The 68,644-nt window shown below is 27.2% G+C and overlaps 4 protein-coding genes and 1 pseudogene across 8 annotated transcripts; 2 read left to right on the forward strand and 3 right to left on the reverse strand.

Moving 5' to 3' along the window:
- The first annotated feature begins 2,164 nt into the window (after positions 1–2,164).
- LOC107173232 (uncharacterized) lies at positions 2,165–13,809 on the forward strand. 3 transcript variants are annotated; one of them, XM_015523681.2, is made up of 30 exons: positions 2,167–2,422; positions 2,609–3,001; positions 3,061–3,180; positions 3,242–3,303; positions 3,382–3,755; positions 5,437–5,531; positions 6,034–6,205; positions 6,432–6,556; positions 6,614–6,781; positions 6,839–7,081; positions 7,156–7,251; positions 7,313–7,416; positions 7,477–7,663; positions 7,731–7,937; positions 7,994–8,146; positions 8,225–8,299; positions 8,389–8,625; positions 8,708–9,530; positions 9,612–9,676; positions 10,185–10,336; positions 10,404–10,548; positions 10,640–10,804; positions 10,879–11,001; positions 11,069–11,197; positions 12,348–12,449; positions 12,514–12,672; positions 12,747–12,908; positions 12,961–13,035; positions 13,099–13,316; positions 13,383–13,809. In XM_015523681.2, the coding sequence occupies exons 2-30, from the start codon at positions 2,624–2,626 to the stop codon at positions 13,525–13,527; spliced, it is 5,259 nt and encodes a 1,752-aa protein (XP_015379167.1). In that variant the 5' UTR covers positions 2,167–2,422; positions 2,609–2,623; the 3' UTR covers positions 13,528–13,809. The 3 variants fall into 3 exon arrangements, with proteins under 3 accessions (XP_089078450.1, XP_015379167.1, XP_015379166.1); XM_015523680.2 differs by having other exon boundaries at positions 2,168–2,422; positions 7,477–7,669; XM_089222324.1 differs by lacking the exon at positions 12,747–12,908 and having other exon boundaries at positions 2,165–2,422; positions 7,477–7,669.
- Positions 13,736–19,214, reverse strand: LOC107173207 (uncharacterized). Its single transcript, XM_015523640.2, has 9 exons — positions 18,649–19,214; positions 18,322–18,516; positions 18,047–18,231; positions 17,857–17,977; positions 17,551–17,721; positions 16,209–16,330; positions 15,285–15,528; positions 13,975–14,148; positions 13,736–13,904 (listed from the first exon to the last, which is right to left on the reverse strand). Exons 1-9 carry the CDS (start codon positions 18,925–18,927, stop codon positions 13,803–13,805), a joined length of 1,593 nt encoding a protein of 530 aa, XP_015379126.2. The 5' UTR covers positions 18,928–19,214; the 3' UTR covers positions 13,736–13,802.
- Positions 19,215–19,371: 157 nt separating this feature from the next.
- On the reverse strand, positions 19,372–21,516 carry LOC107173218 (spermidine synthase-like). 2 transcript variants are annotated; one of them, XM_089222325.1, is made up of 5 exons: positions 21,233–21,516; positions 20,644–20,788; positions 20,197–20,564; positions 19,875–20,110; positions 19,372–19,803 (listed from the first exon to the last, which is right to left on the reverse strand). In XM_089222325.1, exons 2-5 carry the CDS (start codon positions 20,769–20,771, stop codon positions 19,657–19,659), a joined length of 879 nt encoding a protein of 292 aa, XP_089078451.1. In that variant the 5' UTR covers positions 20,772–20,788; positions 21,233–21,516; the 3' UTR covers positions 19,372–19,656. The 2 variants fall into 2 exon arrangements, with proteins under 2 accessions (XP_089078451.1, XP_015379139.1); XM_015523653.2 differs by having other exon boundaries at positions 20,644–20,801; positions 21,233–21,515.
- Positions 21,517–32,608: 11,092 nt separating this feature from the next.
- On the reverse strand, positions 32,609–41,164 carry LOC107173221 (uncharacterized; annotated as a pseudogene).
- Positions 41,165–43,239: 2,075 nt separating this feature from the next.
- On the forward strand, positions 43,240–51,297 carry Mlh1 (DNA mismatch repair ATPase Mlh1). Of its 2 annotated transcripts, none has more exons than XM_015523686.2 (14): positions 43,240–43,456; positions 43,538–43,664; positions 43,916–43,979; positions 44,052–44,251; positions 44,335–44,491; positions 44,990–45,129; positions 45,195–45,328; positions 45,416–45,642; positions 49,650–49,876; positions 49,970–50,143; positions 50,208–50,271; positions 50,350–50,551; positions 50,610–50,779; positions 50,836–51,297. In XM_015523686.2, the coding sequence occupies exons 2-14, from the start codon at positions 43,546–43,548 to the stop codon at positions 50,992–50,994; spliced, it is 2,037 nt and encodes a 678-aa protein (XP_015379172.2). In that variant the 5' UTR covers positions 43,240–43,456; positions 43,538–43,545; the 3' UTR covers positions 50,995–51,297. The 2 variants fall into 2 exon arrangements, with proteins under 2 accessions (XP_015379172.2, XP_015379173.2); XM_015523687.2 differs by having other exon boundaries at positions 43,546–43,664.
- Positions 51,298–68,644: the final 17,347 nt, after the last annotated feature.

Genomic DNA, 68,644 nt, shown 5'->3' on the forward strand with positions numbered 1-68,644 from the left:
AATTTTGTTTTTGAGGTTCAATAAATGTTGACACCCCCCGAGAAATCAAGCAAAATACGCCACTGTATATAAAAATTTTTACGAATAGGTTTATTATAATTTATACTCATAAAACAATTAATATTTATAATACATAAAGTACTGCGTACTAAGTATCCTGAAATAAATTATTACGTTTTCTATAATATTTTGACGATAATATAGGTATATTAACTTAAAATTTTCAATATTAAATTTATAAATATTAATATTAAACTTCAATTCAATAACTAACTTAGTTAGGGCGGATGGGCCTACCGCGGGCTACCGGGCATTTCCCGGTGAGCCCCCCTTCGTATTTCGGTAATGAGGCCCTTTAATATCATATATTATTAATTTTTTTTTTATGTGGGGAGGCCCTTTTTAAAATTTTACGGTAGGCTAAATATGGCCTATCCGCCCATGACTAACTATGATTATTATTATCTTTATTATTAGGTACTATCAAAATATGTTTGTACATTATTTTATAGATGTATTATATATTATTATTAACAACATTTATTTTGTAATTTTGTATCGTTTTGACTCGATCATTCGAAGTATTAATTTAAATATATACTAATAATTTATTTAAAATAATTTATAGTATAAATTAATTTTTGAATGATATGTATAATATATAATATACCTATAATATTATGTAATTCAATATTAAAATCATTTTTATATGGTTGTGAGTTGGTGACTTGTGTGTAAAATTGTAGTCTGCAGGGGATTTTTATTCCAATTATCTATAATAAATTAAGTATTAATTAAATTAATGAATTGAAAACACATATCTTTAATGCTAACAAATTTTCAATAAACTAATAACCAAATCCATTCTTAAAGTTTTTTTATTTTTAATTATGCTTTTCTCATGTACAAGTATGTTAAGCATTACATTTTGCTAAGTCGTATAATAACAGAAAATTATATAAACCTAATAAAATTATCAAAATGTTTGTGCTAGCCATTTTGGGGGGGGGGGGCTAAAGCCCGTTAGCCACCCCCTTTGGCGCGCCCTTGGGATCTTCGCTTGAAAAAATTGTTTGTGTCCGTATAAAATATTGCCTACATTTCGCCCCTTTTTTGCAGCTATCAAAATGTGATAACATAATTTTCATTATAAATTATAATATTATGTTTTATTATAATTAGATTTAATGGTTTTATATATTTCTAAATTCAAATTGAATAATATACAATTCGAAAAAAAAACACAATATTCACTTACAGTCGTCATTTAAAAGGTACCATTCAACAATTAAGAAATTCATTTTGTTTTAGCACTATAAGAATGATCGTCAGAGAATGGACATTTAAAATATCGTTTGTATTATTTTTAGTGAAGAAACGTGGTTTTTTAATTTTTTTTTTTGATGCTAATTGTATTCATATCTTCAGTTTGCATAGATTTTGATTCGTTTTGTAAGTGATTCACTGATTTTATTGCAATGTTTTGAAATATGTTTTAGCTGATAGAGAAAAATTGGCAGGTAGCTATATTATTTTATATAAATACTACAGTACCATCTATACTGGTTCCCATTCAAAGAGTATTAAATGATGTTCAAGATTCTGTGAAAGGAACAATATTGAAATGCTTATACTATGAGTGTTCAGTTATGGGCCAAATAGTTAGTAAAATGTATTTATAATCTAATTTTGTATTTGAAATATTGGATAAGATGATTTTGCATTTAAAAAAAAAAAAAAAAATATATAGCCTAATTATAACATTTGTATTATATTTTCGCTTGAAGTATTCGCAACGAGTTGTGTATTAATAATTTTATTTAACTATTTGAATCTGAATTTAGCAATATATAAAATCATTAAATTAAATTATAATAAAATATAGTATTATAATTTATAATAAAAATGATGTTATCACATTTTGATAGTAGCAAAAAAGGGGCAAAATGTAGGCAATATTATATACGGACACAACAAATTTTTGCCTGCGAAGATCCATTCGTATATTTTATATAATATATCTGTGATAATTATAGTGGTGTCTTCCATGATGTAAAAATATTCTTCCATTTCTGACAGTTATACTTTTGTTATTAAAAACGGCGATAAGAGATAAAACATTTTGTTGTGTAATTTTAAATAGTAAACACTAAATAATAACTTAACAAAATAATTATCAACTTTTTTGACGTTTTATTTCTTACTTCCTTGAATCATTTGAGTTCAAAGTCTTTAACAGTAATATTTGTCGATATTTCATCGTTTTTGACATATTATTGTTTTAAATGTTATATATTTTTTGTGTTTATAGTTTTTTGAAATGTAATTTTTAATATTATAAGTCATAAATATTTTGTATTTTTGTACTGATGGCTTATTAATAATTTTAGCTTGTGAGAACTATTATTCACAACTTGTTTGGGTAATATTTTAACTTATATAAATCATATTATAATAAGTCATTAAATATCAAAGTTAAGTTTGCTCCAAATATAAAATTAATTCTAAAGCAATTTGTTGTTGCCATAGTGATTTTTGTTTATCTGCAATTCATATATTTTTATATAATTTTTTTGAAGCCAATGTTAAGGATTATTTTTGTTTTTAGATAAAATTCAACGTCATGGAATTAGAATTGGTGCATGATGCTTATAAAAAAGAGTTAGAACGGGTATGTGAAAAGCACCAAATTGAACTAGATGAAAATGAACAACGACATCGAAATGAGATACAACGTTTGTGTGCTGAAAATGCATCTGAAATATCTAATCTCAAATTGACTCTTAAATCTTTATTTGAAACTGAGTTGGTAAAAATTAAGAATAATCATGAACATGAGATTTGTGAATTAAAAGAACAATTTGAGAAACGTTTAAATGACCTTAAAGATTGTGACTTGGATACATTAACAAAACGTATTGAAGATGATATAACAAAAACCCATGCAAAACATAAGAAAATAGTTTCATATTTAGTAAATGAAATATACAAACTTAAAAAAGTAATATTTCTTTCATTAATCAATTTATTAAAAATTATTAAAATCATTTTTTATTTCAGACGATAATAAATTCTTCTTTTGATGATGTTGATCGGTTTTCGTCTATAGATTCCTTTGATCCAAAGTTGTTTCAAAACAATCTAAATGGACATGATGCAGATATTGAAACTTCAGACTATGTATGCTTGAAAGTAAACATGGTTAAATATTAATAGTATCTGATGATATGTCTATTTTTAGGTATTATCCCAGGACAGTATTGATATGCAAATCAAAGATCTTGAAGACATCGTGCAAGAGAGGTAAGTTATAAATTAAAATAATTATGTTTGCATATATTTATATTTGAATTAAATAAACAATATAAAATTAAATTCTAGAGATGATTTGCGTTCGGTAGCAACTACCCTCCGTCAATTATCCAAATACTTATGCTCTTTTCTACTAACTAAACAAGAAGAATTAAACAACTCAATTGTAGAGCGTATGAATGGGATGAAATGTGGTGGAGTTTTAGAAGGTGGTGGTGATAGGTATGGCATTGAATCTACTGATAATTGTGAAAAACCTGTTAATGAAATGAGAAGTCCAAGAAGAGTACATTTCATACCAAACATTGAGGAGATTGTATCATTAATTGATGAACATTCTGTATTAGCTGATTTTACTACTGAAGGAACTAGTGAAGATCACAATCATTTAGAATTAAATTCATGTTTGAAGAAGCTAAATGATGAAGCTGCTGCATTATCTGGTAATTTGAGTATATTTTATGAGTAATGCAGTCTATCTCATATATGTTATTACCTAAGGCCGTTCTTACAATATCCGGTTAGTTAACAGACATTTACCCTGCAGAATTCTGCCGGTAAAAATTCCACTAACTGTTGGTAACTGTTTATGGACACTTAACGGGACATTGTAAGAACTGGCCCTAGTGCTTTTGTTAACGTTTAAAATTAATATCCTGGTAAGGTTAAAAATTGGTCATTACTACATAAATAATAAAAAAATAATTGATTTTGTGGAATATCTACCAATTTTTTTTTAATTTACATATATTATGTAATTCATGAAACTATTATTCACATTTTCTGTTTGTATTTCAAAATTTATTTTAAATAGGATGATTCACCAAGCATGCTAATTCCCTTTTTTCTTTAATGATGCGATTATTCAAATTCTGATTTTTAGAATCTTTAAACATGCTTAAAGACCTTCAAGACCTGATATTTTGATATTTTAAAATTCTTGAAACTCTTAGCAGTACCCTGTGGCTTTACAAACTTCTGTATTTTAAATGAAAACTCTCCTGTATTTGTCAATATTATGTTATAAATTATCATCATATGCCCTTTGTATAATAATTTTATCTGCAAAATTAATATAGTTCATCATCAGTGCCGCAATAACCGGGTGTGTTACACGGGCCCAGGGCACCAACCCATTTAAAAATTAAAAAATATATAGAAAGAAATAAAATAAAACTATTTTGTTATAATAATAATTATTAATACAGATTGAGCAATAGATCGGTTTTCTTTTGTACACAACATTATTGTACATTAACGTTTCTTATGCAGCCTGTATAACCGAAATTAAAAATAGTTTGGTTGCAATTGATTAAAGCGCGTCATGCGAAGGAGTATTGAGTTTTGAGTTATAACTCAAAATTCCAAAATATGTTTTCAAATTTGGAAAAATTAATTTTATAATAGTCAATAAGTTAATTTTTCAATTTTTAATTATTGTAGCTAAAATAATAAACTAATTAGATAAAATATGAATAAAAACAATTTTAAAAAAATGATTTTAAAATAAATAAAAATAAAAACTTATATAAAAAACTGTAGTCTACAGTTTCTTATTTTGACTTGACAATTCTATATAGTCAAATTTGGGCCGACATATATAACATGTCCAAATATATTTGAACACTCATAACTCTATAAGTAAAATATGAATATAAAATACTCTACAGACCCTATTACTATTCCAATCTATAACCAATGTTATTAAGTATTAATAGCACATAAACAATCAATACTATTTAATTATATTCAGGCCCGGATTGAAAAAAGGTCGAATTGTTTGGGCAGTTTATTAAATACATTTATTTACCTGCATAAAACCTAGGCCAATTTCTGAAATGTTTATTTGATAATGGACCTTTTAGGATTGGTTAAAATCCTAAAACTCGTCGGTTGGATAACTTGTCTATCCGGGGCTATATATAGCCTACAATAGCACTTTGCCCATGAAAATCGCTAATGTATACATTATTGAATAATCTGCTTTTCCCCTAATTCGCTTAATATTTTATTAAAATTCAAATTCTTGTGTTATAAAATAAAAATAATAAATATATATAATAATTCACATTATATAAATAGTAGTAATTTATTTATTTTAATTTGGTTTTCATATTTTATTAGATGTAATAAATAATGAACAACAATTTCTAAGTATAAATTCAGATGATATATGTTACATTAGATATTTTGATAAAAAAATTGAAAATTATAAAAAAGTAAGTATTTTCTTATATCAAATATTTTTATTAGAGATTAAGAGGAGGCTACAACCATTTGTTTTCTCTGTCTTACAAGTGCATGACATAACAAATTTACGCTCAGCAGATCACATTTAGCTCTGTTAGTTTAAAAATAAGAGTGAATCGACCTATTATGAAACGACGCTAAGAACATTATCTGTGTTTATATGTTGGTTTTTACAATAATTAAGTTTTTAAATGAGTTATGAGCATTTTTAATTTATGCTTTCTTATATATGCATAACTTTTTACAAAATTGAACTATCGTAAAAAACCAACATATAAACACAGATAATGTTTTTAACATCAAGTTTCATAATAGGTCATTCACTCTAATTTTGAAACTAACGGAGCTAAACGTGATCTACTAAGCGTACATTTGTTATGTTACGCACTTGTAAGACGGAGACAACAAATATGTGTGTAGCGTCCCCTTAATGTAGAAAAATAATATATTTGAATTAATTATTTTACTTAGGAGCTTGAAAAACAGAGATCAGAATATAAAAAATTATTTATGGAAAATTCTGCACTTGAACAAGAAAATGTATCATTAAAGGAGCAACTTGAAAAAGAAAGTTCTGATGTTAATGATAAAAAACAGTATAATGATATTGACAATGAAAATTTAATATTATTGAAAAAAAAAGGTAATAATTAAATTATTATTTATTTATATTTTACGGACTGAGCTCTTTTATATATCGAAAGAAATATATTGATTGCATTTATTTTACATTTATAACATAATATATAATTAATGTCAATAGTTCAGAAATAGAACAAAAGGAAACAATAAAATAAAGCTATAAAGTTATTAACAAACAAAATATTATTACAATACATTTTTAATTAAATCATTAAAATATGTTATAGCACAAGAATTAATTAAAAATTACAATGATTGGCCTAATTTACAAATTATATTTGACGAGTTTTCTGCCGAATATAACAAAATCATTGAAAACATAAAAAATGATAAAGATGATCTTGCTCAACAAGTTAGTTATTTCAAATCATTAATACCTACTTCATAAATGTTGATAATTTTTTTATAGTTAGATGTAGCAGATAGGCGACTTAAGTCATCACAAAAGTTCATAAAAGATCAAATTGCTGAACGTGAAGTTGAAAGAGAAGAATTTGATAGTAAATTGGAGACATTAAAATTCCAATTGAAAGAAAAAGAAAGGGAATCACTGGATACTGAAGATCTTAGATCACATGTATTTTTATCATAAATATGTTGTTAATTCTCACTATTAAAATTATTATTTTTTTAGACTGAACAAGTGGTGACTGAGGCTGAAGAGCGGTACATTAAGTTAGAGAATAGATGTTTAAGAACTGAAGAACTATTAAATACTTCCAAACTTGAGGTACTATCATTAAAGAATATTATTCTTAACCAGGAGACCAGAATAGAAAATTTGATAAAAAATGAAATTTCTCAAAAAAATTCAATTAATCAACTAACAAATATGTTAGAAGAGGAACAAAATAATCAACAAGATATGCTTACTGAAGTAATTTCAGTATATTTTATATAAACATCATATTTATATTTAATTCTTTAATAAAAAATGTACTTATTTTATAGTTAAACCGATTGAAAAATTTATTAGAAGAACAAATTCAAAATGATGGTCATGAATTTGCTGATATTGAGATTGTTATTAATAAAATAAGATTGCAGGTGAGAAAATCAATGAATTTAAACATTTAATTTAATTGTAATATCACTACTCTTTTTTTAGTTAAAAGATGTTGAAAAAACCATTTCTAAGCGAATCAAAGATCTTGATACTTTTTGGGTTACTGAAGAATGCGGTTCACCAATGTCTGAAGATATATCTGTAGCGTAAGTTTTTGATATGTTAAGGTTTTTTATTTCTTTTGTCAATTTTTTTTTTTTCTTTAGAGAACGTTGTGAACTACCCAATAAAATAAGTATTGAGAAAAATAGTTCTCCTGCTCGTATAGTTGCAACTTTAGATGATGTATTCATTAGATTACAAGAGCGTTTAAACAGGCTTTTTAAATCAGAAGATGCTATTTTTAAGCATGAATCAGATCAACAAAACATAGTTAATAAGCTCAATAAACAAGTTAAAGTAAAATCAAATTTTAATGAATATTTATATATAATAAAAAATATATTAACCTTTACTTTAGAGTTTAGAATCTGAAGTAGATATGTTGAGAACAAGATTAGCCGAAAAAAGTGATCAATTAATTACTGCTAAAATGAAAATTGATGAACTTAGAGTATTAAAAAATGACAATGTTCATTTGGCTACCTCACAGTTACAAGAAAAACTTCAAAAAATTACTATAGAAAACAAGCAATGCTCTCAAATTATGGAAGAACAAAATCATGAGGTACATATAGTAAACAATTAATGTTAATTTTTTGGCTCACTTGGTCAATTATTTAGATAAGAACTTTGAAAGATTCAACAAAATATTTTAAGAATATGTTATCTGCTTATGAAACAAAACTTGCCGAAAAAGAAAATATTGATCCTAATACATTTAATAATCTCGAGTCAAAAGTTGTACATCTTGCTGAAGAAAACATTAGTTTACAAGTATTTATTATTATGAGTTCTATGTAATTTAAATTTGTAAACAAAAAGTTAATAACATTTTATTATTTTTTTATCAAGATTAATTTAGCCAGTAAAATATCTGAAATAGAAGCATTATCTAACCAGCTTAATAGTTTACAAAATACAGAGTTGGTATGTACAGTGTAATAGTATCTTAATAATTCTAATATTTAATTATCTTGGTATAATAGTTCTTGAACTTCTTAACATTTTTTTTACAGACTAAAAATGACGGGAATACACAAAATCATAGTGTTTCTAAAAGCATTGGGACGGACATGCACATAAGTGAAAATGAACAAATGCGCCGAGCAATTCCTAATGAATCTAATACTTTACCTTCTTTACAAATGTCTTATCATCATCAAGATATTTCTATGCGTGAGCCATCAATTATAAATTTAAGTCTTCCCTCTCAGATTACTAAGGACAATACAAATATCCACAGTTCTATATCAGTAAGAATTACATTTCATTCTAAATAACTAAACATTTAAATATTTGTTTTATTGACATTGCATGATTAAATCAATTAATTAGGAGGAGTTGAAATCGGCACTAGCCAATACAAAATTGGAGTTGGAAGAAAAAAATGCTTTGATAAAAGTAATGGAAAAGGATACAGAACTTATGGATCAACAACTTAAAGAACTTAAAGAATCTATAAAAACATTGACTTTTGAAAAAAATGCTCTCGAAAATCATAATCATACTTTAATAGAAAATGAAACATTATTAACAGACAAGTTAAACGATGCATTAACACATCTTGATAAAAAGCAAGAAACATTGTCTGAACTTGAAACATTAGGTGTAAAGTTGAGAGCTGAAATTCAACCATTAGTTTATATGAAAGATGTTTTGGAAAAAAAAATCTCTGCATTTAAAGATTGTAATAAAATACAATCAGAGAGGATAGATTGTTTAGAAAACATTAATAGTGAACTTTTAAATGAATGTGATAACTTAAAAAAAAATCAAAAGGATTTAGAAGAAATTAAGTCTATACAACAGGATAATTGGACATTAAAAAATGAACTATTAAATAATGAAAAGTTCAAAGTAGAAGTTAATGAAAAGTTGGAGAAATTGAAAAATGAGAATGATGTATTGAAAAGTAAAAATCTAGCGCTGATAGATGATATTGAAAATTTAAAATTGGATAAATATCGCTTAAAAAATGAATTAGAAAAGAATGAAGAGTTGCATGCTGATGAGTTAGTTGGATATCAAAATTTATTAGCTGAAGAACAGAACAAAAAACATCAAATTAACATGGAATTATTGAAAACTATTGAAGAATTAACAATTCAAGCTTCAGAACAACATCAATTGATGTCTGGTATACAAGAGAACAAGGAATGTAAGCTAATAATTTTTTTTATAGTCATTATAACCTTAAGTTATGTAAAACTACTTAATATTTATAAATATCTGATTTCAGTGGAAGTGACATGTACATTTTCAGATTTTAGTTCAGAAAACTTTACTCCTAATTTGAGTAACCAAGTAAGAATAGTATTACTTATTTTAATTGCATATTAGGGGTGGGTGTAATATTATTACCTATCATATGATGCCTTTGTTCTTAGATTCTTCTGCCCACCTTATGACTACATTATTCAGTATATCTTAAACATTCTTATACTTCTTTTATTTTTCACCTCCTAAATGGTGAAGTTAACACTCTAGAACTACTCATAAATTTCATTTTTTCTTAAAACTTATCACTAAAAAAACCACAATTTTTATAATCAGTCGTACTTGGTTAAGTTTTTCCAGCTTAATTAAATATTTTAGCTTTTTTGCCTCCTGAATACTTTATTTTAAGATTATTAAATGAATTCTGTTGTATGTGTTTATGCTTGCTTATCTTATATTCTCATATACATTCAATGTTTTAAATTCTATACTTACTATTTCTTGTAACATGTACTCCTGATCAACTGTTATAGTATAGCATCAATTATTTAAGTAAATAAGTATAATAATAATGTTTATTTTGAATTAAATTAAGACTAAAGATAGAATAAAAGCTCTTGAAATTGATCTTGAAAATGAGCGGAAAAAAACTTATGGATATAAAATAAATATTGAAAATAAAGATGCTGAAATCGAGCAATTAAATATTATAAAAAGATGTCAAGAACTAAAAATTACTGATTATATGTAAGATATGCATTCAATTGTAAACAATCACGATTAGTTTTTCACAATTTTTATTATTTTTTTGTAGGCATAGAATAAAAGTTGAGTTGGAAACAAATACAAAACTGGAATTAAATTTGGCTAAATTAGAAAATCATATCAAAGAATTAGAGAACAAAATTGAAATATTCAAAGCCAAAGATCTATGTCAAACAAATGATAATTTAGTAGAGGTAATATTATTGATAACCTGTAAATTGTAATAAAAGTTTACCTCCACATAATATACAATATTTATGAATTGTTATACATAACCTTCTTTAGAAACTGGAAAATGATTTAGTAAAAGTATTAGATACAAATGAAATGTTAGATAAAGAATTAACTAGAATTTTAGACATAAAAGAAGAAACTGATCAACACTTAATCGAAGCCTATAAAAAAATTGCTGAGCTTGAAACTCAAAAAAACCAAATTTCACTTTTATTGGTATTTATTCAAAGCAACATTTAAAAAGGTTTGGTTACTAACAAAGTATATTATGTTTCATCAATAATATTTAGGAACAACTAGACAGTAAAAATCAAATGATTGAGACATTTAAACATCAACTGGATAATGCAGATATTGTAATAAAAGATCAACAAGCAAAAAGTGATAAAGATAAACGATTATTAGAACTAAAGGTAATAAAATGAAATTTACTTTACTTACTTTAATATATTTGTTTATGAAAATTATTTTAATTTATAGCTTTTAGACTTAAATAAAGAACTTAAGGAGAGTAAACAAAAATATCAAGAAATAGTAAATGATTTTGAAATTATGAAACACTATGTAACTAAGAAAAAAAAAAAAACTGAAGAGATTTCTGAAAAAAATGTAAGTATTGTTTTACTTAAAGTTTGAATTAACCAAATATTTAAATTACGCTAAAATAATTTTACCATAACTTTATTTAAAATGTATTTTTTACCTTATTTTATGCAAATTGTTAATTTGAAATCTAAATCATAATAGCTATATTTTACTCTTTTTGTTACCTTAATTATTAAGTATATATAAGTAAAAAAACTTACTAATCTATCTTGTCTCAGCACCACTGGAGAGTTTGAAATCATTAAAAGTGTATTAATCAAAATTATCCAATCTTAACTAGTTTTGATTCTGATAGTTTGTAATCTAATTAGTGATTTCCTAACTAATGTTCTTAAAATTTATTCATTTTTTAAATGAATTAAGTGTTAATTTAATCTCAAATTTACCCACAATAGGCATATATCAATTGGTTTTTTTTTTTAAATTAAAAAAACTCAAAACCAATTTTTAAATATATAACATCTATATTTAAATTTATTATATATGTATGAGAGATTTTGTTATTGTGATATTGTTTGATCATAGTATATATTAAGGTAATACAATATTACTATTTTGATATAGGCTAATAACTATACTTAAAAATCTAAATTTGAAAAATTATCATTGATTTAGAAATCTACAGCTGGTATAATGTTTTAAATTTTGATATAACCAATTTACGTGTTTATTTATGTTAACATAATATGCATTATGCATAATGCATATATTTAAAAACTAAAAATTACTCATTTTTAATAATATTCAAATATATTGTCTCAAATTTAAGTAACCTCAGTCAGTGATTGATTTTCTTCTGGTTAAGTTGGAACCACATCCCAAGGTTAATCAGTTGTTGTCTTCTTTAATATTTAACCGCTTTTCATGGAACCACAATACTTGGCTACTAGTACAAGCATTAGTCACGCGCATTTCCTGCTTCATGCGTAGTAGTATGAGGTTACTTTTATTTAAGAACATAGTAATGTTATGTAAGTTCTAGTTATTTAGTTTAGGCATGATGTGACGTGATAGTAATTTAATTATTAGAAAAGTATAAATCGTTGGTTGGCTGGAATTTCTAAAGTTAATCAGTATAAGTTATGCTGTATTCATTATAAGATAAAACAGAAACTAAGTTAAATATCATAAAATGCTGAAAAAACTATTTTAGGATAACATGGAATCACAGTTGAACATGGCGGAAAAAACTGCAACTGAATGGCAAAAAAAATATAATGATTTGCTAAATGAGAACTGTGAAATAAAACTCAAAGTAACAACATCACTTAAATTTTATTAATTGTTAGTATTTAGTAACATTTTTATGTATTCGTCAGTTTGAAATCTTGGATGCTGAATGTGGACATTTGCAAAACAAAATTACAGAGTTGCAACACAAGCTTACCTTAAGTGATCACTATAAAAACAGATTGATGATTGATATTCAGGACATAACTACACCTGCAGACTTGGAACTAAAACATTCAAAATTGATTGTAATATTCTATTTTAAACATATAACTTATTTAATTATTTATTGACGGATGTGATTCATGTAAATATAATATAGCTCAATTTAGAAACCGAAAATGTGTTAATAACTAAGAAACTAACAGAGACCCGAGAAAAGTACAATAAGTGTAGAGCTCATCTAGAAGATATAAAAACTATGTTGACTAGTCAGAATTTAAAAAATATTGCCCAGGCAAATGTGGAACTTTGTAACACAAGAGTAAGATATTTATAATATGTTGTATAATTTTGATATATTTTTAATATTTTAGGACAAATTACAAAATGAGGTTATGGAATTAAAATGTTGTGTTCAAGATTTAAATAGAAAATTATTGGAAAAAAAGGTAATAGATATTTTATATTAAAAAAACATAAACTATGATCTGTATTTATATAATATACTATAGGTTGAAAACCATTGGCCTGTAGATGGTAATCAGCGCATTACACGAGTAGAAGCTCTCTACCATTCGTTGGTTTGGCAAAAGATGTACCTAGTAAAGTTGGCCAGAGGCAAAGACAAGTTGCTCAGATTTATCATTCAAGAATGGCCTGACTTAGATAATAGTATTGTCAAAACTATGATGCAAAGAATATGTGCCAAAAGAAAGATGTCCAAGTTTAAGTGAATACAAAAATATATTTTTTGTTGTATTTATCTAAGGTATATTCATTCAATAATTTTTTCTAGAATCGTTGCTATTAGTTTAATAGCAATTAATCGTATGAGACTGATAGCTGTGAAACAAGTACAACCCAAAATTGATCTCACACAGTCTCAACTTAATCTAACACATTACAATTTACCAAAAAAAATGCCATGGATTAAGTGTTAATTAATATGATGTTTCTCATATGTTGCCATTAAAATTAGTAGATTTATATGCATACATATAATTTTATTGTAGTTAGGTACTATTTATTTTGTATGTATTGATCATTTTTAAATATTTAGCATAGGATTTTTACGTGTAACTTATCATACATATTTCTTTATTGTGATATTCTTAATAACTAGTAAATAATATTTTTAAAAGAAAAGACTTGAAAAATGTGACTTCTATTTAATATTTTGTATATATTTTTTCAATACATTTTTTTTTAATTATTACTAAAAATGGCGTATTATTCTTGATGTATGAGTTGGACCTTTTGGATTTTTTTTTGATACCTTATCATCAATCATGCATAAATTGTTTTTTTCAAGATAATCCTAAAAATTGAATTTTTATTTTCGTAAACATACTTATTATTGTGGTTCAAATGCTAAAAATAATACTGACTTTTACTGTTTTATATAATGGTACAACTGAATTGCCTGCTAATATCTTCTTCTCAATCACATTTTTTGTATATGCAATGAATTCTTCATCTTCTCTCTGCCACTCATGCTCAAATGCTAAGTGGCGATCTATATCAGCTTGTCTATTTTTCAACGATGCTATCCTTTTATCATTCTACTCCAAAACAACAAATTTAATGTATATTTGTCACATTCTTTAATTTTGTTAAGGAAAAAAATAATATGCTCAATTTAATTTTAAAGACTACTTCCAGTGTAAAATGTAAACGTCTACCATTTATCTAAGAAAAAATGAAATTATAACGTTTCAATAATAAATATTTTAGATGAAACCAAGTTGGTTAATTTTTGAATGTAGATTAAAAAATAACAACAAATATTTAAACAAAAAATTGTGATTAGGAAAGGTAGTTATTTTAAATTGACTGTTTTGCCAAAGGGAGGTGCACAACTTTAACCCTTTGAAAATTCTGAAATTCATAAGAGACTGAAGGAGTTATAAATACTATGATAAACAATTATAAAATGTATAAAGAGTAGATTAATAGAAAATAATATAATATACTTTAATACTTAAAGCTCTCGTAAACAATTATTATTATAGACATACAAATTAACATACCATATTATTAATTATTATAAGTTTAATATGAAACTTAATCCATAAAATATAGGTATATAGAAATGCAACGTTAAAATTGTTAAAATTGAATGATTTGATAGTTTAAAGGCCAAATGATGTAACCAAAAAATAAATAAATTATGTAATGTTCAATTTTATTTAAATTGAGGTTTTAACTGATGATAATTATTTATTTTTTTTCTAAATACTGTGAAATCCCCAAATTCTTTGTTAAATCCAAGCTAATTTCACAAGTAATACAGAAACTCACAACAGCAACATGTCACAGTATAGATCACCTAAATATAATTAATAAATAATTTAATTTAAGCCTCCATTTTTCACTCTGAAGCATAGCAACTAATTTGATATATAACTTTTTACTTTCAACTGTATAATTATATATTAAAATACATGTCTAAATATTTATCAATCAAATTTACCTTTCTTAAATAATATTTCAACAAAACTATTAATCTCTATTGTAAAATTTCATTTTTGGGAATTACATCACTTGGCTTTTCCATCATCAAATAGAATACAGGAAATGTGGAGAATAGGATTCATTGTAGCAGCTCGGAACTAAGGTCCTAAAACTGCTACAAAAATCATTAAGCTGAGAAGAAAGTAAGAAAAAGTAAAGTCATTTGCTAATATAATATACTTACACACTGTTTTTCGAGTTGCTCCCGAAACCGGTTGGCATTTTCAATTCGCATTAGCTTGCGCAAGTCCGCAAACTCAGTCAACAACTTTTTCTCGCGTTCGCGTCTTTGCATCTCCGATCGAAGCTCCTGTGCCGATCGTTTCCGTCGTCTGCACATCTCTTCTTCCCACAGTCTATTTCCGATCTCCTCGTGTTCTATTCTTTTATTAGCCAGCTCTTTCTTTTTGCGTTCCCCTTCTAGATACCTGCAGTAATCAGACTTTATGCGTACCAAAAACAAAAAAACTAATTACATAGACTGCTACAATCAGGGGAAAAAATATCAAAACCCATCGTATTTTACAAAAATATTAATTTCAATTTCAAACCATGTTAATAACACGGAATGAATATTCTGTACCAAACAACGAGTTTTCTAGACATACCTAGTACGTATGTATTTTACGTGTATTAAAAATAGATGTTTTTTGTGGAGATATTACTAAATCTGTTGAAATCTATATCGACTATATCCACCTTAAGGTAAGACATTTTCTCGTAAATGCATTGTAGGTTTGTATTTATACTATATTATAATTTATAATATTTAGTGTTTATGGTTTTGACACTGTTTATTTCATTTTCTACCTGGTTATGGAGAAATAACTAAATTGGACTTAAACACATATGACAGATTATATAGTATATATTATCATATGCTGCAGGATATTGTCAAATATACAGAATTGATTCGTTCAGCTTTGGAGGTAATGCAGCAGTCTTGTACCAAAACAATTGACAATTGAAAATATTCTGGAATATCTATTGTAATACCGCTGTGTGGTAAAGGAAATCAAAACGAATTCAAGGACGGAGAGGATTATTTTTCGAATTTTATCACACTTGCAACATTGCAACAACGTATGTTACTAGGTTATTTTCTAACCGTTTTTCCTGCGCTTCTATGGCATCCAGTACGTCAAACTGTGCCCACCCGATTTTCTTCGTCGGCCAAACCGCCGATCTCGTTCTCATCTTCTCCAGTGCTAATTGTTTGACCTCCATCAACTGTAAAAACAGATAAAAATTGAACTATTATAGTGGATGGTAATTATTGTTCACGATGTTCACGTGGCTTGTACACTGCAGTCACGCTGAACAACGCAAGGCACAGGTGTTGATTGAAGATTATCGGTCCTAGTCGTGTTTAGCGCTTTTTATTTTGTTTTATATAATTAGGGTAATATAAGAGAATTTAAAATGTGCATAAACAATTCTTGATTCAAGTCATTCTGATTAATTCTGACGAGTTAGCTGCCCAAAGCTGTGTGACAGTGCTTTTCTAAATGTTGAACATGAAAATTGGGCAAAAATAATGCAATTATTGAAAAGGGGAAACTATTTTATCATATTTGATCAAAAATAAGAAGGTTGTCTTTGGACGAAAGGAATACCACCCAATATAGTCAGTGGTTAACTTGGGGGGGGGGGAGGAGGACTGACTCAATCCTACTGAGTATATCAACTAATTTTTAGGATACTCAAGAGTACCCCTACTTCTTTTTTAAAGGGAAGGCATAGGATAGATTGTTATAATATTACAAAATGTACTTCTATTAGCTACAAATTAAATTTTAAATTATAATTGTATTGATATTTGATATCTAAAATGTGAAAGTTGATAATTAGCCATCAGATGTATAATATAGCTAGATAGTAAAAAGTACCTTAAATTATACCTACCTAATAAATTATGATATTATTTTATATATTATATGATTCATTGATACCTGTTTCTTGATTTTTTATTATGCTTCTTAAGGGAGCATAAAAAGGTGGTGTTGAGGTCCCCCCTCTCGTAGTTATGTGAGTTTGATTAAAATGCCAGGGACGCTACCTCTTTCAAAGTACCTAGCTATAGTACCTCTACTACTTTATACCCAAGTCAACCACAGTATATATTACATATTATTTAAGGCGACAGAAGTAAATATAAATCTTGCACATAATATATAGGTAGCTTAACATTATAGGTACCTACAACCTACTAGTAGATCCTTCTGCGTTCTTTCATTTAAAAAACAATGGAGTAAGATGTTTTCGTTGATATGATCAGTTGTATAGTCTGATGTAGCCATAAATAATATATTGTTTTATACTGGTATATGTAATATACCGATTAAAAAAAATTGTAACTCCCTAACTCTCACGAAATTTGAATGGCTATTCACCAACCTATATACCTAATATTATGTTTATGCGTTATTCGAGTAAGCCCGAAAACATACTTCTATTTCTTTAAGTCTCCGCGCTCTGGCTAATATCTTCTTTGTCTCTGCCATTATGGTAGTAACCATATCCTCTTCCCATTCCTCCGACTCATGCATATCGTTTTTGCTGGTTATCATTATGCGGTTGTCCTCTATATCCTTTTGCAGTTTTTCCTTTGCTGATCGAGCCTACAAAACAATATGTTTTCCACACAACTAGTAAAAAAAAACATCTTCGTCATAAAAAAAAAAATTGTTCATATATTATATTAATGAGAACATTAAAAACCGTCGAAGTGTCGCACAAATATACCTAGCTCTCACCTCAGCAGCGGCCTTCTCATGAGCTTCTTCGATTTCTTCAGCTACTTTCTGTAATTCCGCCTTACCAGACTCAAGCGACGCAATCTGTTCATCAGCCCTCTTATCCCTACGTTCCTTCAACCTATAATTGATTTACACATTGATAATTTACGACGAATATCTTGGTTAATATCCCACAAAATTGTATTACTCTTTTAAAAACATTTGAGCGTTTAATCTTTTTAGCTCATGTTTTTTTTGTTTTTCGTTCGCTTGGTGTTTTTTGTACCGTTCTGCTTCCTTGTTTTGTTCTTGAGCCGTTTCAAGGTCTTTTTGCACCTTCTGCTCTCGCTCAGCTTCATTAAATTTGACTTGTATTGCCCTTTCTTTGTACACCTGAAAAATCAAATTTGACACCAGCACAACAGGATAATTAATTTATGCAACGTTTGATTTTAATAATATTATAGTTATCATCATAACAACTTCAGAATTCTGTAGAGCTCTATAGAACGTTTTTGTTGCGTCTCTCTCTTCAAATTTCAGTTGGCACGCTTTCTTGATGATCTTATTCCTGGCCTCTAGTGCTTCGCGCTTCATCTCTTCGTCCCTCTGCTGCCGTTTCATTTCCAACTCGGAAAGCGCCTTTTGTTTTTGTTCCAAAAGATTTTTGGTCTTGTTCTGTAAACATTCGTTAATGGATCATTTTAGATTTAGCTACATACCTTTGTAAGTTTGTAACAGGTAATGTGTACTCTATCAGTTGCGCGGATTGTTGGAACGTTAAAACACTTAAAACCTAGACCCACTAACCAGTTCAGTGTTGTCCCAACCGTCCACCATCTTTTTTGACGTTTCACGTCGCATCTCTTTCAGTTGCTTGCTCATATTAACCGCTTCCTCTTCGTCTATTTTTTTAGTTAAAATTTGACCAAGTCTTTTCCATTCTTTGTTTGATATTAAAAGCGCACGATTTGTAGGATTTCGGTGGCCAACATAAACAATTTCCATAATTATTAGACTTTTGTAAATAATTATATGTTGGCTTAGAAGGATTTGTGTTGGGAAAGTTTTTTGCCTATAGTGTTGCATGTTTATAAAGAAAGTATTGATTAACACTTTTGGTCGTCATTGACAACAAACAAAATGTGCTTGGATAAAATCTGTTAGTCGAATGACAACCGAGTTGAACCTTATATACTTCACACTACACAAAGTTCTCAAAAATTTGTCAACATTTTATTTTAAATATTATAATGAATCAAGAAGTATTTATCCTTTTTAATAAATAGATTATATACTGATCATCTACACTTTCATACTCTTAAGATATCATGTTACAGAGGATCATGATTCATGTATATCTAATCAGCCCTGGTGGCTGGGTGATAAATTTTATTAAACTTAGTGGCAGGATGATTACAAACATGCACATAAGACATAACTGAATAAACAAAGAAAATAATCAAACATTTAAATTGATCAATTGCCAATCATCTATTATAATATAATATACTTAATACATAAAACATAAAATAAAGTATCAATTTTTTTATTAGTAATTCAATATTATTAATACTAACATATGAGAATCAATTAATTTAATAATACATAGTTTAGATTGATCACATGTGATTAGGATATAAAATAGAATAACAATGCAATTAAAAAAACTAAAAGCTCCTATAATTTAATACTTTAATGTTGTACAATAAATATTAAATTACTTTAATAGGTGATTTAATTGCAAGCATAACAATAAAGTAGCATTACACAAAATTAAGTCTATAAATGTGGTAATATTGAAAAAATAAAACAATATTAACAATTAATATGTGGAATAATCATACGAGCAAATCTAGGAATACTAAATGAAGAAGAATGTACATCTGGTGAGTAATGCTTGAGTTTGTGTTTATTTAGTTCTTCAAGTGTAAAACTATATGCTGGTACTTTGAAATTTACTAACTGAAATAACATGAGAAATAAATAATAATTAAATAATAATATACTGAACTGTATGGGTAATCTTTTCTAACCTCATTGTCTGTAGCTAAAATGAAACTGATGTTTCCAGTCGGATAAGATGGAATAGATATGGTGGCTAGAGTGACCTTTTTAAAGTTAGCTGAACAGTCTTTAGACAATCTGGTCATTGTATCCTGATCTTCTTTAATCCAAATTGATCCAACTTGGGAACATATAATACCACCAGGTTTTAAAGATCTTTTCAATGATTCAATATAAGTTTTCTGAAATAATGACTCATTTGGGCCTTAAAAAATATTTATTTGAATTGTATTGTTATATTTTGACTAATTAAAATAACATTTTTACCCAATAAAAATTAGTAGTACTTACCAACAGGGTCTGAAGAGTCTGTAATAATGATGTCAAATCGTTGGACATTGTTTTGCATAAACTCAAACCCATCTTCAATATGCAGTGTAACCTTGTCGTGTTTAAATCCACAAGCCATAAATGGTAAATATTGTTCTGAAAGTTTCACTACTCGTTCATCAATTTCAACAACATCAACACTAAGAACTTTAGGATGCTTAACAGCTTCACGTGCAACACCACCATCACCACCACCCACTACCAGAACTCTTTCTGGATTAGGATGGCTACAAAGTGGTAAAAAACTTATCATTTCTTGGTATGAAAACTCATCAAACTCTGTACATTGGATTATATTATCCAATATCAAAGCTTTTCCAAACGATTTGCTGTGAAAAAAATTAATATAGTTACAATTATCAATTTTGTATACTATGTAAACTACTAGATAACCATACAGATACTTACGTTTGCAATATCATAATATCTTGATACTGGGATTTTTCTTTATGAAGCACCTTGTCTACTTGTAATGAAAGTCCAGCACCTGGCCATGTTTCAGACTCAGTAAACCAACCTTGTTGTAAATGATCCATTGTGCTTAGCCTAATATCTTGATCATAAGTCTAAATCAGAATTTTTCATGAAAACTAAACAATATTCTACCTTACAGGCAAAAATACCATTAAAAAAAAAAAATTAAATTAAAGTCTAAGAATAAACATCTAGTGAAATATTTAATAGGTATTTATATATTTTATAATGATAGGTAACACAAGTATTATATTATTTTTAATTACCATTTAATTAGTATTATACCTCTTTTTTTTAAATAGTTACCTTTGTACGTAAACAAGTAAATATAATCAAATAAAAAAATTCAAATAGATAATTTATTATTTCCCATCGTTTATCAATTAAAAAAAATAAGGATGTGTGGACTTTTATAACATGGAATTTCATTTGAAAACAATTTTTTTTTTTTTTAATCTTGTTCATAAGCTATGAATACATTTTAATATTGGTAAAAAAATTAAAATAGTCAATATATATTTACTCAATTTATATGACGTATTGTTTATATTTTATTCCGTAACCAATATTCAAAATTTCCAATATGAGAATTAATTTTGAGATTTCTTCGACTTCGACGGTGTTTTCTGATCCGTGGTTGTGATCAGCAAGTAGATAACGATAACGAATTAAATGTCACGAGCCAACAAGTCCAACTAAAGAGTAAATAAATTATTGACAATTTTAAGCTCTCATTAATTTAATGAACATTTACGACTGAAGGATTTTTTAAACCATTCCAGATTTCAATTGTTCAAATAACATGTGTTTTTTATTTTTTAAATTGTTTATCGAACTGATAACGGTTACGCAGCATTAATCGTTATCATAATATTATAAATTGTATTCGTCACGATTCACGGCGCTGAAGAATTAGGAAAAAAATCTAAGCATAAAAATTATGAATTGCAGAAAAAAAATACCCGGAAAAAAAATGCCCGACCCTAGGAAAAAAAATCCCCAGACCGCAATATTACTCACAACCTCATGAAAATGGTTGAACATATATTTTTAAACGTTAATTAACACCTACTCACAGTAAAAACATATAGCATATAAAAATATTTCGAATAATTAATGCGTCAATAATACAAAATATAGATAATAATAATATAATAATTATCAAACAATAATCATTAAACGTAGGCACCTATTCACAGTAAAAACATATGATGATATAATTGTTTGTAGTTTTTTGAAATTTTCAACAAATGTTTATATGATGTTTTCTAAGTAGGAATGTATGATAACATTTTCAAAATATTTTAAATATTTTAGAGCTATTAATAAATCAAACGTTATGATTATGACTTTATATATTAGATAAAAAACTGTTGACATTTTTAAATGTAATTATAACGGGAAACAAAAATAACTAATACCAACAATTACGAACATTTTCTAAAAATGCAAAAAATTTTCAATTTCTATAGCTAAGTATTGCAAATTTAAAACAAGGTTTCTCATAAGTAGTTGAAAAAAATCTAAAAATCTAAAAAAATGTCTATACATCTTTACTCTAAAATACTCTATGGGACTACTAGGTACTCGGTATTTTTTATAGATATTTTTAGTTAAAATTAAAAGGATAAAAAATATTTAAAAATATAATTTTTTAATAAAAACTTTGTTTTTCTAACAACTATATTAATCTATTGAATGTTATAATATAATAATATAGTATAATATAATATAATATACGTATTTGTAATTAAATATTAATAATGTGGTAATTATAGATACCAATTAACGTTAAAAAATATTTGTGAATGAGGTTGTGAGTAATATTGTAGTCTGAGGATTTTTTTCTGATTACCAAAAATTATATAGGTGGATTAATCTACCTTGCATTGAAGTATATGACAATTAACAATAGTAAAATTTAGATATCACAGTAATCATTTTATTACTATGGAACACAGACTATTCTTCTTTAGTTCTTTAGTAAACTTAGTAACTAACCTAGTAACCAGACTAATCAAAGCGTGTTCACATAATTCAAAATGTAAAATCAGTTTTGGAGAAGATTTATCGGAAGAGTTTCCGGTAACGACTAACCTAAGACAAGGGGATGCTTTATCACCTGCGCTGTTCAATATCACCCTAGAATCTGTTATGAGCATAGTTATGTCCCAAGCCAAAGGCATAGAAATAAAAGACAATTGTTGTACCTATTTGCATATAAATATTAGACAAACAAGTCGATATATATGTATATAATAATAATAATAATAATGTTTATTCAAATAATTAAATAATTGAACAAAACGGGCCTGGGCCCAGTGATACATAGTATAGTTGGAATTACACTACGACTAGAAATAATAGTTTTATATAAATGATAATGAAATAACAATAAAGAGGAAACAAATAAAAATAAATAAATATCTAGATAAAGTACAAACAATAATAATAGAATAGCATTACAAAATAGTTTAACATAATAACAACCTTAATAATCATGCATGGTTAAAGTACAATATGAAAGTAATATCTTAGATAAAGCCATAAAGGTGAATAAAAGAAATCGTTAGTCGGGCACTTATTGCATAGTGACAATGCTCTTGGAATGGGTGAGTTCGTAAGATAATTTGTGCTGTAAGACGGAACGTAGAAAAATGGAACAAAGTGGTTGCTGTAAAAAGGAACATTAAAGGGGATAGAGTTTAGAAGTGGAGGGGAACTAATGAGCCCATTAATTAAATTATACACGAAAGTTATATCTGAAAGTTCATGACGTAATAATAAAGTTTGGACATTTAGTGTAGATCTAATTGGATTATAATTGTGATCAATGATAGGTATATTAAGTTTGAATGACATGTATTTCAAAAATCAGTTTTGGACACGCTCAATGCTATTGATGTCGGAATTGGTGTGAGGACTCCAAATTATCGAGCCATATTCCAAAATTGATCTGACTAATGCATTATATAATAGCTGTAATGAATGAGGATTATTAAAATCAAAAGAATGACGTTTTACAAATCCTAGTATTTTTAAAGCTTTACTAATAATATTCTCTATATGTTGGCGAAAGTTTAAGTTGAATGAAAACGTTATACCAAGATCTTTGATATGAGAAACTGATTCAAGTGATGTATTATTTATAGAATATACAAATTGTAAGGGCGAACGAGACCTATAAAAACACATTGAGTAACATTTTAAAATATTTAGACTCATTCCCCATTTTTGGCACCAGTCAAATAAAACATTTAATTCGTTTTGTAAAATAATACAGTCATCAATAGAAGAAACGCGAGTATAGATTTTTAAATCATCAGCGAATAACAAAAATTGACAGTTGTTGAGGACTGAGGAAATATCATTAATGAATATAAGAAATAAGAGGGGGGATAAATGTCCTCCCTGTGGGGTACCAGATGGAACCGGTGTTATAGCAGAGTTAAAACCTTGGACTCTAGTGAATTGAAATCTATTGGTTAGATATGACTTAAACCAAGATAGTAAAGGATCCCCAAAACCCACATGGTTAAGTGCAATAAGTAGTAATTCATGGTTAACACGGTCAAAGGCTTTTTCGAAATCCGTGAAAATGACATCAACTTGACTGTTGATAGGTAATACGTTTATTCATTAAACCTTCTGAATAGTAGTTCGCAGCGCAACTTCACGACAAACACTCAGAGCCGCATTTAACGGGGGGCAAGGAGGGACAACTGCCCAGGGGCGGCAAATTTTATGGTGTTTGATAGGGCGGAAAATTTTTAAGAATCAACATAAAATAAAAAATTAAGGGTAGCATATTTTAATTTGCCCCGGGGCGGCAACATAGCTTAACGCGGCACTGCAAACACTGATTGAACAATAATATACTAATAGTCCTAACCTAACCTAACCTGGATCGATCGCGGTACACCATTATCGATAGCCAATATAATATCGATAACAACGTTACAGATATCACAACAATCAACACCTAACAGCAGTTGCTTATGCAGATGATATAATCTTATTATCCAAAACAGACAATAATCTAAAAAACACAGCAGATATTCTGATGAAGGAGGAGACAAGGATTAGCTTGAAAATTAATGAGACAAAGACAAAATACATGATAGTGTCTAGACAAAATCACAGGACAAACTTCTTAAAGATAAATGCCAAATGGCCATGTTTTTGAAAGGGTAAGAAATTTTAAATACTTAGGTGCAGATATTAATGTAGATGCAAATAGCCACGAGAAAATTAGAAGACGACTTATCGCAGCAAACCGGTGCTACTATGGACTGCCACCATTATTCAAGTCAAAATTATTATTAAGAAAATCTAAAATAACCTTATATAAAGTCCTAGTTAAACCAGTAGCTCTATATGCAAGCAGTACTTGGTTGACAACAAAAGCTGATGAAAAAAAGTTAGAAGTATTTGAGAGAAAGATTTAAGATATTGCGGAAGATATTCGGTCCAGTCAGAAACAATGAAGGAGATTATGAAGTACGTATCAATAAAAATTTAGAAGACCTAGACAACGAACCTATAGCATTATTGGGACACTGGAAAGCACACGAATAGAATGGGCCGGACCAGGGGCGCCACTTCGGTTTTTTTAAGGGTGTACATGCAATTAAAGAGGCCAATTTTTTCCCACCACCAGGCCATTGTCGAAAAAACGTTTCTCATCGTATTTTTTCTATACAATTTTTACTATCAAAAAAACATTTGGTTTTCATACATAAAATATTACAAATTAATAAATGTAATATTAATATTTTAGGTACTAGATATCTTACCATTAAACTATTTTACTATTTTAAAATTTTTTAACGCATAAATTCAATTAATAGTTAGGTACCTATATTTGAAATTAGAATATAAATAAAAATAGAAAATACAAATCAATCATTAAAAGCAATTTATGACCTAAACCATAAAGTTAAAGATAGGAAAACTGAAGGCCAAGGTGGCAAGGCCGGTATCAATGACGCCTAGGCCAATAGTAAATAATAAATTCAGGGTGTGCAAGTGCACACCCTGCTCCCCACCAAATGGCGCCCCTGGGCCGGACACGTTTGGCGACCTAACCCTGTAGTATCCGCATAAACGAATAGTGCCATCACCTTTTACTACTGGAACTACCGGAGTAGCCCTGCAATCTGAAGTCTCAACCGGAATTAATAATTTCTCATCAATCAGCCTGTAGATTTTATTACTCACTTTATCTTTTAAGGTTAAAGGTAAAACCCTTGGTTTACAAAATACTGGCTTGACATTATCCTTTAAATATAATTTAAAAGTTTTTGGTTTATAACAACTTAAAATTGTACTAAATACTGAAAAAAATTCTTCAAAATTACTATCATGATTATTCGATGTAAGTGAATAAACTTTATCTGATAAGGGTATTGACAACCTATCAATCCAATCCCTTCCAACAATAGGCGGACCACCTCCTTTAATTATATATAATTTCAACCCTTCAATAACATTTGAATAACACTTTCACTCTCTAAAACCCTAGTGGTCCGATTAACGTACCAGTATAACCCTTTAAACTAATATCACTACTAATTAAATCCTTAGTATTAAATTTAGATCTAATAAATTATTCATGCGATATAGCTGTAATAAATGATCCGGTATCTAATCGTATTTGAAAATTAATTGAATTTTCTTTCACATTCAGTTTAATAATAAATGGCTTGATAAAATTAGTCAACAGAATCTAAAAGTTAAATGTTATCCATAATGTTTAAGTCTCCAAAATCATAATTTAAATTACTATCCACTTGTTCTCATAAGTTAACATTACTCTTTTTAATTTTACAAACCTTTTTTAAATGTCCAACTTTGGAACAATTAGCACAAACAAGTGATTTATATCTACAATTTGGTTTCGTATGACCAGCAACACCACAACAAAAATATACCATTTTGCCCAACACACCCTTGTGGTTCGACGACTCCTTCTTTTAAGTTTTCTGTCTTCTTTTTTCCCAATCCTTGACTGATTTGTTGTTCTTTGTCTTCATCTGTTGTTTCTGGTAGTTCAACTCTTGCAGGCTTTCCCATTTTACTATATCCTTATCTGGAGCTTCCATTGATAAACATAGTCCCACACTTCTTTTGAAAGTCAACTTCATTTCGGACAACAATTGTTTACAATTGCTTAAGCGGTTTTTAATATTAATATCTTTAATACCGTATACTACTTGGTTTCTGAACGACTCGTCCAAGTTAACACCAAATTCACAAAAATTGTGAAAGTATTTTCAGTGATGTAACAAATGAAACTGGTGTATCATTTCATCAGATCCCTGCTTCCTCTCTTTAAATTTATATCGTTCCGTCAGGAGGTTTGTTTTCGAATTGATGTAGTTTGATAACAACTCTTTTAATGCATCATAACCTTTGTCAATAGTTTTACTTGGTACACACAAGAATCTCAACTTACAATGTGTAAATACATAATATCAGAAATTTGAATTAATATTTTATGATACTAAATTAATTAAATATTTATTGTAATTTTATTTATTTAGGATAACAAAATAGCAGCTACTAGAGCTAACAAACTAGTAGATATTGAAGAATATAATGCTCAATTCAAACTGTCGACAGCAGGATGAGGAACTTATGGCCTACGGTAAAAATATGATAACCAAATATAAAAAAAGGGGGTAAGTGGATGTCGCTCTGCTGTACATTAGGTGGTGGGGTGGACCTCTGACTAGGGTAGGTTAGATTTGAATGCAATGATAGGTATCATTGTATACGTATAGGTATTGTATAGGTATCATTGTATAACCTTAGATATAAATACAAACAATATTATGAATTTTGAACTACAAAATAATTTGTAAATATTCATGGTTTTGACGAATTTTTGTCAATATTTGAAATTCAAATGCTAATAAAAATTTAATTTGAATTTCCGGTTGACATTTTTTTTGTGATAAAGATTGAAAAATTTGTAAGGGATCTTGTATTAAATTTTCAAATCTTAGATTTAAAAAGAAAATTTTTTATGAATTACTAGGATAAAATAATTTACGAATTTACGTGATTTTTACGTATGTTGTTAAAATTAAAATTTAAATGCTTGTAAAAAAAAAATATGACAATACATTTCTTGTATTTTTCAACTACTATTGTACAAATATTTTAGGAGCCTTGTATTTAATTTTCAAATCTTAGGTATAAAAGGAAAATTTTTTATGAATTTCTAGAATAAAATAATTTACGAATTTTCGTGATTTTTACGTGTTGTCAAAATTAAAATTTGAATGCATGTAAAAAAAAAATGTGGCTATATATTTCTTTTATTTTTCAAATGATATTGTAAAAATATTTTAGAAGCCTTGTATAAAATTTTCAAATCTTAGGTATAAAAAGAAAAACTTTTATGAATTTCGATCTAAGATAATTTGAAAATTGCCGTAATTTTTACGTATTAAGTCAATATTTGAACTTCAAATGCTAATAAAAAAAAATCGTGCCTATGTATTTTTGTAATTTTTTTATAACTATATGAATAACTTATGAGGAACTTTTTATTAAATTTTCAAGTATTTTGATAGGGCCATAAAAATTTTATCGACACTTCAAAAAAAATTTTCAGAAAAATTGAAAATTTCAGTTGTCTATAAATACCTCAAAAAAAGTCAAAATATTTTGAAAATTAAATCATGTAAAGAAAATGCCAATATAAATAACTTGTGAAATTTCCAAGTATCTACGACTTATACTTTTTGAATAATAACAAATATTTAAATTCGTTTCAGGATAAATCGTTATCGTTACGGTATTTCGTAGATTTAAAATTCAAACGCACTTAAAAGTTTTCCTATAATGATGTTTCAAGTTTTCTCCATAGCTACTTGAAAGAAAACTAATGGAAAACTTAGTGTTGTATTTTTAATCCTTAATTATAAACACAAAAAATTTTATGATTTTTCAACTTTAAAATTACTTGCAAACTTTAGCATTATCGACAGATATCGTAAAAATTTGAACTATAAAATTTGACTTCAGTACCTCGTTCGATCAGAAAGTGAATCAAGTTGGTACTTTGGGGGGTCAAAAGTAAAAAATGCTTAATACTTTTCTAAATAATTGAGAAAAACAAACTAAAAATTAAGGGAAAAACGGGAAATTTTACGCACACTCATTTTTCAACAAAATCGATTTTGGTTTTTGATGTAACTTTAAAACAAATGACCATAGATACATGAAATTTTCACCTAATGTTTATATAAGTATATTCTATCCACCATGCAATTTTCAAAAAATTTCGACTTAAGTTGAACTATTCATAGGCATTTCAAATTTTCGATCATTATTAGTTTTTTTTAAATTAATATCGATAAAAATTTATTTGTTAGGCAGAAAAGCTTGAAAATTTAATACAAGGCTCTTAACATATTTTTACAATAGCAGTTGAAAAATAAAATAAATTCATAGTCACAATTTTTTTTTATAAGCATTCAAAGTTTGAATTTTGACAAAATACGTAAAAATCACGAAAATTCACAAATTATTTTAAGCTAGAAATTCATAAAAAATTTTCTTTTTAAATCTAAGATTTAAAAATTTAATACAAGATTCCTTACAAGTTTTTCAATCTTTATCACAAATAAAAATTCCACCTGAAATTCAAATTAAATTTTTATGAGCATTTGAAATTTAAATTTTTACAACATTGGATTTTCACTTTTAGCGATTTCCTTATTTTGGTGTAACTCTAAAACAAATTACCACAGATACTTGAAATTTTGACTGAATGTTTATATAGGCGTGTTATATATTTAATAAAATTTTCAAAATATTTAGATTTGTTTTGAGCTGTTTACTGACATTTTAATTTTTCAACTTTATTAGTTTTTTTTTCTATAAATATCGATAAAAATTTATTTGTTCGGTAGAAAAGCTTGAAAATTTAATACAAGGCTTCTAACACATTGTCACAATAGAGTTAAAAATTATTAAAAATTCGTAGCCACAATTTTTTTTTATAAGCATTTAAAGTTCAAATTTTGACTAAATACGTAAAAATTACGGCAATGTTCAAATTATCTTAGATAGAAATTCATAAAAGTTTTTCTTTTTAATTCTAAGATTTGAAAATTTATTACAAGGCTCCTAACATATTTTTACAATAGAAGTTGAAAAATAAAAGAAATACATAGTCACAATTTTTTTTTATAAGCATTCAAAGTTTGAATTTTTACAACATATTATGTAAAAATCACGAAAATTCGTAAATTATTTTATGCTAGAAATTCATAAAAAATTTTCCTTTTATATCTAAGATTTGAAAATTTAATACAAGGCTCATTATATATTTTTACAATAGCAATTGAAAAATAAAAGAAATATATAGTCACAATTTTTTTTTATAAGCATTTAAAGTTCGAATTTTGACTAAATACGTAAAAATTACGGCAATATTCAAATTATCTTAGATAGAAATTCATAAAAGTTTTCCTTTTTAATTCTAAGATTTGAAAATTTAATACAAGGCTCCTAACATATTTTTACAATAGCAGTTGCAAAATAAAAGGAATACATAGTCACAATTTTTTTTTATAAGCATTCAAAGTTTGAGTTTTGACAACATATTATGTAAAAATCACGAAAATTCGTAAATTATTTTAAGATAGAAATTTATAAAAAATTTTCTTTTTATATCTAAGATTTGAAAATTTAATACAAGGCTCATAATATATTTTTACAATAAAAATTGAAAAATAAAAGAAATGCGTAGTTACAATTTTTTTTTACAAGCATTCAAAGTTTGAATTTTGACAACATATGTAAAAATCACGAAAATTCGCAAATTATTTCAAACTAGAAATTCATAAAAATTTTTCTTTTTAAAACTAAGATTTGAAAATTTTTAATAATCTATAATATATCCTAGACAGATAAACCGTCTTTGCTCAGAATCGTTTTTCGTATACAATGATATAATATCATTGGATTCAAATTTAATTCCATCCATTACAGTAACCCACTTGTAACCTACTGTACAGCAGAGTGACATACACGATTTACCCGCTTTTTTTCTTTTGAAGTGGTATATTTATAATTATAGTTGGCGCCCTATAAATATATTTTTCCCGCGCCCCTTAAAGGTAGCCAGTACGGGCCTGTATACAGTTTAATTTTCAAAAATTTTTCTGAAAAAATTTTTTTGAAGTGTCGATAACATTTTTTTTGGCCCAATCAAAATACTTGAAAATTTAATACAAAGTTGCTCATAAGTTATTCTTATAGTGATTAAAAAATTATAAGAATACATAGTCACAATTTATTTTTATTAACATTTGAAGTTCAAATATTGACTTAATACGTAAAAATTACGGTAATGTTCAAATTATCTTAGATAGAAATTCATAAAAGTTTTTCTTTTTAGATCTAAGATTTGAAAATTAAATACAAGGTTCCTAAAATATTTTTACAATAGCAGTTGAAAAATAAAAGAAATATTATAATCATAATATTTTTTTATAAGCATTCAAAGTTTGAATTTTGACAACATATTATGTAAAAATCACGAAAATTCGTAAATTATTTTATCCTAGAAATTCATAAAAAATGTTCCTTTTATATCTAAAATTTTAAAATTTAATACAAGGCTCCTAAAATATTTGTACAATAGCAGTTGGAAAATAAAAGAAATACGAGTATATAGTCACAATTTTTTTTTTATAACTTATAAGCATTCAAAGTTTGAATTTTGACAACACACGTAAAAATTATGATAATTTGTAAATTATATTAAGCTAGAAATCCATAAAAATTTTTCTTTTTAAATCCAAGATTTGAACATTTTTAATAATCTATATTATACCCTAGACAGAAGATAAACCGTCTCATTAAAAGAAATAACCATTTTTAACTTAATTTTATCAATCTATTACACTTTGTTGTGTCAATGTGTTTTAAATGCCTCATAACTTGATACTTAACTGTTATGTTTTTTTATATATAATATTGTTAGATTAGGTAGCAATTAAAAAATATTGGAAAAAATTAGATACCTGACTAGATGCAAAGTAGGCCATTATTGAAATACATTTTTTTTCAAAGGATTGAATAGTTAACATTTTATATTTATTTGTATAAATTATTATTCAAATTAATTTTTTACAATTGTTCGAATAAAAATATATTTTTAAGATAATACGGTATTTCTAAGCCACTCCCACCCTAGGATCTCCACCTATTATCACTAATTTAGTATTATAAAATGTGCTATTCTCTGCAGGACCACAAGAAAAACAACAATTAACTACTCAGCATACATTGAACACAGCCCGTATAACTTACATTTAAGTGTATAACCTAGCTACCTCATTCCCCTGATGCTTGTATCATGTTGCCTGCATCTACCCGTTCGTAAGCACTATATAGCTGCTGCTTTATTGTTATCCTGTATAAATAAAATTACATTAAATAATTAATTTAGCATCATAAAATACTAATTTAAATTTCACCTGCTTAAAAATTAACAATAACAATAGGGTGGTTATTTTTCGAAAAATGAAATTAGTATCACCTTAGATATAATTCCTTAGTATAATTAAAAACCATAATTTTATAATTATTTAGATTTTAAATACAATTAAGAATTATCCTAAGGCGATACTAATTTCATTTTTTTGAAAAATAATCACCCCATTGTTATTGTTAATTTTTAAGCAAGTGATATTTAAATTAGTATTTTATGATGCTAAATTAATTATTTAATGTAATTTTATTTAAACAGGATTACAATAAAACAGCAGCTATATAGAGCTCACGAACGGGTAGATGGCAACATAATATATGCGTCAGGGAAATGAGGTAGCTAGGTTATACACTTAAACGTAGGTTATACGGAATGTGTTCACTATATGCTGAGTAGTTAGTTGTTTTTCTTGTAGTCCTGCAGAGAATAACATATTGTACACATTACATTGGATAGGCGGTGATCCTAAGGTGGGGATGGCTTAGAAATACCTTATTATCTTAAAAATATCTTTTTATTCGAACAATTGTAAAAAATTAATTTGAATAATATGTAATTTATACAAATAAAAAATATAAATTGTTAACTATTCAATCCTTTGAAAAATATTGTATTTCAATAATGGCCTACTCTGCATGTAGGTATCTAATTTTTTCCAATATTTTTTATTTGCTACCTAATCTAACAATATTATTTATAAAAAAACATAACAGTTAAGTTTCAAGTTATGAAGCATTTAAAACACATTAACACTACAAAGTGTAATGGATTGATAAAATTAAGTTAAAAATGGTTATTTGATTTTATTATTATTTTTTTTTTTTTATGTTTGAGAGTATTTTAACTATTATGATAATGAGAATTTTCCATTATTTTTTTAAGTGATTAAATGTAAAAATTAGATTTTTGGAGAGGTAGGGACAAAACCCCCTGGAGTCTGTTTGGTACCAAATATTTGAGCCCCATTCAAAATTGCACATGATCTCTCCCAATGGTGATGAGTCTATTGATTATTATTTATTTACTTTAATAAACTATAATTCACCTCCATTGCTTTTATGAGTGGTATGACAGATATTCCATCTTTTTTATATTTAGTTATCATATTTTTACCGTAGGCCATAAGTTCCTCGTCCTGCTGTCGCCATAGTTTTAATTGAGCATTATATTCTTCAATATCTACTCGTTTGTTAGCTCTAGTAGCTGCTATATTGTTATCCTAAATAAATAAAATCACATTAAATATTTAATTAATTTAGTATCATAAAATATTAATTCAAATTTATTATATTATGTATTAATTACTCGTTGTTTGTTGAGATTCTCTCTAAAGCGGTTGATTTCTCTGGTCTTTGCCTGATTACGTGAAGTTTCGAGCTTGCGTAACATCTCAGTCTCTCTTAGGTTCCTTTCCATTTCCCACTGATAACTCAGTGTCAAACGTTCCTTTTCCTTTCTATTTTCTTCATCCAAAATTTTCTTATTTTTCTCGAAATCTTCTTTTCTCTTTTTCATCCATACATTTTTTTTAAGTTCTTCTTCTTGATATCTATAAACAATAATTTATTTCATTGATTGAAAAAAAAAATACCTAAACAAATCTAACGAACATACGAACTTTTTCTCTTTTTCTTTAATTGCGTTCTGAAATGCAATGTCTTCTTTATCTTGATTAGTGTTTGTAATTGGTTTAACCACTTTTTTTGATAATAATTGTTTCTCTTTTAAAATCTACAACCAAACTTTTAATTATAAAAAAAATCTGTAACATACATGTTGCATACACATAATTTACATAGGTACTTATTATACTTCAAGTTATTTACAGTAGTACCTCGACTATATAATTTTATCACATTAAGGAATTAAAATGGCAATGTAAGGGGCATTTTATACAAAGATTTATAAAATACATTTGTCGTTTGTAATTTGTATTATTATTGATATTAGTAATGCACGAGCCATGATTGAATATATTAACTTATATATAATATGTATGATGTTTATAATATTAGATGTATAAGTACTTCTATTTCTTTCAGTTTTCTTTTTTTAGCCATTTCTTTTTTTACTTCAGCCATTATCGATGTCAATACATTTTCTTTTTCATCTTCTAATTGACGCCGCTTAATGTTTTCAGCCATGATTTTTCTACTTTCACTTATGTGGTTTATTAAATTCTCTCTCGTTGCTAGAGTCTTAAACATAATTTAAATACTATATAAATAAGCATTGTGATAAAGTATGATATAACAAATTAAACAATCTATTAACTTTAGCATTTTTATTCTTTATATCTTCCGCTATTTCATTTGCGATTCTTTGTAATTCAGCTTTACCTTCTTCTCTTAATTTAACATCATTGTCACTCTTTATAGTCTCTCGTTCTTTCAATCTTGTAACACCATAATAATTATTTATAATATAATAATATATAGCATATTATATTATATTGAATTTATTATTTACTTAATTTATAGTTTAAAAATATATTATATATTTATACTATCTATAAGTACCAAATACTAAATAGTTATTAAACATTTGTATTTGTTTAAAACGCTATTATCATAATAAAAACTATCATATTTAAAAAATTTTTTATATTTTCTCTAAATTTCAAATATCTCAGCATTATTTTTGATAAAATACTAACTTGAGCCTCTATCTTAAACTAAAAAGAAAACCTTAAATATAGCCTGCATCTATTTCGTTTGATTTTAAAATCTAAACTCCCAATACAATTTACATAACTTATATAACATGATTGGTATTTAACAAAATATAATTAAGAGGAAAAAATTGAACCGAAACCAAGCAATTCCAAAATGGAAGACTAAAAATAAGAAATATTTATTTGAAAATAAATACATTTAAGAAACAATTTCTAATAAACGAAAAAAAAAGTATATTATGTATAAATCTCTCTTGCTACCAATATGGGCATAATATGCAATCCAAATCTGGGGCTGTGCTAAGCCGCCCCAAATTCGTACCATACAAGCATTCCGGTACATTACTCTTCGTATGATAACGTCTGCACCCTGGTTTGTATCCAACTATAACTCCACACTACACTCTGATCTAAAAATTTAGTCAGTCGACCAATTAGCCACAAAAAACTACAGATCTTTCTATTCCAAATCCAAACTACCTTCCAATACTAACTTATTAGTGTCACAAATCTTATTAAATACTCAACTTATAAATCCCATCCATAGGCTCAACTGCTCAAGAGAAAATATTGTAGAGATTTGGTAATCTAAAATAATTTCATTTGGGTTCTAGCACTAGTTGGCCTCCCTCCTCATATTATTCATATTAAATACTGTACATAAATTATCAAATTTACTTATTGTGCTGTCAAACACAGATTGTAAATATATTATTCAAATAAAAAAAAATTGAATATAAGAGTATAAAAATTATACTATACTAATAATAATTTTAGTACTCTATATAACTTTAAAAAAAAAACTGCTAGTAAATTAATAATTATAATTAGGTATAATTATTTTAATATATTGTTAATTGTTTTAATTAGTAAAAATTAAATTTTTTTTAGATTTTTTTATATCTCACTCATTTAGTAACACAGCAGCATAAGCTTTTTTTGTTTCAGCTTGTTTCAATTTTTGTTCCCACCGATCTGCCTTGTACCGTTCAGCATCTAAATTTTGTTCTATTTTTAACAAACAATCTGCTTCCAATTCCTTTGCTTTCTGCGCCTCATTGAATTTAATTTGCATAGATCTCTCTCTGAACACCTATAATAATGAGACCCGACCATCATAAGTATATACTTATACTATAATACTATATACATATAGGTTAGGTTAGGTGAAGTTACTAAAGGGAAACGTTGGTCAGACAACCAGAGACAAATTAATGTAAGACAACTTTTCACTATTAGGTTTAGATTGTTTAGAATTTAGCAATATTTAAAAACTAATAATAATTAGGGATACATCGATTCCGCCATTATATAGCATCGATTCTACCACTCACTAATTTTACCTCAACCTGCTACTTGCGTGCTGCTATCGACCTATTGCTGTTATAATAATAATCTACAAAATAATTCAACGATTCATTTAAATATTAAAAATAAATTAATAATTAATATAATAATTAATACAATACAAATATAAATTAATATAACAGTTAAATAAATAAAATAAATACACAATACAATATTAGGTACTGGTCTAGTTGACCCCCGCCAGGAAGGCAATTCCCCAGCCACACAAGTTTAGTTGACGCCCGCTACTTACATTTTGTATTTTCGATAACTAATAATTTATATAAAAATGTACGATTAATAATACATTATACATTTATTAAAAATTATACATTTATGATTATAAAAAAATTATACATTTATGATTATACATAACAATTCAAGCGATCAAAATAAAAATATAAAAATAATAATAAAAATTATGCAGGTGGCCAAAATTCTGCTATATCCTTCAAAATTTCTTCAAATGGATCCCGACCGTTTAATTTACTCCACCACATAAATTCTGACAAATAAGAATCTAAGAAGTTTCTCTTAGTCCCTCTACGTTTCTTGTTGCCCCATTTAGCACTTCCCCACATCCTCTCAACATTTTATCACACGGATTTCACCAAATATAATTCTTAAAATATCTAATTAGAGAATTTCACACAAATACCTAACGTATATGATTTCATACCTTTTTTATCTGCACTCTGCAGTATATCAGTATATTATACATTAGTGGCGGGCATCAACTAAACTTGAGTGGCGGGGGAATTGCCTTCCTGGCGGGGGTCAACTAGACCAGTACCCAATATTATGTACACAAAATAATACAAATTTATTATAGACGTGCCACGTCTTATATGTACCTATACTTAGTATACTATATACTGCTCCATAAATATTAAACCTATAGCTAATAAATTATAATATCTTTTTTATAGATGTATTATGTAGAGATGGCTGAGTACCCCCGGCGTCAGGGGCGTATACAAGGGGGGATGTGGAGGTCTGATCCCCCCATAAGCCTTTTATAAAAATGTGTTCTTAGTATAAGGGAGTTGCAAGGAAACATAAAAGAAATGGATAGGATTTTTGAAAGTTTTTATTTCGTCACACACAAAAATATGATGAAGTAATGACTAATGAGTATAATGACCAATTGGTAATCATACCAATATGATCAATATCATACCTTAATATTTTTTTATATTTATTTCATATAATATGATAAGACTATATAGGAATAACCTATAAATATAATTATTATTTATTTACAAGAATAAAATATGAACGACCGGCTGTCGCCACCCAAGATCTATCTATCTATCTATCTATCTATTCTTTATAGATCTTGGTCGCCACCGCTGCCGGTAATAAGTTATCGCTAATCAGAGTTGGGCATTAGTCGAATAAAAAATTTGTCTTTATTAATTTATTTTTTATTCGATTATTCTAGCGGCACGAAAGCACGACGTCGTTATTTCGGGAAGGTTAGGGTTACTAAAACTAATCTAAAAATAAACAAACAATAAAAATCAATAATTTATCGATATTACGGTGTCATGAGATGTCGATGTGGGCCTATAATTTTATCAGTATTCAGTTGTGATTTAATATTTTAGATACCTAGTATCTATTTAATAAAATATTTTGTGATTATTTATTAAACAATAAACATGCAGTAATACTCTATTACTCACACACACACTACACACAAATAATAACTGTTTGAAAGACAATTAAATAACATCAATTTATTATTTTTAAGGTATTAATTATTATTTATTTTTTATTACTGATGGGTAACTACTGTTCTTAAAAATACAATATACTATATGGAAATACTGTATAAGGTATAAACACTATGATCTATAATTTAATTTTGGTTTGGAAAAAAATAAAGTAGGTACCTACGCTAACATTGTTAAACTTAATAAAAAGTCTTATTTTAATGTGTATTAATTTTTAACTTAACTGAGTTAAACAAAAATTAAATTTACTTGTCTATAATATTAGCCATTTTGTATTTAGGTACATTTTTACTCGGCCAGTAAGTTTTATGATTACTCGATACCCTGTTTTGAAAAAAATTCTACCCGTAATATCTCTAATATTATGCAATTATTGTATTATATATAAATATTCAATATATCATCGTATAGAATGAATATTGAATAGTATGTCAGTATGTGTTCATCTCATTACTATTTCCATGCACATAACCATATTCATCGATTAATCAGTACCTAGAGTGTTTTTGATACAACTACCTACATAAATGATAAATATTCCTTACCTCCATCTCGTGCATTACCCTGGTCAACGCTTTTGTCGAATCCCTATCCAACCATTTCTTCAAAAGTGCCTTTTCTACAATGGCATTTCTGCGCTTCAAAATCTTGTGTTTTAAAATTTCGTCTTTTTCGTGTTGTCTGGCTTCTCTAAATGCTAATAACTTTAGTTTGTCTTCATGTCCTTTCTTTCGTTTATTCTAAAAAAAAAATAAACTGTTTTGCATATGGCACTATATCCAGAAGTAGGCCCGAAGGCATAGTTCGGACGCCTGTATGACAGGATTTCTAATTGGGCACCCGTAGGTTTCTGCCATGTCCGGACGGGGGATGGCGGCCTCTCCCTCCAGACACTGTGACTACCCGAAGAGAGGTGCCAACACTGCCAACCATGACCGAGGTTCAAATTAAAAAACAATTGGCTAATAAATTATGTTTTTATCGTAATTTGTAATGACGCCAAGTTTGTGCATTATATATATATATATTTGTTACTTGTACAGTTGTACGTTATAATCACAAACTTTAATATCCCTATGGCCTATTTGATTTTCTGTTAAATTTAATTCTGTCATATTTTAATTGTAAGTTGTGACTATATTAATATATTATAATATAATATCTTTTATAGGTTAACACTTAGAAATGTCTAATTTTATAAATAATTGCCTAATATATATATATATATATATATAAATAGGCATGTACAACAAAATATAAATCGCAAAGCATGTATACTATAACGTGACCATAATTTTTTTTTCTTCAAAGCGGGACACCTGTACATTTTAATAAAAAAACCATATAATTTTGCGTAAAATAACAATTTTTTTTATTGAAAAAAAAACATTAATAATTGTTTCTATAAAAAATGACAACAGAAAAACGCAGATAAAATATTAATCATAATAGATTCCCAAAAAATCTATAAACTATGGGTTTTAGTGTTTTATTTTTAGAATATACGGGCAGGACCCTTTTGTACATAACAGAGACTGCAGGTATATAATAGTTTTCAAAAAAACAGAGAACGAGAGAAGAAAAACATATACCTACATACATGAGTTATAGAGAAGGATACATGAAAATGTTTAAGTGTGATATAACAAAGTGAATAATATTAATAAATGAGTAATAATAATAAGACACAATAATAATGAAATATATTTAACTGCTAGCTAAAAAAGAGAAAAGTGGGGTCTAATTGGCATTATGCATTATACGTTTAATAAACTCGTTTTGCAAGTAGTTGGTAGAACAAAAAAGAACATGAAATGTAGTGATGAAACGAGTGGTGCGTATAGGTACTTAAAAGTTAACTGAGGAAAGTAACGTTGGGGAATCAACTTTACCATCTAACAGCCCTTTTAAGAACTTGCCACCCATTATACGCCTGCGCTCTGCCAGTGATGCTAAATCAAGTTGAATGGCAACAGGGGAGTAATCATGTGATGGACATTTGATGCCCAAAAAGTAGCTGGTGAATCGCAAGAACCTGCGCTGTATCCTTTCAACCTGACATGCATTTTCGGAAGTATGGGGATCCCAAATAATAGAACCATATTCAACAATTGTTTTGACTAATGAACAATATAAAGTTTTCAATGACGAAGTTATTCGTTATTAATCCTTTGAAAATCTCATTGTTATGCCCAAAACTCTTAGAGCTTTACAATAAACCAGTTCAATATGAAGACCCGGGTCAAGGCTACTGGATAGTTTGAATCCAAGATCCATCACAAATCCATCACAACGAGAAATAACTGAATCATGGATAAGATATGAGAACGCTACAGGGGAGCGGGTCCTAGTAACTGTCATGGCTTTATACTTAACTAGTTTCAGTGACAAACCTAATTTATCAAAAAGAGTGACAAATCTACCTAAGTCACTTTGCACTTTTGCAGTTTAAGACAGTCTTCCAAGCAGTTTATTTGCATAAAAAGTTTGATGTCGTCCGCGAAACAAAGAACCTGACAATGGTGTAGAGCTTTACTAAGACTGTTAATAAAGATAGAAAATAGTAACGGAGACAGGTGTTCACCTTGAGGTACACTAGAGGGGATAAAGAACACATTGGAAGGTTAGGTTACAGTATATGTAAAATATGCAGGTATACATATACCGTAAACTGTATAAGTACAGTATAAAAGTATGATTGTAATATGTGATTAATAAATACCTACTTCAAGTTGACTTTTTTGAAAGCCGGACATTTTTAGGTTCTTTGGGAACAGCGGGACACTTATCTCGAAAGCTGATCTGTCCCGCCAAAAGCGGGACGTATGGTCACGTTATGTATACAGTATAGTACTCTATACAGAAACGTCAAACGTATATGGCTGCCAACTAACTATAAAACTTCTTGCACAGTCGCACATATGTATTGTATACAATTTGTTTTACATTTACAAGATTTTATAATTAATTCATATATACCAATATAGTGGTGGCCCATGATTCAGACATAGCTTTGGATGTAGCATACCGTTCGTCTTTTAATTGTTTTCTCTTCTCAATTGCAGCTTTATCCTCGTCCTTTTTGGTTAAAATCTTTTTAAGTCGTGTCCATTCATTTTTTGGGATTAAAAGAGCACTTGTTTTTTTATTATTATTTACCACTTTTATAGATTGCATTTTATTTTCTATCGACCAACAAAAATATAATATATAATTTTAGTCAATTATTTTAATAGTATCTACCTATACAATTCATAAGAATATAATGCAAAGACAAAGTTTGTTTCCAATAACTACGGAGAATAAATAACTTATGAAATGTTAACAAACATATTGTTATAGATTTAAATGATTCGTAACCAAGGGTTGACAACAATATGAAATCGAATTGAATTTTTTTTTTTTTATCTTAATTTTGATAGTCAATAATATTATTAGTTTTTTTTTTATTTCAGTTTAAAATAATAATATAATAGATATTATTGTAATTAAACCACAGAATAGATTAAAGAATAGATTAGATCAGAATGGAAACTCTGGATGCCCGAATTTTAATCCGCCATATTGAAAGGGCTCATCAGTTTCCCTAGATAGTTTTTTTTTTTATTATCATTAATAATAAAACGTTCCTAGCCTATGACTATCTACATCTATGGACATAATAATAAACATAATATTTTGGCTATTTTAAATAGTTAAATATAAATAAAAAATATTAGTAATTGAACAAATGTAAACAGATAAACAGATGAGTGAACTAAGTATAAGGTAATTACATGATTACAATAACTAATAAAAAATTATATAAACATAACCGTGTACAGATGGAGACTGAAGTTGAGTTTAACCATGCTAATAAGTAATAACTAATAAGTATATGGATCATTGTCAAAGGCAATTAATATTACTTTCCAATTTTCCATAGATTTCCGAAGAATTACCTGCTGTTATATGCCCACCGCTATAGAGACTATATAGAGATGCTTGTTTTACAGAATATAATAACGCCTGTATGTATAGGCGTCTTATCTTAGATATTTTGCTTATGCGCGACAAGACTAGGTATAGTATCAGCCCTGTCGGCAATTTAGTCTTGAACCCGACTCATTCGAGTTAAGTAGTGTGCTTGTAGTATAAATTACATTTTTAAAACTAATAAAGTATAATATTCTCCTTCAAGTTTAATACGTGTATTCTTTTTATTAATAATCTATTAAACAACATTTGATTATCACCCGCTACACAGAGAATGGTTTCAACAAATTGTCGTCTTCGGGTACAACCAGATGAGACACAATATAAAATATAATAGAACTAGAACATCACAGGTATACACGGTGACGTTTTTAAAACTACGAAAAATTACATTAAGTTATTTACATTAAATTTTAATACATAAACATTAAATCTTAGTAAAATGAATAAGGCTTGTTGTACTAAATGGTATACAATATGGTACAAATAATATTGTGTGTTTAATGTTTATATATGGTGATGTTAGACTTTGAATGCTTATAAAAAAAAATTGTGACTATGAATTTATTTTATTTTTCAACTGCTATTGTAAAAATATCTTAGGAGCCTTGTATTACATTTTCAAGCTTTTCTGCCTAACAAATAAATTTTTATTGATATTAATTTTAAAAAAAACTAATAATGATCGAAAATTTCAAATGCCTATGAATAATTCAACTTAAGTCGAAAATTTTTGAAAATTGCATGGTGGATAGAATATACTTATATAAACATTCGGTGAAAATTTCATGTATCTATGGTCGTTTGTTTTAAAGTTACATCAAAAACCAAAATCGATTTTGTTGAAAAATGAGTGTGCATAAAATTTCCCGTTTTTCCCTTAATTTTTAGTTTGTTTTTCTCGATTATTTAGAAAAGTATAAAGCATTTTTTACTTTTGACCCCCCAAAGTACCAACTTGATTCACTTTCTGATCGAACGAGGTACTGAAGTCAAAAATCGAAGCACTCTTACTGCCCCAAAACGTGATGACAATGACAGACACACACAAAAAAAAAAAAAACACATCATGGTAAAATCAATACATTCATCGCTCCGCTCAGAATCTAAAATTATATATAACATAAAATAAAATTAATAATTATAAACGTATAACAGTAGTCTGTGTTCGCATTTTTATTTGAAAAAACGCGCGAGGTATACTATTATAATTCTTATCAGTACAAATTATATGATTAAATATTTCAGATAATGAGATAAGTGTTTATCACTCCCCGTTAAATTTCCGTCTGTATTTAAAATTTTAAATTTCCTTTATAGTTGACAGTCCATTGAAGGATGTATGTGCATAATTTAACTATTTTGAGAACATATTTTTGTCCGAGAAATATAATATTAATAGTCACATGAAAATCTATAATTTTAAATGAATAAAGTTGAAAGTAACAATTTTTTATAGTTAATAACCATAAATAATATCATTGACTGTAATATGTAAGTACCTATATTTAATTGGTTAGGTTATTATTTATTAAAAGATGTCCCACAACATAAATAATATTTAATTAATGTCAGTGTCACAGATGATGGATCAACACGTACCGATTGTCAGGAAATTAGCAGAGGACGTAGTAAATAGAATTGCTGCCGGCGAAGTGATCCAAAGGCCAGCTAACGCTTTAAAAGAACTTTTAGAAAACAGGTACTTTAAGTTTTATGCTATTTTATGTTTTGGATAAAATATTTCCTTGAATTTGATTTACGTTAACTATGCATCATTATATTGCTGAAAAAAGTATTGTATGAACAAGTATTTTGTATACTATATTTTATATAAATACATTAATAATGTACATTAGTAATATGACTATGTTTAAAATTTTGGATAATATATTTTTATTCATCAAAGTTTATATTAGATTATCCATTCATCATCTGTACTTTTATTTTCAGCTTGGATGCTAAATCTACAAATATTCAAATTACATTAAAAAATGGAGGTTTAAAATTGCTTCAGGTAAAAAATTAGTTTTTTATTTTAATAATTAATATTAATAATTATTATTTAATAACTTATTTTGTTATTTAGATACAAGATAATGGTACTGGTATTCGCCTCGAGGATTTGGGTATTGTGTGTGAACGATTCACTACTAGTAAGTTACAGCAATTTGAAGATTTGACTAAAATATCTACTTATGGATTTCGAGGTGAAGCATTAGCTAGTATTAGTCACGTTGCTCATTTGACAATCACTACAAAAACTAATGAAGCTGTTTGTGCTTATAAGTAATAGTTATTACTATTTTTTAATACCATATAACAAAGGTTTTATTTTTTAGTGATTAAACAATATATTTTTATTTTTATAGAGGAGTGTATAAGGATGGTAAATTAAAAGCTCCACCTAAATCTTGTGCTGGTAATGTTGGAACCATAATCACTGTTGAAGATTTGTTCCATAATATAGCTACTAGGAAAAAATCAATGAAAAGTTTTAATGAAGAACATTTGAAAGTTGTCGAAGTTGTAAGTTAGAAAACTATTTAGTAAGATCATAATATTTAATTTATTTTGTCCAAGTGATATAATTTATTTTTATTTTATCTAATTTATTTCATAGGTATTTTTTACTTAAAATTAATTTAAACAAAAATATATCATTATTATTAATTAATTTATACATAAATAATATCAATAATAATTAAACATTGTCCCACTAGAGAACATGCCGCGCGAAAATGAAAACTAGTTGGTTTTGCGCATCCTCCGTCAAAATCTTTATAGATTGACTGATCATAGCAGTTTTGGCAGACATTTACAGCGGCATGATGACCGTAGGGCTACTGCTTGATGTCTACGCTGTGGCTGGCAGCCGATACGTGTGGAGGGTATGTGACTACCCGGAAGCGGTGTAGCTCATTAGTCATTCTACATGCTCAAACCCGGCATGTTCTCTCATGGGACAGAGTAAAATAACTGATATAAATGTTTTAATATTTCAAAATGCAATAATAATGTTTAAAGGTGAGTCGTTATGCAATACACAATCCTTTGGTTGGGTTTACAGTTAAAAAACAAGGTGAATTGTTGACTGAAGTAAAAACAAATCAAAGTTCTACTCATATTGATAATATTCAAGCTATTTACGGCTCAACGATATCTAGGTAATGGATAACTGATAATGTGTTTCTTTATAATGGATTTTATTTATATTTTATTTTATTTTCAGAGCTTTGTTAGAAGTAAATGATTATTGTAATATTCTTAAAGTTAAAATTAAAGGCTATGTATCAAATCCAAATTTTTCAGCAAAGAAACAAATTTTTATATTATTTATAAATGATCGTTTAGTTGATTCCCAAGGTAAATCTACATAATATAATATATTATACATATATTACATAATATATATACACTTTTATTTCTTAATTCATTAGATTTTTTTATTAGGATTGAGAAAAGCTGTGGATCAAGTTTACAGCATTTATTTAGCTAAAGGATCACATCCATTCATATACTTAAGTTTAAAACTGGATCCAATGAATGTTGATGTCAATGTACATCCGACAAAACATGAAGTTCATTTTTTACATGAGGATAAAGTTATTGATAAAGTCATTGATGCGATTCAAGATAAACTTTCTGGTACTAATACATCAAGAACATTCTATACTCAAGTAAATTTATATTAACTCTTTATTATCTATACAAGGTGATTCTTTTATCAAACAACACTCATTATTTAAAAAAGTATTGAATATTTTCAAAATATTTTTTTACATAGTTTCAAGTTATTAAAAAACCAACGTTTTTATTAGAAAAATATTTTTTTTTAAATATTTTTTATCCTTATCTTTTTTAAGTTTTTTGAATAGAGTTTTAATTTCATATTCCAAAGCAGAATATTATTCTAAGTATTTTTATTCATAAAAATCGAATTTAGGACGAGTAGTTTATAAGTTATAAGTATTTAAAGTTTAGACAAGCAGAGTAGTGGTCAAACGTTTTGCGGGGTAACCACTCCACCAACTCATAAACTACCCGTCCTAAATTCGATTTTTATGAATCAAAATACTTTTAAAAAAATAGTCTTCTTTGAAATATGAAATTAAAACTATGTTGTCATTCAAAAAAGTAAAAAACTTAAAAATTATAAGGATAAAAAATATTTAAAAATATAATTTTTTAATAAAAACGTTGGTTTTTTAATAACTTGAAACTATGTAAAAAAATATTTTGAAAAAGTCAATACTTTTTTAAATAATGAGTGTTGTTTGATACTTAGAAATAATGTTGACTCCTTGGTTGACCAAGTAGTTTCTTTAGAAATGAAACAACTAAATTCAGTTTCAAATGATGATGCATTTTCGGAATTTATTGACCGTCAGTCTCGATCTAAAAATATTGTTTTATTTAATGTTCGCGGGACGATTGACAATAACGTAAATAAATCCTATATTTTGACTGTTAATCTCATTTTACATAATCTTGGTGTTGATATCAAACTAGTTATTGTACAACGCTTAGGAAAGCCATACATTAATTGCCGTCTGATTAAAATTACGTTACCATCTATCTCTGATGTTTATAAAATTCTCGGTTCTACACGTAAACTTAAATTTGATCATACGTAATAGTGATATTAAAATAACAAGTGATAAAACACTGAAGCAACGTCAACATTTTAAAGATCTACGTATTCAACTCAATAATCTTCTTTCAAGTGGTGAAAAAGATCTGACAATTAAGTACATCAAGGGATGTCCATCTATTGTTTCTACTACAGTTCAAAAAAACTAATAAAGAAGTCAGTGCTATCATTGTATTATCAAAATGTAAGAAGTATAGTCTCTAAAATGGATAAACTTTTCCCTATAGTTAATACTTATTTTTTCAATATAATTTAATTTTCTGAGACATGGCTTTCTAGTAATATATCTAATTCTGAGCTTAACTTTAATAATTATACAGTTTATAGATGTGATAGGTCTTTGTCTAATATTAATTGTAATGTTGGTGGTAGAGTTTTAATTGCAGTTGATTCTAATTTAAAAAGTAAAATATTAAATGTATCTATTAAAAGTGTCGAGCATTTATTTGTTCATATACAATTAAGATCGACTACGTATATACTTTGCTGTGTCTATATTCCACCTCGTTCGAATATCATTATGTATGAAAATTTTTTTTTTTGCTCTTAATGAAATTTATCAAAATAATCATAATTCTAAAATTATTATATTAGGTGATTTTAATTTACCATCATTAATTTGGTCTAATACTTCCTTACCTGTTAATTGTAATTCTAATATTGAATCTTATTTTATTGGTATGTTATCTCATCTAAATTTAAATCAATATAATTTTATTCGTAATCACAATAATGTTATTTTAGATTTAGTATTAAGTTAATTAATCTCTGATCAGGTTTTTAATTCAACAGACATTAATATTCTTATTAATCAATTATATTCAATCATATATAAAGCAGTCGATAATTTTGTTCCATTAAAATTTATATTCCAAAACTCTTTCCCTACTTGGTATTCTAAAAAGCTTAAGTTGTTAATAAGAGAAAAAAAAATTGCTCATTTAGCCTACAAACAAAATAACAATATAATTGATTACAACCATTTTTCTTAGCTGCGAGCTAAATGCAAAAGTCTAGCAAAACTTGATTATTACAACTACACCATTAAATCTCAACAATCTATTAAACATAATCCTAAAGAATTTGGAAATTTGTAAATAACAGAAGAGATAAAAATGCTTTACCTAAAAATTAAAATTGTCAATTTTGATTCTGTTTCTGCTAATAATGGTCAAGACATTGTTAACCTTTTTGCATCTTATTTTTCCAAGGCCTATTGTAATTCTACTCATACTAATTTTCGAAGTAATAAATTAAATGATAAAATTATTAATTCAACCTTTTCGTTTAATAAATTAAAGTTTACTGAAATAGATGTATTTAATTTAATTTCTAGCCTACCTCTTATATCAAGTAGTGGACCTGATGGTATTCCTCCTATTTTCCTTTATAATTGTAGATTTGTTTTAACTCCAATTTTAACTATTATTTTCAATACCTCTCTTAATATAGGTATTTTTCCTGAGTTCTGGAAAACTTCTTTTGTTTCCCCAGTCTTTAAGAAAGGTGATCCGTCATCAATTCCAAATTATAGACCTATCTCTAAGCTATCTGCTATTCCTAAACTATTTTCTAATTTAATTTCATCTAAATTAACATCATATTGTTCCCCATACCTTTTTCAAAATTAACATGGCTTTATATCTAAACGTTCATCATGCACTAATGTATCTCTAGTAAAAAATTTAATACTTAACTCATTTAACTCTAATTCACAAACTGATATTATTTATACAGAATTCTCGAAAGCTTTTGATCGTGATAATCTTGAAATATTGTTCTATAAATTACAGTATTTTGGATTTTCTGATCCTTTGCTTTCCTGGTTTCGCTCCTTTCTAACTAAGCGTTTCCAGATAGTTAAATATCAAAATTTTTGCTCTCCCAAATTTAATGTTCCATCTGGTGTCCCCCAAGGCGACCACTTGTCAACTCTCCTTTTTTATATTTTTATTAATGATTTACCAGATGTTATTAAAAATTCTGAAATTTTTTTATTTGCTGACGATACCAAGCTTTTAAAAGTAATAAAAGATACTCAAAATTCTACTGACTTACAAACGGATTTAAACAACTTACAAAATTGGTGTGAAAGTAATGATCTATTTTTAAATATTGAAAAATGTAAGGTTATGCGTTTTAATTTAATCAAGAACCCAATTATTTTTAATTATTCTATTTCTAATTTTAATCTTGAACTTGTCTCTAATTTTAAAGATCTTGGGATAATATTTGATTCTAAGCTAAATTTCTCTTATCACACTGGATTTATTAAAAATAAAGCAATGCGTATTCTTGGTTTCATCAAACGTTCTTGTAAAGATTTTTGTGATCCTTTTGTTTTAAAAATTCTTCATTAATCTTTAGTTTGTTCGAACCTTGATTATTGTCCATTAATTTGGATAAACAATACGTCTAAACAAAATGATAGTATTGAAGCTGTGCAAAATAACTTCTTGTGATTTATGTCTTTTAAATTTAACATACATAGGCCACCACATGGTTCATACAATAATATTTTAAATTATTTAAATCTTATTCCACTTAAAACTGGACGTTTACAGCTGATCTCGAAATTTCTTCATAAATTAATTAATGGCTTAATCGATTGTCCTTCTTTACTTTATTTGATCAACTTTAAAATCAATTCCTTTAATACCAGAAATCCTGAACTTTTTTATCCTATCCATTCTGATAAAAACTATATATTAAATAGTCCTGCAAATCAGTAAATGATTGCTGGAAATACTTATACTTTAAATTTTAACTAGTTAAGTTAATTTTGTATTGTCTTACTTTATCTCTATTATTATATTGTTTCCTGGATAACACATAGTTTTGTAATTATTATTCATATTAATTTTTGTATATTTCTCATTGTATACTTTACTAATTAATAATTATCATAATTGTAAACCCTACTGCTGTAATTTAAACCATTTGTTTAAGGACTTTGTCCGTTTAATTATTATAAGTAAATAAATCAATCACCCTGTATAATCCTAAAATATAAGTTTTTAATTTTTTTTTTAGACAAGGTTGCCAATGTCTAATGATACATTGATAGATAAGTCTGATGAAAAAATAGAAATTAAAGAAAATCAAAAATTAAAAATAATAAATTCCACCAATGTTTCACAAAATAAAATGGTAAGAACAGATTGTGCTGAACAAAAAATTGACAAGTTCTTAAACACAAGTAATAGTAGCAATAGGACATTAGTGTTACCGAAATCAAAAACCAATGATGTTATTACCCGGTGAGTACTAATGGTTTTATTAAATATATTTTTTTTATATATATTAAAAAACATTTTGATGTTTCAAATGAAAAATAAATATTAATAATTTAGACGAGAAATTAAGCTGACTAGTGTATTATCTTTACGTAAAGAAATTGAAAACTCCTGTAGTGAAACCTTACAGGCAATTTTTCAGAATCATAAGTATGTTGGTGCCGCTTCTCCTACCTGGTCATTATTTCAGCATGATACAAACCTATACATTTGTAATTCTAATAATGTATTGTAAGTTTAAATATTAATGTATATATATTGATGTTAAAGTAACTACTATTATTTTGATTTTTAGACAAGAAATGTTTTATCAAATTATGATATACGAGTTTGGAAATTTTGGTGTTATAAAATTTTCAGTAAGTTCAGTTACGATTTAATACATCTCAGTGTTAACTATAATTATCTATTACATGCATTATGTTTTATACACATAGAATGCATTATCCATTTATGAGTTGATAATGATTGCATTAGAACTATCAGAATCTGGATATCAAACAAGTGAGGATAAACCGAAAGAAGAATTAGCTCATGATGCTGCTGAGATATTGGCATCTAGAGCTCCAATGTTAAATGACTATTTTTCTATTGAAATTGATATGGACGGAAATATTTTGTCAATACCTTTATTGTTAGGTTTGTGTGGTGATATTAGTTATAAATAATTTTTAGTAACAGTAATGTTTGTTTTCAGAGGGATTCCTTCCAGATTTAGACGGACTACCCTTATATTTATTACGTTTGGCTAGTGAAGTTGATTGGTCCAGCGAAAAGCAATGTTTTCTTAGTTTTTGTCGTGAAACAGCTAGATTTTATGTATTACATCCATGGAAACAACAATGTGGTAACAGTGATGATATATCAGTAAGTAAGAACAATGTTATAAAGGTCAATTAATTTTATAATAAATATCTTTTAAGGATGCTGCGCCTGATAGAAATTGGACTTGGAGTTTAGAACATGTGTTATATCCATCTTTAAGAAAATCATTTCAGCCTCCAAGACATTTTTTAGAAGATGGCACGCTATTGCAAATAGCTAGCTTACCTGATATGTACAAAGTATTTGAGCGATGTTAATATATTTATAGCATAAGAATTTATTTATTTTATTTAAATATAAGTTTTAAACGTTAGATTTTGGTAAAAATATTATTAATTTATTGTTTAAATGAACTATTTTTGGTTCCTATAAAGAAAATAATATGTACTATATTTAACAAAATTAAACAAGAAAAATATTAATTATAATAAAATTAATTATAATTTTATTAATAGTAATCAAGTTTAAATGCTGTATTAATAAGTAATATAAGAATTAGTTTTTAAAAATGCAGAACATTGGTTATGATTTTTAAATAAATTGTTAATAGATACATGGAATATTTTTCATATTTATTTATTATTTTTATAAGGGCTTTTATATAGGGTTTATCCCAATTTAAAATATTCCTTGATTATGATAATTATATTATAATCATAGACAATAGACATATTGTTAAAAAAGCTTATTTTTAGAAAGATAAATAGTTATTCATTTTCTAGCCTCATATGATTGCTAGATCGTTAGTTTGGCAGTGTGAAATTATAAATTGCTCCTTTTTACAAGTTGGTGTGAAACTTGTTAACATGTGTGATACATTGGAATCACTGAGTGCGAAAAAAATACAAGAACCTACTTTAGAGGTGATAAGATTTTTTAGAAAAGTTAGCTTACGATAGTGGAAATTATCACATATTGAGCTAGTGATGTAGTGTTTTATACATTAAGCACTGGAATATAGTCGTGAGGATAACAGTCAGCTTTTAATTTATGTTTCTAAAAACTTAAGACCTTTCTTTGAGTTATTTATATTATTATTTTTATATTATTTATACTGTTGTCTATACCGTGTGGTTTTCTAACAACTAAGTCATATTAATATATTGGTACAGCCAAGGTAAAGTAGAGAGAGTATAGTCAGTGATGTAGTTGTAATTTTTTTTGTGAGTATACGCTTAAATGAGCTTGATATATAAACGTGGGAGGACAAAGTTCTCCCCTATATATATTACTATATTGTATGATATAATATATGAGGGAGTTTTTCAGTGTGACAGTCTATTTTTTTTTACAAAATCAAGAGTTCTGTAAGCTCTGCACATGATGTGATTATATTTTATTAATTTAAGAACGAGTCGAAATGCTAGGAAGAAAGACAAAATCCAAGTCTTGAATGTTGTCAACTGAAGACATTCTGTATTGTTGATAAAGTAAGCGAATATTATGAATATAATAGAATGACGAATGACGATATAGATCATGGATTGGCACGTATCAATGTTAAAGGACAAATCGAGGAATTCGCTCTATTTGACAAATTCAAGTCATTTTGAAGAGCTTTACATTTAACAATGGTGTTAGTTTTAATAGAAAGCTTTACTTATATTATCTGCAAAAATAATAGACGACAGAGATAGATAACGGAGGACTTGACCACTTGACAATAATTATAAATATTTAAAAAAGGATTAGTGATAGGTTAGTGACTACCTTGTGGAATATGTCAAAAGCGACTGCAAAAAATCAGATTTTGTTAGGATAAATTATTTGATTGTATGAATCAGATAATTAAAATATAGGTTCATTTTTACACTTTTAAAGTATTTTACCATTCAATAAAAGTTATTAGCTATTTTATAAGAAATTCTGGTATTTTCAGTAATCAGTTTAATAATATAGTATTGTAAAAGTCTCCTTTTCCACGTAAAACAGTTGTTCAACATTAAACAATAATACACATAATTCCATGTCAGTATGTCATGATCCCTAGCAAATTACTTTTAATATTTTATATAATATTATGTTGTATAATAAACTGTTGATAAAATTGACTACATTTAACTCCTTAAAAATGTATGACCTTCACAGTATTACAATTTACAACTGTGATAAAAAGTTGTACAATCCAAATAAAACTTTGGTAAAATAGTCGCATAAGTTATGTTTTTTTCAGGCAGTATCCACACATCACGTAGCAAGTGCAAAAATGTTGTCCATGTAACGCCCGCCGACAAGGTCACTAGCTTTAGTAGTGTACCTACTTAGTCTGTAACCACGGTATATCCATACGTTCAAATTATTCACTTATATTCCAAACACTGTTGATAAAATATTAAAATAATCACCGTACAACTTAGGTATATTACATAGTATATCAATGTATAAAACTATAAAAGTCCATGATTAAATGGTTAATCATAAGTGGTAATAATACAGGCATGTAGTAGATGGGGACGGTTATCGTTTACTCTTTAGCATTTATTTTACTAACTACGTATTATTTTTATTACTCATTAGTCATTACATTGAAATTGAAGGAATGCCTTAATGATTAGGTATCTTAATATGATTTATTAAATAGTGCAAAATCAAAATATTTTGACGTTTTCAATATTTTAGTTGACCCATATCAAATTGATAGTAATAGAAACTCATATTTTTAAATAGTAATACTAAAGTTTCATTAGATATCAACAATAATTTGTTAACTGTTTATTTGAATTTCGTTTGTATAATTGTGTTTGTTTTATTTCTCACGTACTCAAACATTTCAAATAAATATTTTACAATAAAAGTTAGTCATTAATTATTATTTTAATTTCAATAGCAATTAATAACTAATGAACAAAAATTAATAAAACTTAGAATAGGAAAGTTAATCACAATAATAATAATATTATTATAATAGTATTAAAAATAACCAATAATTACAATATTACTTCATTAGTCATTAGGTATGAATTATACTATTAAACGAAAAATATATTGCGTATGGAAATAAAACTATTATAATGTAGTGTCGTATAATGTATATAGGTATTCGTAATATTAAAAAGAATATCTATAATTAATTATATAATATATTTGTAATTTGTAATTTGTGGTAATTGATAAATATAAATTTACATTTGGTTGATTTTTGTCGATGTAATACCAGAGCTATTGTTAGACAAATACAAAATGGATATTTAATTTGTCATTGGTATTATCATACAGGTGCGCGTGTCTAAAATAAAGTAATTAAATTATCATGAATGATTTGTAACGATTTATTTTTACGTAATACGTGAATCAAACATCAAGCAAAATGACATAGTGTGTAGTGGTCTCGGTAGATTAGAATTCAATTGGTGAACATATATAACAACTTTACAAGGTGAAGCTACATGGGAATATCGTCAAGTTGTATGACAATATTCATTCATATATTCTGCTCGTTAGAATCAGACCAATGCCGTCGTAACTATAGCATTGGGTACTTTTAATTTTAATTTTATTACGTTAGTACTTAGGCCATACCTGGCATACCTATATGATTGGTTAGGTTCCCTACGTCTGTTATTCGAAAGAATTAATGATTTTACTCGGATCAGCATAATATACATATTATATTATCGATGGGAAAACAAACAAGTTTATCGTTGTATCGTATTTCATGGTGCTTACGGTAGTGTAATATTATTTAAATATTAGTAAATAAGTATTTTCGGAAGGGGCTTTATTATAATGGAATGCTCACCTGTTACCTGTTCATAGTATAAAATAACAAAAGTAAACTTTTTATTAGGATACAAATTCTTTGACACTCCAATATGGGTGTTCTAACACAATATAATTGTTAGACGTTCCAAACTCAAAACTACTAAATTTTTATTCTATTCATTAAACATCTACAAAGTAGGTACAAGGCTACAACTATGTCTACAAAAATTACAATATATTATAATCGATGTTTATCTATGTATAATTTACCATTTAGTATCTATTTTTTTCTTATGGAGCGTTTGAGAATATTATTGAGTGAAATCTACGAAATCAATAGGTATATATTGTTAAAATAATATAATTTAATTAATTGAGGAAAAAAAATTATCTATACACGGTATACCTATACGGCTAGATGGTCTATATAATGAATGCCACATTAAGACATTTTGTACAGATGAGGTGCTAAAACTGCTAAAAGAATTTGGTACCCCTGTAAGGGCCTTATCCATGGCAAATATGGGAGATAGATCCTCAAATCCTTTTAGTTTTTGAGCATAGAAAGGAATATTTGTTTTACTGTAAAAAGGTGTGGTTTAAAAAAATAATTGTTTAGTAATTTCATGAACCCACCCTCGCAAAGATATTATTCAGTATATACACTTAAGCCCTGATTTTAATTTATCATATAAATTGTTTTTTTACATATTTATAGGTACTTAATTTCTTCATGGATCATCAAAATAAAACTTAATTAAATTAAATTATAGAAACTAAATAAGAAAATGAATAATATTTTTTTTAATATGGGTAGGTACGTTATATTTATAAAATGATTAGTTTGTTGTCTTTCACTAAGTTTGATTATGATTTTGATATCCGCTTAACTTTTTTTTGCTGGTCATATTTAAAATTATTTAAAATGAACATTTTAATAAATATATAATTAACAGCACTAAGTAGTGAAAGAAGTAATAATATTAATTTCATTGGCATCATTCACAAACGCTGTGATTATACCTAATGATAATTTATTTATTGTACTTGTGTAGTAGGCTCACGATACCAAAATACACTGTATTCATGTTTATTATATATATGTAATATGTTTTATTTATTTTAATTTATTATAAATAACTTATGTTTATTGAATCACAATAAGTTTTTTAATAAAGGATTAAGAATTAAGATTATTTGGTAGGTTTATAATTATTCTTTATCGTTGAAAGAGTGATAGGTTTAAAATTTAAATGCATTATTATTTAGTTGTTTAAATTTCAAACAGCATAATAATTGTATATTATATATTATAAAATTCTGTTATTAAAATAATTTCAATTTTAAAAGTTTTTGTAATGTTCCCAAATTTCTAACCACAAAATTCCGGATTCCTCTAAATATGGCCTTGGGCCTAATCCATCACAGATATTTATGCGCAGCAGACTGAAGAGGATCAGTACAATACAACATAAAGTGATAATGTAGTGCTGGTCCCCGACATCATGAGCTTTAGTTTATATGCTTTGTTATTTATTAAAAAATATAAGTATAAACTGTAAAGAAAGAATACCTTGTATATTGTTCGGGTCTAGTTTCTCAATTTGGCAATAACTATAAATAAGATATCTCTAAGGAGCAATATGCCATTTATATTAATTGGTATTCATTACTGTTATTGTCATGTATATTTTATTACGTTTATTAAATAATATTATGCACAAGAAACGACATTATTTCAATTGTCATTATTATCTATACTACTTTTACATTTTGGTTTGTTCAATTACGTTTCATATTAGGGCAGTCGGTAATTGGGTCATATATTAAATCTACCTGCTTCGTATAAAATATTTGCTTACATTTTACCACCCAGAGATTGGGCCACAAACTAAATCTATATTTTTAAAGTATACCATTAATTGGCTCATAAATGTAGAGCATAAAGATATACAACTGTCGACTGTACGCAATCATCGCTTTGTCAAACATTTTATAACATGACAAAAATAAGTCAAAGGTATATGATACACTCATCACAGAATGTATGAATTATATTTATTATTATTCTATGATATTATATTATTATATATAATTATCTTATATTATTATTATGTTAGCGGCAATATGTGGAATATATTTAATATATAAAATGCCTAGGAATTCTATATAATACCTGGTGGTTTTTAAAAAAGTGTATAATACATTTTTTTTACACACATTTCCTAAATATTCTATATAATAACTGGGCATTTTATAAAATGACAAACACAAATTGGTAATCTGTAGAATAGTGAAATAATCCAAAAAAATTAATTTCCTTCTATAATAATAAAGACAAAAATTATTAATTTTATTAGCTCACAAAAAAATATTTATTACAAAGTAGGTATTAATTTAATATTACGGAATATAATGCATAAAAATGAAAAAAAAAAAGATAATTTGTAAATTGTATGGGTAGTGTACTAACATGCAGTTATTAATCATTATTACTATTATATCTCTTATATAATAAAACGTGAATCCCTATATATATCGCTCTAAGCAACCCATGGAAGAATTACGTTTTTCTTCCATGGGTTTCTTAAGACCGGCCAATCGCGTTACTTCCTCGCGGCGGCGGCCGAGCTATCACGATTTTTCGGTTATCGTATCACTCATCAGTCACAGATATCGTGTTTTAGATTTTTCGAAACGTTTTACGCTCATTTTTTCGACTTTTTACTCGATTTTTCTGCTTTTACGCCCTTTTCCGTCGCCTTTTTTTTACGTTTAATTTAAGCGCGTTTCTTTTAAAATCGAAAACGCGGCCGACTTTCGTTTTTATCGTTTTTTTTTTCGATCTTTTTCGTCTTTAAGACCGCCGACTGCTCTTTTTTCGCGTAGTATACTTATTGTACCTACCTATTGTACTGATAATAATAAATATTATACTGTTTTTGTTTGATTCAATAAATATTGTTTTAAATACGTTTAATTCTGTCTTTTGCCTGTTCGAAATCCTTATTTTAAGCTCATGTCGACGGTGTTTGAGTGTTCCTACTTTTTATAAATTATTACAAAAACGGCTACTCGGTTAACACAGCACATAAAAGGTGCGACTACATGTGATATAATAATATGTAATATTTATTTACACTTTTGTTCGTCGACGGCTCAAAGAACGTAATCATATGATGCTACGGATAAGGTGTTTAATATTAATTGCTGTCGATAGGTGAGATAAGTGTAATGAGTAGTCTACGACGGTGGTTAATTATTTAATCGAGCACACAAATTGTACAACAACGTAATGTACTGTAGGTACACTACGGTTAATCGACAACGGTAGTATCGGTGTATATGTAATCTCTTTAGGGTTTTTATGTTTAAATTGATTAAGTAACTACTCGGTTATACCATGAAAAGAATATTTTGGTGGTAATGTTAATAATTTAGTTCATTGACGGTGTTATAAAAGTGCATTATTAAATATCATTACTTATAGGCAATGTAGTTTTTATTCATTTGTGGTAATTAAATAGTTACTAAATTACACCAGTAGTAGAATATTTTTTGGTAATAATATGGACAGTTTTATTTATTAACGGCTGTATGAATGTCATTCATGGGACGGATAAAACATTAAATATTATTGTTGATAAATAATTTAGGTTCTATGAGTAGTCTATATTTTTGCACATTTGTGATAATCAAATACCTACCCAAATTTACCAGAAAAAGCATATTTTGGTAATTATATTAACGCTTTGGTTCATCGCCGGCTCTATTATTGTCAGTGTGTTATTAAATATTACTGTTTATAGGTAAGTTAGCTACTGTGAAAAGCCTATTGTTTTTAAATATTTGATAGATTTAAATAACACTTTAGTTCATTGACGGTGTTAGTTATGAAAGTCTATATGTACTGAAATGGATACGGTATTAAATTATGCTATTGTTGGGCAAGGTAGATTCTATAAGTAGGTAATCTATATTGGTTAGGTTAGTTATTTAACCAAGCCCACAAATGTACACCAATGTAATATAATAGTATAGTCACAAAACAGTTCGTTGACAACATTAAATGTTATTTGTATTAAATAGTATAATACACAGGTACATGCATATAATGTTAAACTTCCTTAATTTGACAAATTGTGTAAAAATCGTTAGAATTAGAATAAATTAATAAGCAAATTTAGTTAAACCAACTTCAATAGTTTGATTTTAATAAAATTACTCAAACATAGACTATCAAAATAAATTATTAAATATGTGATAGATCTAAATAACACTTTAGTTCATTGACGGTGTTAGTTATGAAAGTCTATATGTACTGAAATGCATACAGTATTAAATTATGCTAATGATGGGCAAGGTAGATTCTATAAGTAGGTAATCTATATTGGTTAGGTTAATTATTTAACCAAGCCTACAAATGTACATCAATGTAATATAATAGTATAGTCACAAAACAGTTTGTTGACAAAATGAAATGTTATTTTTATTAAATAGTATACATACATGCATATTATGTTAAACTCCCTTATTTTGATAAATTGTGTAGAAATCATTAGAATTAGAATAAATTAATAAGCAAATTTAGTTAAACGGACTTCAATAGTTTGATTTTAATAAAATTATTCAAACATAGACTATCAAAATAAATAAAAAATAATATATTGATATTACACTACATTTAGAAGTAACGACTAATTGTAAATTATTTAACATTTACCTAGAACTTAATTATTTAGCCGTGTATATGTATTTTTAAAATATACACAATGATTTTGTATATATTACAATATGTTTTGATTTTATTTGATACCTAACAAAAAAGAAATTGCTGTGTATTCACATGACTTCTTGATTAATTTTGTTAGTTACAATATGCAATAAAATAATGGTAGGTTAACTAAATGTTATGACTAAACAGTGAATAGAAACATAACTTAGTACAATATGAACAGAATCATAGATGGATATACTATACCGAAATAGTATAAACACATCGATTAAAAACAAACATACCTACTATATTATAAGGTTAACTGACACATAATTCACACGTTTAAACGTTTTTAGTATTAATCGCCGCTAAATTAAAACGGTTTAAATGCTAAAGTTTTTCCACAATCCAGTATCTCGGTAGGATGTCCCAGTAGGTTAGGCGTTAGGCATTAGATGTTAGGGTATAGGGTTCGATCCCGGCGGCGGAAAATAATAAATTTGACAGATTTTTCTCCGACTTCTTAAGGAAAGAAGGAGTTCTAATGATAACAAAATTAATTGATTTAATTTGTTTGATTTTTTTTTTGTATTTTTTTTAATTTACCGATGTCCTAATGTTTTTTTCGTTTTTTTTTTTTTTTCATAATTTTCCAATGTTCTAATGATCATAATTTGTCACTCGAATTACTGTTGCATATTATACCTACAATAAATACTTGAATACTAGGTAGTCCGTGTTTTTAGTCTGTTATATTTAATAACTACGCGTGATCTATTTATTGATATCAATGATATCGATAAAAGTGTTTTTGAAAATACTGTGGTCTCTGGATATCGCTTAGTACCGTTAATCACTTCGCATCTTATATCTACGCGTACATCGTATTATTTATTAATTAATTAATAATAATAAAATTGTTAGTTGTAGGACTAGCTAAGTTATTGCGGTGGCTCATTTAAATAACATAGCCACCTGAGATCTTTTGCATTTTTTTCGAATTTTATTTAATTATTTTTTGTTATATTATTACTTAGTTCTTTTTTTAGTGAAGGTTGCTCCACCATCACTGAAAACCAATTAGAGCTATATGCCTAAATGTATTTGGATATCCCACAACGACGATAAATGATAATTGATGGGTACCTAACCATTTACGATCCGTCTTCCATAATAAACCGTTTTCAAGAAAAAAAAAACCATTTAATTAAGCTATGTGTGTGTATACTGTATAGTATACAAAATAGTATATAGTAGTATATAATATAAAATAAGCCATTGGTTACACTAAATAAATTCCAATTCCTTAAAACATACAATATGTTGTCTTCAGTATTATTCAATAACCTATAGGCTACACAACTACCAGCAGTAATTTGTTCGAACTTATGATGACGTATATAATTTTAATATAAGTTAGGTTCGATGATATAGGTATATAAAAAAAATTTACTATATAGGAACACCTTGAAGAAAAACACATATATAAAAGGAATATCTTTTATATTACTCATTTCATCAATGCAAATGTAACAGAAACACATTAAAATAAATCATCATTGTATTAATACTTATTACTAATTTGTGACTAAACCATAGGTACTCTGTTAATCATAAGAATTTCTACACGGCATGCACACCATTTTATTTGTGATATTCATTAATTTCTTAATTCACTTAATACTTTATTATTATTCATCGTGAATTTCTATTGCGAATTGCGTGTTATTTATAAAATTGACTGTCTATATGATCAAATGCTATTGGTTTATCAGATTAAATACGTTTATATGCGTTTTGTTATTCATATATTTTTCGTGAACAAAATAGATATATATCTACTACCAAAGTAGCGCAGTTTTATTTATTGCCGTGGAACAGAGGGTCTGCAATCCACCGCAGGTGGATTGCCTACCTGATAAGCTGCTGCACATATGTTAATCGATATTCACTTGGGGAGATTAACTTGCTAGACACCAAAACATGGATTTCAAATTGAAGATTTTTTACATACGAAAAAGCATCGGACATGCGACGAGAGGCCGTATAATTCAATGGCTGGTATATAATATATATATATGTGTGGTGTGTATGGTTTACGTTACTTCTCTGTGTATGATAAAATTTGCTTAGGGTTTATCATGGCGAATACAATCATGTGTGCTCTAAAATGTTTATAATAATATATTATGCGTGTACAGAATAGGTTTATACTACCAAAGTAGCCGAATTTCATGTATTGCCGCGGAACAGAGGGTCTGCAATCCACCGCAGGTGGATTGCCTACCTGACAAGCTGCTGCATATATGTTAATCGATATTCACTTGAGGAGATTAACTTGCTAGACACTGAAACATTGATTTCAAATTGACGATTTTTTACATACGAAAAAGCATCGGACATGCGACGGGAGGCCGTATTATTCAATGGCCGATTTCCATAGGCCATAGGTGATGTGAGAATATATCTAGACACTCAAACTCGAAATTCAAACATTCCCGCCTTCGTAACGCGTTCGCCAAGCATTATCAGAAATCCTTATCACCTCCTCAAATTTTTGTTTTTAAACAGGAACAATTTTTATATGTAAAACTACGACGACATTGTCGTCACTAGCCTCCACCGCCCACTTCAGCGAGTCTCACCTATCCCCCGAGTTTCAGGACAGCGAGTTTCCGACAGCAGCTAGTTATTCTATAAAATACAAAAATCTATGTAGAACGTAGGTACTTATTAGGAATAAATACAATATACTTTTTTAATTTATTTTAAACTTCGTTAAGACAAAAGACAAAATAATTGTTAATAATAGGATTCTATTATTACAAAAAAAAAAATTAATAATTTCATATGTTTAAGTTAATAAAAATTGGTCAAATTTATTTATTGCAACACTGTAAATTAGGATGACATTTTGAATTGCAATGAATTTTATTTTTTAAACACTTACATCTGTTATTTTGACATCTTGTTGAACATGAACATTTAATAAAGCCTTGTCCAGGAATTCTACTTCATTAAATTTATCGATATTATAGATTACTAATGGATTTATATTAGGTGAAGGTTCATTGTCAAATATCAATAGGTACTGATAATATGGATTTAATATATTACCTATACATTGTTTGGCATTTCATATAATGCTTAGGTAATTTAAAAATTTTTATAGATTGCCAGCTGTAGTTGATGTTATATAGAATTCCTAGAAATTTTATAAAATACCAATAATATACACATTGCCGCTAACAATTGTATTATGTTTATTTATTGTTATTATTATTAGGTATTTAGTATTTACTATTCCATATATTCTGTGCACTAATTTTCCCCGTAATCACGCCCATGTTTTTATCTATTAGTATCTACTCTATCATTATGTATATATAACCTACCGGATATCGCGATGTGTGTATATATTAGTATCAGGGGTTAAAGTGGGGGGGACGCAGGAGGACTCAGTCCCCTTACCTCTGACGGCGGTTAAAAAGCGTCCCCTTTAACAAATTAGGATTTTATACATTAGACATTATACATAAAATTATATATGGAACGCTTAAAACTTTTTGGAAACATTAGTCCCCTCTGGAATTTTTTCCCACTTTAACCTCTGATTAGTATATTATAATTTATAAATAATAATGCTAAATATATTTTGCGCAACGGATATTTTGCATAATCGTTTGAACTTTTAAATCCATTTACATTCAACGTTAATAAAGTTGGTAACCGCTAAGGCACTGCACAGGATACTACATTGTACATTTTGAATTGAGAAAGCAAAATACTCTTACCCATTAATTGAATAAGGATTTCAATCATCGAGTAAATTAAGGCCATAGAATATAACATGCAGTCAACATCATCAATATTCAATGAGAAAATTGTGAACGTAACAATTGTTACAATTTATGGATTAACTTGAACTCCATAATATATTATTATTAATTGATGGGTACCACATTCGTCTAACGCGAGCACTATATTATCCTGCAGCAGACTTCGTGTCTGCCACTCATCGTCAAATGAATCGTCGACAGCCGTCGTACCTCCCGTTAGGTTAATTTTGTCGTTCCCACGCCAATTCCTCCAGTAATTGATCGAATCAATAATGCACAGTTTGTGTAAAATTAATGATTAATATATTATAACAGAATTACATCCAGCACATCGCAGAGGGTCGGTGATATCCTGTGTGTGTAATATGTAATTGCTATTGTTGTGCCACTGATGATCTGCAGTATAACTGATCATTATTTATTAATTATTCATTAGTCATTACCTGGACCTGGATGTTGATGACTTTTGCATTTGTTTTTGGAATATCATAGTCTATGTTTTCTTACTTGAAATATGTTTCGATAACATACAAATCTATATAATTAATGCTTATGACTATTTACTGTGTTAGATAATTTTAAGTAGTTTGGGTAAAGTGATTTTTCATTCTTTTTCACCAATATAAAGAAAAATCATGAGCTTATAATTTTTATATGATAATAGGTAGGTATTTACAATTTTTCTATAAATTGAGAAAAAAATTACAACTTCATTATACTTAATTAATTAATACTTAGGTATACAATACGTTGATTATGGCGGCGGTAATAACAAAAGAACAACTCGCATTACACATATGGACAGCTATTTCTTTATTCTTTAATCATTATCATTGATAAATATCGATACCAATAAATAATAAATCGTACAATTTATTGACTGCATTATTGCTAAAACAATTAATTAGTTGCGATTGTGATTTCAGAGTCTTGTGACTTGTGTAATGTGTATTTTAGATTCTGAGCGAAGCGATGAATGTATTGATTTTACCATGATGTGTGTGTTTTTTTTTTGTGTGTGTGTCTGTCATTGTCATCACGTTTTGGGGCAGTAAAAATGCTTCGATTTTTGACTTCAGTACCTCGTTCGATCAGAAAGTGAATCAAGTTGGTACTTTGGGGGGTCAAAAGTAAAAAATGCTTAATACTTTTCTAAATAATCGAGAAAAACAAACTAAAAATTAAGGGAAAAACGGGAAATTTTATGCACACTCATTTTTCAACAAAATCGATTTTGGTTTTTGATGTAACTTTAAAACAAACGACCATAGATACATGAAATTTTCACCGAATGTTTATATAAGTATATTCTATCCACCATGCAATTTTCAAAAATTTTCGACTTAAGTTTAACTATTCCTAGGTATTTGCAATTTTCGATCATTATTAGTTTTTTTTAAATTGATATCAATAAAAATTTATTTTTTAGGCAGAAAAGCTTGAAAATTTAATACAAGGCTCCTAAGATATTTTTACAATAGCAGTTGAAAAATAAAAAAATAAGTAAATACATAGCCACAACTTTTTTTTATAAGCATTCAAAATTTGAATTTTGACAAAATATTATGTAAAAATCACGAAAATTCACAAATTATTTTAAGTTAGAAATTCATAAAAAAATTTCTATCTTTAATCTAAGATTTGAATATTTAATACAAGGCTTCTAACACATTGTAAAAATAGCAGTTAAAAAATTTTAAAAATACGTAGGCACGATTTTTTTTTATAAGCATTTAAAGTTCTAATTTTGACTAAATACGTAAAAATTACGGCAATGTTCTAATTATCTTAGATAGAAATTCATATAAGTTTTTCTTTTTAATTCTAAGATTTGAAAATTTAATACAAGATTCCTTACAAGTTTGTCAATCTTTATCAAAAATAAAAAGTCCACCGGAAATTCAAATTAAATTTTTATGAGCATTTGAAATTTAAATTTTTACAATATTGGATTTCCACTGGATTTCACATTTAGTGATTTTCATATTTTGGTGTAACTCTAAAAGTCTAAAACAAATGACCGCAGATACTTGAAATTTTCACTGAATGTTTATATAGACATTTTCTATATTTGATAACATTTTCAAAATATTTAGATTTGTTTTGAGCTGTTTACTGACATTTTAATTTTTCAACTTTTTTTTTTTTTCTATGAATATCGATAAAAATTTATTTGTTCGTTAGAAAAGCTTGAAAATTTAGTACAAGGCTTCTAACACATTTTAACAATAGTAGTTGAAAAATAAAATAAATTCATGGTCACAATTTTTTTTACAAGGATTCAAAGTTTTTTTTTAAATCCAAGATTTAAAAATTTTTAATAATCTATAATATATCCTAGACAGATAAACCGTCTTTGATCAGAATCGTTTTTCGTATACAATGATATAATATCATTGGATTCAAATTTAATTCCATCCATTACAGTAACCCACTTATAACCTACTGTACAGCAGAGCGACATCCACGACTTACCCGCCTTTTTTGAATTTTGTTTGTAAGTGTCCGATAAATCATCCTTAAATGTTAATAACCTAATATGATAATTACTAATTATTTCAGTAATTTCACTAATTTTATTAGAATTTTTAAGTATATTTAGTTCGTCAACTCATGATGATTTTATTAGTGCATCTTTGGTGTTATTTATGTCACAAATACCTTTAAAAAAGATTTTTTAATGATTTCTCAGAGTATCAACATCCGAACCCTTTATAGACAATATTAAGGGACCAGTAAGTTGTTCAAGCTCTAGGAAATCTTATTATTTTCTGTGATGTGCACAAATAATAAAAATCAATACAAACTCAATTTTATAACTGACACCAATCATAATATTATAGTAATATTCTAAATAAAAACTGTGTCTTCTAATAAAATAATAATTCTCCAAATTTTAAATTTAAAATTATAATAATATTAACTATATAAAACTAGGCCAGGTCTGGTATATTATTGGCTTAATATCTTTATTACTGTTTTTAGTTCCTAAAATAATTGTATTTATATTTTATATTTTATAATTTATATAGGTACTATAAGGTAGGATTATTTATTTAATAATACATAATATTATTTAGCTAAATCATTAGGTATTGTGTTGTTAGAAAAATTATCTTATTTTTAACATTATTTGCGGCGCTCAACCAATTTAACATCCATAATTCATATATACTTTTTTGAATTTTGCAGATATTATAATAACTAGTAAGTAAAAAATCTAACTGAGTTTAAAATCACCTGGAAATGAAATATCAACAAATGCTGCAGAACGACGTATATGTACATAGATTGCGCAAACTGGTTATACGTATAATACAATAATAATATATTAATATGCTGCAATATAATATAATATAATATAATATAATATAAAGCTGCTTTTTCATCCAGCTCGATTTCACTTAATTATTTTACTTTTTATGTTCATAGCATAACTCGCGACATCGTTGCAGTATAAAAATAATTGTGCTTTTCTACGAAAAGTATATTAAACTGTATTCCATAAACAAACAGTAAAACTCATAACTGTAAATAGTAAACAATTGTGAATAGGTACGTTATCGACAATAACAATTGACAACAATTTTAAAATGTTACCTATTATTATTTTATTAAATTTTTACAATAAACATCTGGGAATCCCAATAATAATATTTTATCGTAGTTATTGGTCCTTCGACCTTTCAGTATATTATACTGTTCAAGCCGTTGAAGAACTCTTAGGTCAAGTTTTTAAAAAATATTTAGTCTGTAGAAACTATTTTTTTTTTTACAAAAATTATTAATGAATTAAAAAAGATTTAATTTGTTTCATGCTTTTATTTTTTAGGTAAATAGTTTTTCGTTTTTATTTAAGTTTAAATTAATGCAGTAATCTATTATTCAGAAAATGTAATCTTTTGTTTAAATCACAAGTATCTAGGTATACTTTTTATTTTTCTCGATTTTGATGTTTTAGCGAATTTTGATATTGATATTTTGTATTTTGAAGTTATCAATGGCATTTTTATTACTTACATTAGTAAGTAAACCTCCAAAATATAATATTATCTAAGTATATCCATTTTAGGGTTATAACTTAAAGCGCATAAATTAAATTTATAATGACTTTAAACATTGTAAAATATTTAATTTTCAATTTTTGTTGCATTGATTTTACAATTTTTTTTTTAAAAATAATATATATATATTTCACGGTCCTTTTTAAATAATTTATCACATTATATAAGTATAATAACATTTTTTAAATTGATATTCGAAGTTCAAAATGTTGACGAAATTAAATACTTAAACAATGAATAATGTTTTTAGTTATTTTTTTGGCATCGAAAAATATTATTTGCGGGGTATTGAAACTTTATGTATGGAAATATGATATTTTCAATATTTTTGTGGATTGCTTATTTAAACCACAAACCTATTCCGAATATTCACATCGTTTTACAGTAAAAGAAGTCAGTATAATTAAATTAAAGTTAAGAATAATAATTTATAGATATATCGATATAATTATGATATAAATATATGATAATAATTAATAATTGTAAATTCACTTAATGAATTCAATGTTTTCGTCAAAAATAATTTATTCTAAAATCTAAAGTTAAACTATATATCTAAGTAAAATAAATTACTGTAATAATACTAATAACAATATAAATACATCATATATTTATTATCGGTAATCTAGGCTGTCGCAGTAAGTACTAAGTACCTACTCAATAACGAGGTAATCTCGACATCTATATGTATAGGTACTGTGTAGTACTGTACACCAGAGTTCTTACCTACATTTCCCCCTTTTTATAGTACAAATGTCAAATAATAATATTTATGAAGCATAGGTTAAGTTAGGTTAATAAAATAGTATATAAGAACTTAATTTAATGAAAGATTATTTAATTGAAACTAAACAACAAATATCTTATTACATACTTATATATAATAATATAATATGTTTTTATTTTGGTAATATTTAAAATTTTGTTTGTATATTATTTTGTAGATAATATATAATATAGACTGCAATAGCCAACAGTGCAATCTAATTTATTATAGTCTTATAACTGTAAGTATTACGTTTAGAAGTAAACAACTATGGTGTAATAAGTATAGTAGGTATTAAAAATAGACTAATATAGGTGGGTTACCCTGGCACCCCAGTGTTCGAATTTTTTATTATTTTTTTTACCATTAATTGTACTATAATTTGTACCAATTTGTACCGTAAATTTCAGAATTTGTACCAAAGTATTTCCCCCGGAAAAATCGATTTTCCGCCGGAGCGCCAAACGTTACACCAGCACCCCCGTTGCTAAAAAATTGACTTTTAACAATTTTTTTTTTACCATTAATTGTACTATAATTTGTACCGATTTGTACCATAAGTTTCAGAATTTGTACCAAAGTATTTCCCCCGGAAAAATCGATTTTCCGCCGGAGCGCCAAACGTTACACCAGCACCCCGTTGCTAATTTGACTAATAAAAATGTTTGCTTACTTATACAGCTGAATTTGCGCCTTTTATCTGTCGGGTTGAGTATTTAAATGCAGGGTACTATATCATGAGCAATATTTGTATTTTGTACCTAATTTTTCCTAGTACAATCCAGAAGACAGAATAAGTTTGTAAATTGTAACATTTTT

Source organism: Diuraphis noxia, unplaced genomic scaffold (assembly GCF_037042655.1).
Source record: "Diuraphis noxia isolate RWA-SAM2 unplaced genomic scaffold, SU_Dnox_SAM2 contig0003, whole genome shotgun sequence".
NCBI lineage: Eukaryota > Metazoa > Arthropoda > Insecta > Hemiptera > Aphididae > Diuraphis > Diuraphis noxia.

Coding starts and splice junctions, on each gene's coding strand:
- LOC107173232 (XM_015523680.2), top strand. CDS start 2,624: ATGGAATTAGAATTGGTGCATGATGCTTATAAAAAAGAGTTAGAACGG. Junction 7,670..7,730: donor AGCTCAATAAACAAGTTAAA/GTAAAATCAAAT, acceptor CCTTTACTTTAG/AGTTTAGAATCTGAAGTAGA. Junction 12,450..12,513: donor ACTGTGAAATAAAACTCAAA/GTAACAACATCA, acceptor TGTATTCGTCAG/TTTGAAATCTTGGATGCTGA.
- LOC107173207 (XM_015523640.2), bottom strand. CDS start 18,927: ATGCAACACTATAGGCAAAAAACTTTCCCAACACAAATCCTTCTAAGC. Junction 18,517..18,648: donor GTTGGGACAACACTGAACTG/GTTAGTGGGTCT, acceptor GAATGTTTACAG/AACAAGACCAAAAATCTTTT. Junction 18,232..18,321: donor GAGCTCTACAGAATTCTGAA/GTTGTTATGATG, acceptor TTGATTTTTCAG/GTGTACAAAGAAAGGGCAAT.
- LOC107173218 (XM_089222325.1), bottom strand. CDS start 20,771: ATGGATCATTTACAACAAGGTTGGTTTACTGAGTCTGAAACATGGCCA. Junction 20,565..20,643: donor GATATTATGATATTGCAAAC/GTAAGTATCTGT, acceptor TTTTTTTCACAG/CAAATCGTTTGGAAAAGCTT. Junction 19,804..19,874: donor TTTTAGCTACAGACAATGAG/GTTAGAAAAGAT, acceptor ATGTTATTTCAG/TTAGTAAATTTCAAAGTACC.
- Mlh1 (XM_015523686.2), top strand. CDS start 43,546: ATGATGGATCAACACGTACCGATTGTCAGGAAATTAGCAGAGGACGTA. Junction 45,130..45,194: donor TACGGCTCAACGATATCTAG/GTAATGGATAAC, acceptor TTTTATTTTCAG/AGCTTTGTTAGAAGTAAATG. Junction 49,877..49,969: donor ACCAATGATGTTATTACCCG/GTGAGTACTAAT, acceptor TTAATAATTTAG/ACGAGAAATTAAGCTGACTA.